Source organism: Clarias gariepinus, chromosome 12 (assembly GCF_024256425.1).
Source record: "Clarias gariepinus isolate MV-2021 ecotype Netherlands chromosome 12, CGAR_prim_01v2, whole genome shotgun sequence".
NCBI lineage: Eukaryota > Metazoa > Chordata > Actinopteri > Siluriformes > Clariidae > Clarias > Clarias gariepinus.
The window spans coordinates 31,498,401-31,570,489 of record NC_071111.1 but is presented as its reverse complement, the minus strand read 5'-3'; the positions used below and the strand labels follow the sequence as shown (position 1 = coordinate 31,570,489).

General features: G+C 39.2%; 1 protein-coding gene across 1 annotated transcript; it reads right to left on the bottom strand.

Moving 5' to 3' along the window:
- Window positions 1-15,271: 15,271 nt before the first annotated feature.
- On the bottom strand, window positions 15,272-52,982 carry tnpo3 (transportin 3). The gene is made up of 23 exons (XM_053508737.1): window positions 52,711-52,982; window positions 44,234-44,434; window positions 43,889-43,962; window positions 40,388-40,544; window positions 39,331-39,474; window positions 35,505-35,680; window positions 35,238-35,376; window positions 34,433-34,579; window positions 32,575-32,682; window positions 32,104-32,195; window positions 31,764-31,903; window positions 30,792-30,983; window positions 24,917-25,008; window positions 24,120-24,196; window positions 23,918-23,978; window positions 23,219-23,359; window positions 21,101-21,217; window positions 19,869-19,963; window positions 18,022-18,178; window positions 17,658-17,825; window positions 17,146-17,258; window positions 15,951-16,042; window positions 15,272-15,865 (listed from the first exon to the last, which is right to left on the bottom strand). Exons 1-22 carry the CDS (start codon window positions 52,828-52,830, stop codon window positions 15,982-15,984), a joined length of 2,772 nt encoding a protein of 923 aa, XP_053364712.1. The 5' UTR covers window positions 52,831-52,982; the 3' UTR covers window positions 15,272-15,865; window positions 15,951-15,981.
- Window positions 52,983-72,089: the final 19,107 nt, after the last annotated feature.

Genomic DNA, 72,089 nt, shown 5'->3' with positions numbered 1-72,089 from the left:
TTCCTATATTGGCACTACACATAATTGCTCAATGGATATATAAAGAAGCAAAAATGTGCTAGTGCCAAAATGGGCCAGGATAAGAGTGTTATATAAAGGCATTAAGCTTATTTGAGAAAAGATCTATGTCTCCACCTGGGAAAATTTGAACAGGAATCATTCAGTGGTTCTTTCTCTGCTCTGTTTATGGCCCTATGGTAATTCACTGATAGTGTGCCTTCACAGTGAATTCTACCAGTGCCATACACAGAACAGGAGTCAGCATTACCCCAGTGCACAACAATCCCGACTGCATGCAGACCATGAAGTCTTTCAGGCAGACAATCTGTAATGTCAACAGAAAAAAATGGTGATTTATTTTTAAGGAAGCATGAAAAAAAAAAATTTAATATGTAACCATAATTTTCTGTTCACTACCTCATGTATGTGTGTCCCATAGACCAAAGTCCTCTTTTTTCATTCATCAAAACCCAACTAAAAGAAAACATTGTATCCTACTCTCACGTCCCTTGTTAGCTATATGTACAATAATTGATCTACAAATTCTGTCCCTATATTTGGGGATCTTTGGGGATCAGATGCACACATTTCTAAGTGCATAAGGAAGAATTAGAACAATATTATTTTATATTGCACTTTTAGGTCATAACTGCATGAAAAAGTAAACCTGGTGTTGTAATACAGTTTGTGGTCATTTTACATTTGTGCCATAAGACATAAGAGCTACAACTAAAAGAAAAAGAGACACATTTTAAAACCTCTCATATCTCACATAGCAAATAAACATAATAACATAAAGGCCCTGCTGACATTATCTGGCCTGATTTACTCAACTAGACATTTTTAATTAGCTGTAGAGCTGATTAAGCTGTTAAGCTGATTGAACTGAAGTTATATTTACACATTTATTTAGGTTTGTGACACTGTATTTACAAAGAAGTACATAAATGTTAATCACGCTTAAAGTACAATGAAACTTTTGGCCGCAGTGACACAATAAAAATTTAAATTTTATCCTGTTGTGTTTCGTGTGACTTTCAAAATGCGGTCATGTGTAAAGCTTCCTTCTTAAGATCTCTCTCTACATCCCTGGGATGTGTCCTGGGGTCATGACTTAAATACTAAGCAATAATTCCCCACCAAAAAAATCCACCATACATACAGGCACACCAAAGATGCCAAACTCTTTTCCCTTCTGTTAAGAAACCTATAAATAAATGAATATTTGTATGTGAATTGTGAGAAAAACATATCATCTAGTTTATAACATCCCCCCCCCCCCTCCTGGCCACACCCTGGAGGACTCAATAGCAGCCATTAATTTCTGCTTCCACTTCTCCTGCAGGAGATGGAACCCAGATTGATTCCGGCTCAAACTGATGTTCTAAGTGATTTTTTTTCACATTACCAAATGGCTCCCTGAACATGACTCCTCGAACCATTTCCTGGAATAATCAATACCACTAAAATGCTTATTTGAAATGCTGGAAAGAGCTAAATGGTCGCATTCTTTTTGAGATTTTTACTTTTGATATGATAAAAGAGTGATGTACTGCTTTTTCAAAAATGTTAATAAATTATGATTACATGATAAAAATATACAACGAAAAAACAAATACAGCTGTACCTTTTGCATTGTTGAACAGAACATTAAATTAACAACAATAACAACAACAACAACAATAATAATAATGTTTGTAGCATTAACAGAAAAAAAGGTCAGCGTTATGATTTAAAATTAACATTAAAAAAGATAAAACCAGATTAAAATGAAAAATTCTGAATTATAACTACACACAAATTAATCACTTATAACATTTTTTTCGATTGGAACCCGTGTTTATTAAGAATGTGCTTCATATAAGGATGTAAAAGTGTTAATTATTGCAGTTTTCTTTACCAGATGTTAGTTTATTTAATTCTATGTTATTTTATAAGAAAAAGATAAAAAAAAAAAAAAAGGCCAGAGCTCCGGGGTCTGTAAACCACAACTGTTCCCCGGTCCGTTTTTTGTTCCCCTGGCTGTTAGAAATCATTACAGTTAATCGCATTTTGTCTGATTAGATCTGATTGTCTGATTTTTTAAAAATATATATAAAGTCAGACCAAACTTTACATAGAGTATTTTAAGAATACATCTAAACATCCTGCTTAAAGTAACTGAACTCGACTGAATTATATACTGAATTAGATATTCTGGCTGCATAAAAATATCATAATGCTCCGTAATGTCCATGAAAAAAAAACTTTTCTTTGAAAAAAAAAAAACCCGTTTGACGCTTCGCGGTGTGACCTTTAAATAAAACCTATAAGACTGGATTAACTACAGATAATCTAGAAATAAACAGTAATCGAGAATGACAGGACAGAGTGACAGGACAGACTGAAATACTTGTAAACTCTGTGCGTTATGTTTATTCTGTTTATTTCAGGTTTGTGTAAATGCGGTTAAAAGCAGGTAGATGTGGATCAGAACTAACACCCTGAAGGAAACGCGCTTTTTCTCATGACCTTACTCACCGATTCCTGCTTCATTTATATATTAAAAAAAAAAAACTCCGCACTCCTTTCAGTACATTTAAGTAAAAATGCCACTAATGACTTTACAGCAGAATCTAAAGGTTTTTTGTTTGTTTTTTTTTCGGAGAAATGAAGGCCTGAACAGAGCTGCTCATGGACCTGTAGGTGAACCTCATCAGAGCTGTTTTACTTTAAAACTTAATAGTAAAGCAGAGCTACAGGGACCACAGCTCCAGGCTTGTAGAAAACACAGGGACTCTTACCTGAACAGGAGAACACCATCCCTGGGTTCGCTCGGACACAAGTGTAGATTTTAAATGAACAAAGAAGTCAAAGCTTCGTCCCTTCCTGACTTCCTGGGTATCAGATAACACCTGCACTGATTCCCCGCGCAGACTCTCCCTGTCCCCAGCCCTGAGCGCGCACTTCTCCTCAGCAGTGTGTGTGTGTGTGTGTGTGTGCGCGCGCGTGCCCGTGCACCTAGGAGACGGGTTGGGGGTCCTGCTGTCTCAGGTCACGGCTCTGCCGCTCGCGTTCACACGCACTCACGTGCACGCGCGCGTCTGTTCGATCTGAAATATTATCCTGTTTTCCAGCAAAACGGATCATTTACTGATCAAGCATAAAGCAAAGGAAAGAAATAATCCGGCCTCCACGCGGCCTGCAGCTTCTCCTCCTCCATCGGGCTGGGGTAGAACTCACCTTATTCTGGATAAAAACCTCTTTAACATCCGACCCTGCAATTACTGAATTTAGCCATTTTAAAGCCAATTTTAAAGTAAATCAATTGTGTGTCGCGTTCATTAAACTTAATAACGTTATGCTCTGTTATTAAAATAGGCATAGTGCGTCAGTCACGTGCTTTAAATGTCTTAGTAACGAATGTGACATTAAGCCTTCATTATGCAATATGTTTTGTCCTTAAATCCAAAGACTGAAACTACCATACTGGTCTTTTTTTATCTCCACATAATTTAGTCCATTAGGCTTAATTGTCTATAATATTAAAATGTTGCCCGTTTGTATTAAACCTGGAGTCTGCCCAAAAAAACTAAAAATACTATAGGCTCAGACCTGGGGCACACACGCACACACACGCACACACACACAGTTTACTTTTATACTCTAAGGTGCAATGGTGTAGTGTTAAAGAAGCTAAAAGCATACATCAGACCTGCATCAAAATTAAAACTATATTAAACCAACACACACACACACACACACACACACACACACACACACACACACACACAGACACACACACACACACACAGCTAAAATAAGTGTCTGAGATTAAACACGTCACCGTATTGCGCTCCTCTCCACGATATCCTCTTGTGTAATATCTCCACATTCTTTCAGGAGAAGACGTCACACACACACACACACACACAGCCCAAGTGATGCTCCAGGGCCACTCACCCATACTGTGCAGTGTCCTGTGCTGTATTATATATGCAGGTGGTCATTACCCAGAGTCCCCTGTGCCGGAGCCGCACCGCACTGACCTGCTGTCGGTCATGAGTCGCAGCCCGCGGTGGAAACAAACCGGAACAATAACGCCGAGTGAGTGGAGCGCGGCTCCGGTTACATCTTTACAAACACAAGAGCGACGCTGAAATCCATCCCGGGGCTCATTGTTGTTTCATCGACGACGAAAATGAGCCTGTTTAGGTCTTTGTCGCAATTATCGAGGAGGTATTAACTTCTGGAAAACTGAACCACAAGCCTCGGATCACCTGTGAAAGTCTAGACTCTAGGAGATGAGTAAAGTCTATGAATTTTTTAAACCTTCATTTCGTTAGCGCTGTCGTGTCCAGTTCCACCGTTAGATGTTTACCTTCACCACCTGCTGAGGATCCTGTGTGTTACATGATCTGAACAAAGACATTCTCCATCTCCAGCAGGTCATTAAACTCCTCTTGATGAGCTCTGTCCGATTAGAGACAGTCCCTTTATACTGTATATTATACTCCATATTCATAACTCACCTCTCAAAAACTTAAAACAGCCCTAATTCATCTTTGAAAATGAAGACAGTTTGGTCTTCACCGTGTTAATGTCCAGAAACATTGCAGTAGAATCTGAGGATGATCAGCTCAGCCTGGGGCCCACAAACCCTGTCCTGTCACTGTGGCCCAACCGAACATCCAAACATTATTCACTTGTTTATAATTTTTTTTTTTTTTTAGCAAAATCAATAACAACAAAGTACACACACAATAATTTCGTAGAAATTTATTTTCGTTGGCAAAAATAAAGCATTACAAAGGAGTATTTAAACTATTACTAGTTAAGTGTATCAGAGGGCAAGGTTGTTTCAATTTTTAAATTAAATGCAGTTGGTTGCATACATTTTATATTTGCCGGATTTATCAGTTTCAGAGTACTAAAATCAAATTGATCAAATTATTATTATTATTATTATTATTAATTTAATTATATATATATATATATATATATATATATATATGTTAAATATAAAAGATTGTCTAGACAAGAAGCAAAGAGAAAAAATATTGTATTTATTCTTTATTTACGGAAATTAACGGCACTTTGTGTTGTAATCTGTGACCAAATATTTTTGTTTTATTACTGATTAATGTAGTATTAATTCCAAACCAAATATTCTGAATGTATGACTAAAATTTTCCATTATTAATAATATAGAGAAAGGCGGCTGAAGCTGCTGAATTCTGAGTCGAGTGCAGTAACTGAAACCCTACTACATATTTAATCATGACCATCGCGTTTCCATCCACCGTATCAACATTATTTCGTTTATTCCTGACATTAAACAAGCAAAAGTTAATAAGTAGTTCATTAAAACGACAATGGGATTATTGTTGTGGTTGTTGTTATTAGTATTATTGTTAAAATCACAGTAAAATATCATTCGATTCTTTAATAAAAGTTTGATGGCTGGTTGACAGCAGGTCGGGTCGGTGTAACTCACCCGGCAACCTGAGACCATCAGCCCTTCAGCATCACCTGCCCCACTGCCCCTGAGCCGCACTATCACATGGCACTGGGGACTAACATTACACTGGTCTAACTGGGTCAGGGTGCTCGAGTCTAGGAATGATTTTTTTTTTTTTTTTTTTTTTTTGTTATTTGGTATTTATTCATGAAACAACTAAAATATTTTTTTTTTTACAATTACAATGATTTTACATTTCCAGAATCATTTATTAATATTTTTGTGGAACATATGTTCGACGTCAGTAGTCGTTAAATGCAAAATAGTTGCGGTATAGAATAACTGCAATTAAATGTAAATAAAATAGAGATTGCTAATAATTTAAAGAAACTATTATCTGACAAAGGACTCTCATCTATATACAGTATATGTGTGTACTTGTCTTAATACACACACAGCGGTTTACAGCGCAAAATAAATTCGTTATGTGTGTGTGTGTGTGTGTGTGTGTGAGAGAGAGAGAGAGAGAGAGAGATTTCTTATTTCAGCATTAAGAAGACATTTTTAGAACGAAATGGAATTCCTTAGTCTTTAGTAACGGCGGTATTTAGTATCTTCTGAATAAATGCTGGAAAAAATTATGTGAGCAAGCAAGCAAACACACACACACACACACACACACACACACACACACACACACACACACACACTTCATATTCAGCATCATCCTAGATATGACGTGAGTCTGCCGAGCTCGTGAGCTTGCTCTTTTGGGGACATCGGCACAAGATCGTTTTTCTAATCATCTGGCGTAATTTAATGGATGTTGTGTTGTAAGACAGCGCCCCCTGCTGGGTTTAATTTATGAGATGGGAGAATCTCTTCCATCTCCACGAGGCCACTTCGGACTCCTTTGTAGTGACCCTTGGGCCCTTTGTCCCTGATTACTCAGTTTGGTTGGGCAGCCAGATCTGTGGGTTGTTTTAAATCTCTTCCATTTGAGAATGATGGAGCCTACTGTAATATTTTAAAAGCTGTGTTTTAACTTTTTCTTTAGCTGCTTAAGTTTTAATTCAAAGCCAAAAACATGTAAACATTGTACTGTATGTACCAACAGCTGTTAAAGTGTCTCTGTGTCATGCCAGTACAATTTTCAAGGTTACGTAGGTTTCTATTTTGGATTGTGAGAGCCAGAATACTGTTTCTCTTGGCATAGCTTGGATCCTATATGTGACTGGTGTGCTTGGGCCGGACCAAGAAACATAAAATTGCACAAAAATAAAACCAAATATTAATATACACAAAAATGTATATAGTGAAATAGTTATATATTATTACTCTGACTCTAATTCTTAGCTTATATACAATACAATGATACATATTTAATGGGTAAATTTTGTATGAATTGTAGGTTACACAAAGTGACAGCCAATCTACATGACTTTGGGAAATAATACTTTTATTATCTGAATTTCTGACAACAAACATGGGAAAAAAGTCCACACTCGTTCTATTCTAACCAACTTCTACACACAAACCTAACACCAGGTGGCAAACACAGTGACAGATACAAAAATTTACAATGATAATTATATATAAAAATTGTGTAAAACAAACCATTCAGAAACCAGGCAAGAAAAAAAAAACTAAGTACATTATATACAGTGCATCTAAAAAAAATATCATGGAATTCTTATAAATAGAACATTTAAAAGTGAAACTCTTAAATGTACTGTAAATTCTAGTTTTACTACACATCAACTGAAATATTTGATTACAATTGTTAGCTTATAGCACATGAAAAACAAAAATCCAGTATATAAAAATATTATAATATTTAATATTGAATTTGAGTATATTACAGCTCATATAGTTTAAATACTGTATCCCTCAGTCTAGTTCAGTACACACATGGGGACGACCCCTTGACAGTTGTCCAGGAGATCAACAAAGAACACAGAATGGCATTGCTGAAAAGGCTGGCTGTATTGAAGTATATTCTTGAAAAGGTGGCTGGAAGAGAAAAGTGTGGTAGGAAAAGGTGCACAAGCTGAAGAATCCATCAAAGCCGATTCAAGACAGGAAATGGGATACAACTTCAGCATTCCTACTATCAAGCAACATCTGAACCAGAGACAACATTAGAAGCATCTTACCTGGGCTAAGGAGAAAAAGAACTGGACCACTGTTTCAGAGCGCTCTTTTCAGACGAAAGTAAATTTTGCATTTAATTTGGAAATTAAAGTCTCTGAGATTTTAACCATATTTTCCCAAAAGCAACATTGTGGAGGTGGGTAAGTTAGCAAAAGTGATTCCTATTGCAGGAGTATGCTCCGGCTCCATCCCAATGAGACTTGGCCTTGTACCTGGCAGCTTGTTATGGTCACTAAACTACTGGATGTCCAGGTTGTGCTCTGAGCACAATTTAGATTTTAATAGAAAATTGGGGAGGGCTCCCTCCCTGAGCTAAACAAGAGAAATACTTGAAAAGTATGTTTTAGTGATCTAATGGACATAAAATTAGATCATACTGAACGCACATCAGATCTGAAGCTAGGACTGTTAACTTCTAAAGAATGCATCGTTAATGAAAATCACTGAGCAGGAGTTTAATACACACTGTTTTTTGGAAACGTGGATCAAACCAAATGAGTATGTTACTGCATTTAATAAAGCCAGTCCTCTTAACTAGCAGAGAAAGTCTCATGGTTTTTTATAATCATAATCTAAGCATGAACCAAGACCCCGCATATATTTTTTAAACTGATACCAGATATAAAAGTGTGCTATATGGTGAAAGGTACAACAGAAGAACATTCTAATTTACATAATTTTATTGTTCACTGATGAAGATTCAAGTACAAAACTGTTCACTTGATACAAATCAAGTTTCAAAATTGTTAGAGCAACTGTAATTATAAGCCATCATGGTAACACAATAGTGTTACCATGATGGCTTATGATTCCAGTTCATATCAAATGCAGTTCAAAGCATCTTCATGGTTTCCAAATGGAACACACTCTATGTGATAAAAACTTGCAAGAGTACAATTTGAGGGAAAAATTGCCTGATGCATCTGCCGCAACTTGATAAGCTTACCAGTTGCACCAACATGCTTGCAGACTGGGAGAGAAACACACATGTACATAAAGGAGTGTTAAATGGTCACTAGTTTACTAAGTGACCATTTAAAAGAGATATTTAGTCCTTACCCAAACACCCTCAACATGCTCTGATGAAATTCACAGAGAACAAAGCGAGAGGAAAACCTGGGAAATTCAACACCATCTAGGGGAAATGCAAGATGGCACCAATCAAAACCTAACACAACTCCAACCAAATGTAGGGCATCAGGATGGCTCAGGGAGGTGTATGAAGCAGAATAGGTCAGGTTAATTGGTAACTCAGTGTCATGTGTAGTTCAACAGAGGAAAAATAGAATTAGGTATGGTTACAGTGGGGCCAGGGGTAGCTCAGTGGTTAAGGTATTGGACTACGGTTCGGAAGATCCCAGGTTCAAACCCCACAACCACCAAGTTGCCACTGTTGGCCCCTTGAGCAAGGCCCTTAACCCTCAACTGCTCAGATGTGTAATGAGATAAAATTGTAAGTCGCTCTGGATAAGATTGTCTGCCAAATGCCTAAATGTAAATGTACAGTCACATAATGTATAAAGTAAATGTATGTTAAGTAGAGAGTGTAATCAGGGACTTCAGCAGAACTAACTATGACATCATAACTAAAAGAGAGAGCCAGAAGGAAACACAGACATGGGGGGGAACTGGAATGTAAAGTGACCAATCACTTGACCATCAACAAACCTGAGTGATTGATGATAGTCTAGAAAACAGCATCTAAACATACCAGTTCATCATAATACTCTGCCAAAGAGCCCTTTAGATCCTTTACACCGTAGCAAAATTAACTAGAAATAAGATCACTGCAGAAATCTCCACATCATCATCGTGCAATAGTAAGGACTTTATGAACTTTTTTATTAATAAGATTTAGGCTTTGAAACCGGACAATGTAAGTTATGCAGATGTTAATCTAGCCATGTCAGATCCGAACCTAAAATACTTTACTCCCCTTGAAGAGAATGAACTAATTTCACTCATCTCTTCTGCAAACTCATCAACCTGTATATTACATCCTATACCGACACATTTTCTTAAACAGATAGTACCAGCAATAACAGAACCCCTGTTGAGAATAATTAATTCTTCACTCAGCATTGGTTATGTTCCAAAATCTTTTAAATTAGCAGTTATTAAACCAATAATTAAGAAACCTGACGTCGACCCCTGTCAGCTGTCCAATTACAGGCCAATATCAAACCTCCCCTTTATCTCTAAGATTCTGTAAAATATAGTAGTGGAGCAGCTATGCTCATATATACATAGAAATGGCATACATGAACTGTATCAGTCAGGATTTAGGCCTCATCACAGCACAGAGACAGCACTCGTTAAAGTAATAAATGACCTCCTGATCAGGGTTGTGTAACTATGCTTGTATTACTCGACCTCAGTGCAGCTTTTGACACCATTGATCATAGTATTCTTCCTCACAGATTAGAAAATGTAGTAGATATTAAGGGAACAGCCCTCTCCTGGCTCAGATCCTAATTGACCAATCGTTATCAGTATGTAGACTTAAATGGTGATTATTCTGCATGTTCTCTAGTGGAGTTTGGCGTTCCACAGGGTTCAGTTTTAGGGCCATTGCTTTTTTCCCTTTACATGCTTCCTCTGGGCCACATAATCTGTAAACATGGTATTAGTTTTCATTGTTATGCTGACGACACACAGTTATATGTCTTAGCAAAACCAGATGAGATAAACCAGCTTGGATGCTAATTAATTTCCTTCTGCTTAATCCGGATAAGACAGAAGTTCTAGTCATAGGACCGCATACAGCTAGAAGTAAGATTTTAGATCTCACTGTAACTTTAGATGGCCTTTCTGTTCCATCAAGTGCAACAGTAAAAGACCTCGGTGTGATTATAGATTCCAGCCTTTCATTTGAAGCACATGTAGATAATATTACCAGGATAGCATTCTTTCACCTCAGAAATATTGCCAGGATAAGAAATTTATTGTCGCTAAACGATGCAGAAAAACTAGTTCATGCTTTCATCACCTCTAGGTTGGACTATTGTAATGCCTTACTGTCTGGTTTTTCAGCTAGGTGCATAAACAAGCTTCAGTTAGTCCAGAATGCAGCAGCGAGAGTCCTCACTAGAACCAGAAGATACGAGCACATCACACCTATCTTATCTTCACTTCATTGGCTCCCTGTGAAATGTCGCATTGATTTTAAAATACTACTCTTGACGTATAAAGCATTAAATGGTCTCGCGCCGCAGTACCTGAGTGAACTGCTAGTGTCTTACGATCTGCCACGCCTACTTCGATCAAAGGATGCAGGCTGCTTGTCAGTACCGCATATGAAACCTACAGCTCGGGGCGGAGCTTTTTCTTACAAAGTCCCAAAATTATGGAATAGTCTTCCAAATAGTGTTCGGGACTCAGACACCGTCTCAATGTTTAAGTCCAGGCTAAAAACCTATTTATTTAATCAAGCATTTTTATAAATAGATTTGCCTTAGGTAAAGGAGCAGATCTGGGGGACTCATGGACGTAGAGTATTACGGTGAACTGGTATGTTTAGATGCTGTCTTCCTCACTCTCATTGATCACTCAGTTTTGTTGACGGTGAGGTGATTGTTTGCTTTACATCTCAGTTCCCCCTCATGTCTGTGTTTCCTTCTGGCTCTCCCTTTTAGTTATCATGTCATAGTTAGTCCTGCCGGAGTCTTTGCTTGCACTCTACAGTAAATATACATTCACATTATACATTATGTGACTGTGACCATAGCTAACTGTTCTCTTCTCTTTTGTTCTCTCCTCTCCTGTTCTCTATCCCCCCTCTTTCTGTCGAGCTACACGTCGTTCCTGAGCTGCCAGTGGATCCAGACTCCCTCTGCCCTCCGGACCTGTCTGACCCATCCTGGTGCCCCGCTTCTGGTTGGAGATCTCGTCACATGGATCCCCCATGTGTCTCTTTGGAATGTGTCTGGGGACGGTTTCACTCAACCATGAATACGGTTCTGGCCTCGACTGGTGTTGACAGCTGTTTCTCTGAGAACTTGAGCTGCGGTTGCTCGATAGTTCAGGACTGGAATTTTAGACGAGTCTACATGAGTTTCCAATAATGACCTGGCCTCCATATTAACATCAACTGTTATAACTGAACTGGCTAACACACCTAACACAGTATGACTGCAGATCAATCCCTGCTATCCGTTTCACCCAAATGAGGATGGGTTCCCTGTTGAGTCTGGTTCCTCTTTAGGGTCTTCCTATTACCATCTCAGGAAGTTTTTCCTTGCCACTGTCGCCCTCGGGTTGCTCACCAGGGACTATCTGACCATTCTGATTCAAGCACACCTACATTCCATACAAACTCAAATAATTCTCTTGATTGTGTAAAGCTGCTTTGCGACAATGACAATTATTAAAAGTGCTATAAAAATAAAATTTAATTTAATTATCTAAGGAAAAAAACTATTTACAAAAGGATTGCCTAAACAAATCATTTTGCAGCCTAGACTTAAACACTGAAACTACTCTTCTGTAGTGTCTATTATATATAATATACTTACAAATAGCGAGCATCTTTTGATGCAAATAGATGCAGCAGATTATAAAATATCAACAGGTCATTCAGGTGTAGAATGAGACCATTGAGTGCTTTTATGTGAACAATAGCATTTTAAAATCAATAAAAATTTCACTAGGAACTGGAAGTAACAATCACTTAAATAAAACCTAAGGCAGGAGAGCCGTTTCATTAACTCCAAAAAGCATTTTCCAGTCAATCCAAGAAGAAAGTATGACAAAAGGTGTCAAAAACTCCATTAATACTTTTATACATTACTAACATTGATCTGACCCAGCTGCATGGGCTCCTAAGTAATAATAAGAAATATTCTGTTTTTGAGACAATGCTGGGTAAATGACCTACTACTGGCCTCTGATCAGGGCTGCGTCGCCTTGCTTGTGTTGCTTGAGCTTAGTGCAGTTTTTGACACCATTGATCATACTTTTTCTTAAAAGATTAGAAAACTGAGTTCTATCTGTTTGTAGATTCAAATGGTGGTTTCTCATTAGATTTTCAGAAGGTTCTGTGAAATAGAATTGGGTATGGTCACAATGTATACATTTATATACTATTATTTATTTCTTATCAAATATTACAAAGATAACGAGTTTCTCTGTGATGTGAAATGCTTAGATGTTGTGTCCAACTACATACACCCCCCCCCCCCCCTCCCCAATATGATTGATATATGTATTGCGGATGGCGCAGGAATGTGATTACTATGAACAGTTTTAATCCAGTGCCCTTTATATGTTGCAGCATTATCCAGAGCGACTTTTTATCTCATTAGACATCTGGGCAGTTAAGTAACCTTGCTAAAGGGCCCAACAGTGGTAACTTATCGGTCATGGGGTTTGAACCTGGGACCTTCTGAACTGTAGTTTAATGCCTCAAACCCTGAGTTACCCCTTCACAGTTTATAATTGCACCATTTTATTAGAGGAATTTGTATGGATTTTACAGTACTTTGTCCATCTGATTCCTCTAAGGTTTCATCTCTATTACGTCTTAAGAAGTAACTGTGGTAATTTGCAACAGTTACATCTGGTTTGCTCATTAGGTATAAATGTAACATGCATATGCAGATTTTATACATTTTTGCAAAGCTGCTTTGTGAAAATGTCCCCTGATAAACACTACAGATGCTTCTGATATCAATATACCAATCTTATTACAATTATTTTTATTTCAGTTCAGTTTCAATATGTAATTGAATAAGTGTTGGTGCCTTCTGGAAATAATTTCTACCACTGTAACCATAGAGAGCTTTCTCTTGGCAGAACAAGAAAGGAATACGATAAATACAAACATTACAGCTTAGGTCTCTCTGAATTGAACTTTAATAAATACTGAAAAATGTCTGTTGCAACTTAACTTTAGAGACCAAACCAGCTCCATGTAATCACACCAGATATAACTTACAAAGCGCAAGACTCACATACACTTCATTATTGTTATAACTGTTTTAGACCAGGCAAAAAACAGTTTGTACCACTTTTTTATGTAGTGTACCTGCTTTAACATTTAAGAAATTAGAATAATACTGAGGGTAAAGAAGAATTGTGTGTGTAGCCATGATGGAATGATGCTGTAATTTGAGGAAGTCAGTTTCCTTTAAAACTGGTGAAACAGTGCTTTGTGGATTGGCCCATACATGAACATTTTCTAGAGGAAAAAAGCATTGAAAAATTAAAAATGCTTTGGTCCAGGCAGATTCCAGATTATTCCAGACTTTTTTTTTTTTTTTACCTAGACCTAAACACCTAGAATGGAATGAACTGGAGCCCTGACATCCCAACATCAGCACCCAAGTTCACCAACACCCTCACAGCTGAATGGACACAAATCCACACAACCACAAGGGACTAAGAGATTATGTCCAACAAGCTCATACAAGTGTGATGGTTAGGCGTCCACAGTCCTCTAGCCATTGTGCATAGCGCAATTTATCTAATTATTTATTAAGAGTGTTACAGACATTAAAAGCTACATTACATCCAGTTTGGCTGCAAATGATTCAAATAACATGCGTGTCCCCATCTTAGAATAACATTCCTAATACTCTACCCCCGCTGTGCTCCTCCACTCCATCCACACACTGATGACTAGCAGTAACATTCACTGTCTTGCTCCAGCAATTAATTTTCACCCAGAAAATGAAACTGAATTCAAAGTTTCACTAAAAGTGCCTTTTTTCAACAAATGCCTTTTTTCATTTCTGTCACATACCATTTGTAGTACCTCTACTGATATGCTCTCAGGTGAATATGATGCTCTCATGTCAACATGAATCCTTAAAGGAATGTCTCCAGCACCTCTATGAATTTAGGGCGTGATAAATTAAAGCAGTTCTGAGAGTAAAAGGGGCAAACCGAGTGCCAGCAAATATCACCTAATAAAGAGGCCAGTGAGTGTATAGCCAGTCCGAGTGGTTTTAACACTTTTCTTAAAATAGTTATTTAAATGGTTGCTGCTCAAAAGAGACAGGTTCCTTTCTGAGCCTGGTTCTTAATGTTTCTTCATGTGGTCTCTTCCCCTGGTCCTGTTGACTTGCTCATTAGAGATCCAAATCTACATCACATTTTTAAAAAGCAACTTCGTTTTAAATGTGTTTTGTTTTAAACAAGTACAACTGAATTGAGTTTAATTAGATTAATTCATTCAGAGTTCTAAGTTTGCTTAAAGCACCAACATTTATAATGTGGCTTTGTTTAAAAACTCCAAATCATCAGACATGACTCTGCTGATAGAGGTTTGATTTCTCCTTACTGCAGAGGGCATGTTACGTGATTGTATACTTACCACACCCAAGTAAGGACTGTTGTCTTAAAAAAATAATAATAATAATAAAAAATTAAGATACAACTATGGAGGAGGTTTGTACTGCTGGCCGATTTGTCACAGACCTCACACACATTTACACTGAAGAAAATACCTGTAGTGAGTGGTCAGTAAAAACAGAGAACATGTACACTTGACTGAACAAGCTGCTCTGTTCAAACTAACCAGATTCAGTCAGGAAGAAAAGAAGAGAAAAGTTTAGACAAGGAGAATCCCTTACAAATGCTGAAATTATGCTCATACAAGGTCTTTCCTCACGGCCAATTTGATTTTATTGTTCATGAGATGGCTACACATTGCCGATGGGTTGTGCTTCTCGCTATCCCACCCGCCCCCCCCAAAAAAGAAAAAAAATCTGGAAGAACAAAATGTATAGATTTCGATTAATCCAATCGGTCACTCATTCATAATGGTAAGTAAAAGTCCGCCAGTGTTAAAAAGACTATTCAAATCTCCCAGAATTCCCCGTCCATCGTCAAATGTCCGCGAGTATCCACGTTTCATTTTATGATAGTGTAACAGCAACAAGCTGATTCATAAAGACACGTCCATGAAAATAAATCTCTCAGTTTCTGTTTAAAAAATGTCTAAAGTCTATTTTTCTACAATGCGTTATGGGTTGCAACCAGGCACATTCTTGTTTTTTGTTTTGGCTGAATATGGGTGTACACTTTCTTGCACTCTTTAACAAGTTTACTGGCTGTAGCTATAGCAGCAGTGTGCTTAGCAAGCGAGCAAAGGAAGGGCATGGACGTTTTTTTCGCTCCCTGAAAGCATTTCCTTTCACTCCAAAGCCGCACGGGGTCTCACTGGCGCTCCATGGTGCTTAGTCCCAACAGTCTCTTTCATTTTTCAATAAGCAGCCGATTTAGAGCCTCTCTGTCGTAATTTTGATGTTTTGAAACATAAGATTTGACCTGAAATAAGAAAAATGAGAACATGAAATATTTTTGAACGTTAACACACTGCACAGTGTTATAAAGTGTTTCAGCTTTTTCTTACCCAACACTGAAGCACAAGTTTGTGAAGCCAGCTATCGGTAAAGCCTGGTGAACTCCCTCACTGCCCAGCACACCTGCTTACACTCCTCTGCACTGAACATAAACAGAGAAGAGTGCAAGTTCAATAAAAGAGCGTTTACTGAGCACATAAACCAGGATGCCTTTATCAGTAGTAACACTTAACAGACGTTGTATTCAACATGACCGGGCCTATCCATCTTCCGTTGCCTTGTGGTCCACTTCCGATGTTCATGGGCACACTGACCGGTATGCAGCCACATAGCACATTGTGTTGCGCTGCTTGTTCTGACTCAGAGACAGCATTACTTTTTTAGTAGTTTGAGCTACAGCAGCTCTTTAGTGGGATTGGACCAGACAGACCAGCTCATGATGCTGTTGCTGGTTCACTTTTGAATATCTGAGCTCCTCCTCTCCTCGTCACTCAGGCTGAGCTCTGTCACCTCGCAGAGGAAGCTCATTTCTGCCGCTTGTATTCATAGCATCCCATACTCTTAAAGAATTCCAGAAGGGGCCTAATCATATGCCTTTTACAAGTTCACAAAAGTCTATATAAACTGGTTGGGCAAAATCACATGAACCCTGCATGATCATTGTGGGTGGAATCCACATCACCTCTTTTGAATCAGTGGTTTAACTAACATCCAAATCTTCCTCTCCAATACCCAGGCAAAAACTTTCCCAGGAAGCCTGAGATGCGTGATCCCCTTAAGGTCTCTTTCTTAAAGATAGGGACCTGCAGCACGGTCTGCCAATACCAAGGCACTGCCCCAGTCCTCCACACTATGCTGTAGAAACGTTTCAATCAAGAGAACTCAACAGCATCTAAAGCCTTCAGGAACTTAGGGCGAATCTCATCCACCCTAGGAGAACGGACACTAAGGAGTTGTCTAAACCCACATGAAGGACGAGTTCTCCTCAGAGTCATCCTGCTATACTTCCTCTGTAGAAAATATGTTAATGGGGCTAGGGAAGTCCTTGACTATCTCCCCAGTTAAGGTCAACAGTTCCCTTATCCTGTCTCCTGGTTTACAGCTGGATTGACTGTTTACTTGCTCTACATTTCCTCAGTCTGCCCGTACAAATTATACTGGACACAAACTAAAACTTTTTTTGTGTGAATGACCATGTTTGCATGTAAGTGTCTTCTGACCCTGGTAGCTAAGGACTAAACTCACCTTGTGATCTGCTTGTGGAAATCTGTCAGCTGCTTGTGAGTGACTGTTACAGCTCCTCCCGTCAACTCCTTGGGAAGGCCTTTTAGTGCCACCTCTAGCCAACGGCAAAACGTCTGGACAAAGACACAGATTTAATAAGTCAGTTTAGACCGACTCAGGGCTTTATAGCAAGATTTTAATTCATGTTTGCATAAAAGAAGAGTCTCCCTATTACACAGCTGTCTTAGAGCTTACTGTGTGATCAAAATATAAACAAACCTTGCTAAAGTTTATTACAGACAAATAAGCAGAGACTGCCGTACTGCCACTCGATTCAGGTGAACAGTGCGATGATAACCAAAAAAAATCTGTGGTTTTGCTATCTAGATTGCCAAACAGGTCATGTCAATGCTGCAATGTGAAGTGATCTTGGCCATGCCTTGGACTCACTGAAAAAAACCCACCATGCAACCGGTGTGTTTAATAACTTAAATTAATTAATAATAATAATAATAAAAAAAAGAAGTTTTTACCGGTCGGTCAAACACCATGATCTCCCAAAGCACCTCGGCCACATCGGGCAGTGTGTATGAAGGCAGGCAGAAGCAGCAGGTGTGTATCAGCTGTGTTACAAGCTGTTGGCCGTGCTGATGCATGGCTTCGGCAATCAGACGCTTCCGCACCTCAAAGTCATCTTCATGCTGAGAGTGGAGGAGTATAGAGTATATTTAAGCCTAGAAGTTTAACTTTACAGTAATATATTCTACTCCAAAATCATCTAGAATTAGAAATAGCTCTAAAACAAAGTGGATGTTTTCACCAAATGATGTAATATGTTCTATATAAACATTAGGCAGCACATTTCATTAAATGTTTATTGCAAACTGGTTGACCTACATCATTGGAGACCCCGGTGTGAATGAGGTCTCTGACAAACTTCATAACACTGCAGTTGGCGTCTCGGTGGTCCAGCGTCGTGGCCGCAATGGCACATTGGATGATGTGGACAATGATACTGCTGCTTAACAATGTGACCGGACTGCGCTGGATAAACCTGACAGGAACATGGAAAGAAAGACAAAAAAATAAGAAATTCAGTCTATTACTGAAAGAATTGAAGTGTTGGTCATGACTAAATAAGAAATTCTCTATGGAACCTTTGTCTAATACAATATATTAAGCATAAATGCATTGTCTAGCAATAGACAAGACATTTCACATAAATTAAACCTTGTTGAATTAAATAGAAAATACTGAAGAAAGGATGGGAGACATGTTTCATTACTAATATCACTGGTGGTTTATAAATGCCAAACTGTCATAATACGCCAATCTTTAATACTGATGGTACTATTCTTTTTTTAAGCTAAACAATATTAGTAACATACTGCTTTCATTGCTCCTATTATTTTAAACCTATTCTGGTTTAAACAAAGAATGTTCAAATACAAAAAAAAAAAAAAAGAGAGAGAAAAATATACAGTAGGGCAAAAAAAAGTATTTAGTCAGTCTTTTTAAGTGGGAGAACTGCAAGTTCTCCCACTTAAAAAGATGAGAGAGGCCTGTAATTTCCATCATAGGTATACCTCAACAATGAGAGATAAAATAAGAAAATGACATTGTAGGATTTCTAAAGAATTTATTTGCAAATTATGGTGGAAAGTAAGTATTTGGTCAATAACAAAATTTCATCTCAGTACTTTGTTATACACCCTTTGTTGGCAATGACAGAGTTCAAACGTTTTCTGTAAGTCTTCACAAGGTTTTCACACACTGTTGCTGGTATTTTGTCCCGTTCCTCCATGCAGATCTCCTCTAGAGCAGTGATGTTTTGGGGCTGTCGCTGAGCAACACGGACTTTCAACTCCCTCCAAAGATTTTCTATGGGGTTGAGATCTGGAGACTGGCTAGGCAACTCCAGAACCTTGAAATGCTTCTTACGAAGACACTCCTTCGTTGCCTGGGTGGTGCATTTGGGATCATTGTCAAGCTGAAAGACCCAGCCACGTTTCATCTTTAATGTCCTTTCTGATGGAAGGAGGTTTTCACCTAAAATCTCATGATACATGGGAAAAAATAAAACTTTTTGGTTTTATCTGACCATATGGCATTCTCCCAATACTCTTCTGGATCATCCAAATGCTCTCTAGCAAATTTCAGACGGGCCTGGACAGGTTCTGGCTTAAGCAGGAAATGTCTGGCACTGTTTGAGGTTGTGGACAGGTGTCTTTTATACTGATAACAGATGCCATTAATACAGGTAACAAGTGGAGGACAGAGGAGCCTCTTAAAGAAGTTGTTACAGGTCTGTGAGAGCCAGAAATCTTGCTTATTCGTAGGTGACCAAATACTTATTTTCCACCATAATTTGATGATTTGATCTTTTCCTTATTTTGTCTCTTATAGTTGAGGTATACCCATGATGAAAATTACAGGCCTCTCTCACCTTTTTAAGTGGGAGAACTTGCACAACTGATGGCTGAATAAATACTTTTTTGCCCCACTATAGTTGCAAGCAATGATAGGCCCAAGCACCCAGTGTCATCGCCACCCTGGCACACCGCACATTCTAATAGCAGCCGATTCCCACCTGTCTGCCAATTTTCATGAGTTTTTAAGCATGTTAAGACCCACAAAAAGTCCAAAAGTGTGGGGTGGGCTTACAAATCCTTAGGAAAACAAGAGGGTCATGCGCACCTTATAGTGCTTGGGCCCTAAATACACAAGTGCACACATGAACTTGCCTAGTAGCGAGTCTGAACAGGTCATCCACAGTGTCGGGGTGGTTGCGAAGGCCATTGGGCTGCTCCAGTAACTGGAAGGTGGGCATGCAGAGAGCCTGTGGAAACCAGAATTACTTTCAGAAAAGCTTTTACAGTTAATTAGAACAAGACAAACATTAGTGCAAATGAGAACATGTGAGTGTGGTGAGTAGTTTATTGCAGTGACTTCTAAAGTGGGGTCCCCTGGCAGGAAATAATTTTATAATAATCAATTAATATTTCATAAAACTGCAGAAATCCCGCACCCTGCGTATTGACCAGGCCACCGCACACCTGCGAATAAGCTAGAAAATCATGGAAATCAACTCTGCCCACAACGGAAATGATAGGTTCACTTGGCACAAGATGATTCGGTACGTTTGTACGTTCTCTTTTGTTCAATCTGAAAAAAATAGATTTGAGGATGGAGTAATCACCTGAACATTCTGGTGATGCACGGCAAAACACTTGCATTTAAAAAGTATGGAGCCATGATTTGCACTTATTATTGAGCACTGTTGTGACCACTGACATCTTAAGCACTACAGTCATTGTTGATTGGTCAGCTCTGTAAGAAGATGGGTGCAGATCATGATGCAGTGCTGTTTTACTCCAAAGTTGGATGGCTGTTTCAAGGAAAGGTTGTGCAACGGTTGTTCGAGCTGGCCAGAAAGAGCTGTGTTTCTAAACCAATGTGGCTGTTGACACCTGGCAGACATATTCAATTCACTTAACAGCCTGAACCTGACCATCCAAGGAACTTCAACATCCAAACTGGAAATCAGTGACAAAAGCACCGCCTTTATTAAAACATTTATTTTAGACTTAAACACTAATTCATAAGGTGGGCTGTGAGGTGCTAATGGCCCAGCTGCAATAACTTCAAGTGGCCCACTCTTTCATATAAACATTGGGTTTCTTCCATATAGCCTACCATTGTGAGCCATCATTCTCCACACTGATTGAAATACAAACTGAACACAGGGCAGAGTCTGCCTGCCAACCATAACCCCTAAAAACTGATAAAGAATGTATCGACAGGCAGAAACACACACACCTCTCAATAAATCAAGTAAGAGATAGTCAGCTATTGTCATTGCATTTGGGCAAGAGAGCTGAGTGTGTGTGTGTGTGTGTGTGTGTGTGTGTGTGTGTGTGTGTGTGTGTGTGTGCGCGCGCGAGTGAGTGAGTGAGTGAGAGAGAGAGAGAGAAACCTGCAACATGTCCAGCAAGCCTTGTCTACAGCCCTCCTCATTTCCATACTCGTCCACCAGGATACTACCCAAGTACAGGAAGCATGAGTGTGGGTACACCTGGTACACACTCACCATCTGAAACAGCACACAGCCGTATTAAACACAAAATCATTCTCAACAACAAGACACAGATCTGTGTGTGATAGAGAGGTGCACATCAGCCTTTAGACACGTGTGGTCACAGAACCTGATCCTCACATAACATATACTTGTCCATTAATAGAATGCATTTAAAAACAAACATACAGTGGTGTGAAAAACTATTTGCCCCCTTCCTGATTTCTTATTCTTTTGCATGTTTGTCACACAAAATGTTTCTGATCATCAAACACATTTAACCATTAGTCAAAGATAACACAAGTAAACACAAAATTCAGTTTTTAAATGATGGTTTTTATTATTTAGGGAGAAAAAAAATCCAAACCTACATGGCCCTGTGTAAAAAAAGTAATTGCCCCCTGAACCTAATCACTGGTTGTGCCACCCTTAGCAGCAATAACTGCAATCAAGCGTTTGCGATAACTTGCAACGAGTCTTTTACAGAGCTCTGGAGGAATTTTGGCCCACTCATCTTTGCAGAATTGTTGTAATTCAGCTTTATTTGAGGGTTTTCTAGCATGAACCGCCTTTTTAAGGTCATGCCACAACATCTCAATAAGATTCAGGTCAGGAATTTGACTAGGCCACTTCAAAGTCTTCATTTTGTTTTTCTTCAGCCATTCAGAGGTGGATTTGCTGGTGTGTTTTGGGTCATTGTTCTGCTGCAGCACCCAAGATCGCTTCAGCTTGAGTTGACGAACAGATGGCCGGACATTCTCCTTCAGAATTTTTTGGTAGACAGTAGAATTCATGGTTCCATCTATCACAGCAAACCTTCCAGGTCCTGAAGCAGCAAAACAACCCCAGACCATCACACTACCACCACCATATTTTACTGTTGGTATGATGCTCTTTTTCTGAAATGCTGTGTTACTTTTACGCCAGATGTAACGGGACACGCACCGTCCAAAAAGTTCAACTTTTGTCTCGTCGGTCCACAAGGTATTTTCCCAAAAATCTTGGCAATCATTCAGATGTTTTTTAGCAAAATTGAGACGAGCCTTAATGTTCTTTTTGCTTAAGTGGTTTGCGCGTTGGAAATCTGCCATGCAGGCCGTTTTTGCCCAGTCTCTTTCTTATGGTGGAGTCGTGAACACTGACCTTAATTGAGGCAAGTGAGGCCTGCAGTTCTTTAGATGTTGTCCTGGGGTCTTTTGTGGCCTCTCGGATGAGTTGTCTCTGCGCTCTTGGGGTAATTTTGGTGGACCGGCCACTCCCGGGAAGGTTCCATGTTTTTGCCATTTGTGGATAATGGGTCTCACTGTGGTTCGCTGGAGTCCCAAAGCTTTAGAAATGGCTTTATAACCTTTACCAGACTGATAGATCTCAATTACTTTTGTTCTCATTTGTTCCTGAATTTCTTTGGATCTTGGCATAATGTCTAGCTTTTGAGGTGCTTTTGGTCTACTTCTCTGTGTCAGGTAGCTCCTATTTAAGTGATTTCTTGATTGAAACAGGTGTGGCAGTAATCAGGCCTGGGGGTGACTACAGAAATGAACTCAGGTGTGATAAACCACAGTTAAGTTATTTTTTAACAAGGGGGGCAATCACTTTTTCACACAGGGCCATGTAGATTTGGAGTTTTTTTCTCCCTTAATAACGTAAACCTTCATTTAAAAACTGCATTTTGTGTTCAATTATGTTATCTTTGACTAATAGTTAACGGTTTTTGATGAGAAGAAACATTTAAGTGTGACAAACATGCAAAAGAATAAGAAATCAGGAAGGGGGCAAATAGTTTTTCACACTGTATTTTACCCAAACACCAATGCTACACTCGTATTGTTTTTGGGATGCCATGGACTCATCTATAACTCATCTAAGAAATCAAGAAAATTAACTGTCCAGACAGCTGTTTGACTTTTAATTAGTGTCAGTTAGATCACTTAGAACACACACACACACACACATATATACACACACACACACACACACACACACACACACACACACACACACACACACACACACACACACCTGCGTGACAAGAGGCTGTAGCAGTGCCGCCGAGCCCTTCCCCACACAGCGCACGGCAAACCTCAGGCATCGACAGCAGCGCTCCACAATGCGGTTATCCGCCTGGTGTTTGTTTAATGTCTCTGACAGCACAGGCCAGATCTGAGGGCAGAAACAAAATAATTACTACTTATTCTTAATTTATATAGTGCCTATAATGAGAACACATTCAGCCAAAACAAAAATATTCTAATATCTTCAAAATTGTTTTCTAGTTCTATACTTTTATTTACCTTTTAACATCCAGGGTAAAAAGTTTAGATAATTTTTTACAAAGTCTGCTGCATCAGTGTTATTTAGATCTTAGTGTCAGATGTTATTCTGGTACACTGAAGTATAATTACAAGCATTTTAGAGTCAAAGGCTTTATGTAAAGACTCAGTATTCTGCATCATCTGATCTTGGATGGTTGGGAGAAGTTGCTCCTGGATGATGTTTTTAGTTCAACTCCGGAGACCTTATTTATACTTTATTTATTGTGTCATTCTCAAAACTGTTGGCTGTGTTATGGGGAAATTTGTGTTTGCTGAGGTACGGCAGTGAGTGGGTCTATATCTCTATGGTATGTGTCCAGTAAACATCAGGTTGTGACGATTACCACCCCCTTAGATCTGGTCCTAAAAAAGAAACAGATAGTATGTGCAGTGTTTTTTCTTTTACCTCCTGGATGACTTTTTGACAGGGGTGCACTTGTCCATTCTCTACAAAAGGATTTGTATGTCTAAACAGCAGGAGACAGATGAAGACAAAGTTTACAGTCTGTAGAACAATTATCTGATTTATGAAACTGCCCCTTTTCATGGTGTGAAACACAGGGCAGACATGAGAAACGCAGAGTGAACTACAGTACCACAAGACCCACCTGAAGATTACTGCCAGTCTATCCAACCACACTGTAGGGTCTGATGATTTTCCATTACTGGACTCCTGAGAAAGCAGCTGAAGACAGACAGACAGACAAAATGACAAGACCACCATTAAAGATTTTCAAAGAAACTGTACATTTTTGCAACAGGTATTTGGGTTTTAGAGAACCCTGCCTTGTAAAAAGGGGGAGGAGATATACACTGAGTGTAAACTAGGTTTGTCAAGGAGAGTATGAACTGAATGAGATAGAAAAAAAACTATAGCTTCTGTAACCCCTACATCTGGTCACTGTCTATACTGGGATGCAGCGTCTCAAAAGCGTATCCCAGGAATCCCAGTGTGAGACAAAACAAATAGATGTTCATGTGCAGCAATGTACATGCTTAACTAACAAACAAAACAAACACTACCTAGTGGATCAGTAGTAACCACGCTGTTTAAGTGTGCTTTCTCATATGCAATGTTTAAACAGTTTGAATCAAACCCTTCTAACAGGTCCAATCAAACTTGTGTGTGTTTGTTTATGTCAAAGTGACCTGATTCTGAAGTTGACCCAAACACTGGGTTCTGGATGTGGACTTTATTTTACCGTAGTATGTGTGAAGTGATTAATAAACTGTAAGGTGGAAACTGAGCTAAGTGCTACAGCTCACATGGACAGAGACATCCGTGGAGCAGGCAGAGAAACGCAGAAAGAAATAACTGCTGAAATGATGTCCTACTGCAGTGGACCAGTAAAACTTAATAAATGTGCTTTTGAATGATAAAGGATTTTTCCATGCTGACACTCACCTTCTTCAGGGCCATGACCTGAACAGCACACAGATCACTCAGACACTCTGCTATCTTTTCCAGCGGCAGCCGAGCCAGCACCAGCGCTGTGCCTGAGAAAAACCAAGAACACTTATATTATCTACTGTCAGCATCATCACCGGCGCTACACTACCTACACAGTAAATAAACCAAACATGAGAAGAATCCTCAAGCTGATTCTGATTAGGTCTGGGTTGGGAAAAATTGACCAATAGTTTTTGAAGCTTTCAATTCTAAACCATTCGAGACAGACAGGGTAGACTTTGGAGTGAAAAGATGGTTTGAGTGAATCAGACACACTTGGGCTTGGAATTTTATTAAACAGGTTAATGTCCTGTTATTGGTGAGGTATTGTTCCAGGCTACACAAACAACCATACTTAGCATGACAACAATAATGTGCTAGTTAGACGGCGTGACACAAGCATACACCCAGTGCACAGTAAAAATAAAACCTTTAAAAATATGTCATCTGCCTCAGCATGATTAATACCAGCGCGCTCCTCTGTTACAGATTTACTGCCTTACTCTGATCAGCAACACACATCACAGAGCACAGCACTCACTGACCACTTTAGATGACCACCGCAGAGATCTTAGCATTCACGAATTAAAACACCTTTGTGTTTTATTTTACATTTTAATCTACAGTGCTGTAAATAAGTATTTGACATTTAATAAGTATTTGATATAAACAGATATTTTAGTGTATTTGTTTACAGTTCAGTGGAACAGCAAAGCCAAAGCTTGTGTTTTTGTCTGAATGCATGGAGTTGTTGAATGTTGACCTTGGTGAGTGCCCATGTACAAATGAGATATCCCGATGGGGGTGACGTGCACATCATATAGCCGTTCTTATGGTGACTGAAGATTCTAAGCCATCCAGGTGAAGAAGTAATCCAAGGCAGTTGCGTCACAACTGGACTTGTTTCTGGTTCAGTAGAAACGTTTCACTACTCATCCAAGTAGCTTCCCCTTAATGACTCTCCCTAATCTCTCTCTCTTGCTGTTTGTTTTTGACACTCACTCTAAAGACTCTCCTCTCTACTCTCACCTTCCCCATTGTTTATGTAACAAACCTTTTTAGACAAAGAGGATCCTTTGACCTAGGAGAACTCAAATATGAGAACCAACTTAACTCAGACTGAAGAAGCTTCTACTCTTCGGACGTTCCTGTTTACTGCTCTGCGCTTTGCTCTCTACATCTGTACTTTTCTCTCATTTCTCTAAGATCTTTACTTCAGCAGATCATCAAAATATTGTGAACAGGGAGCAAGACCCAAAGGTACTCGAGACATCAGATTGTCACGAGTATCTCATATTGCTGCAATAGCATCCTCTTTCCCAGATATGGCTGTGACAAGATTTGCAAACACTGGTATTTTGCCGCCCCCCATTCATCTTGGAACAGATTTAAAGCACTGATGAATGTGGGTGAGGAATCCCGAAATGTGATTAAATATGGATCGAATCAGCCAGGAACTAACGCCGCTACCAACAGGCGCTCAAAGTGAAGCAGACAGCGGCATTCAGCTCAGAGCAAAACTGAGGTCAAGACTCTAATAATCAGGGACTCTACTATCAAAAACATCAGCAGCAGGACAACAACTTCAGGGTGTTTTCCTCAAGCAACCGTCTGATGTGAACAGGGAACTTTGGAACATTCTAACAAAGCACAAAACTGCAAATCAAATCATCATCCATGTGGGGAAGATTACACATTCGGAAAGAGCAGTCCGAAACTCCCAGCAAGGGGAACAAAAAAGTTTTCACGGCTGCTTGGGCTGAACACATGGCTACATGAACCCACAGTTCAAAAGGAGTCAACTTCGTTGACAACTTTAATCTTTTCTGAGGCCATAGACAACTGTTTAAACTGGATGGTCTCGACCCAAACAAACTTGGGGCAAGGGTGCTAAAGAAAAAATTCAGCAGAGCGTGCCAATCCTCTCAACCTGAATGGCACATGCACACCTGGACAAAGTTTGAGTGACCACAGACAGCTTTTGAGTCATCATGTGGTTAAAGAATCCCACAAAAACACTGATAACACCAAACAGCCAAAACAACCACTGCTCATGGACATCCCAGCTCAGTCCTGCCCACAGAGCTCATCACAGACAGACTGTGACATACTACAACAGCTCCAAGAAATTTCTGAAAAAGGGAATTGAGGAAAATTCACTACAGGCACCAAAATAAGAGCCCATCTCACCAGACACATGCCTCTCTCCAGCATCTTCACTTCTAAGCTTCTCACAGAAAATGGAGGAACTGGTGTATACTGGGACCAAACTCTCCCACTCTTTCGCTGCAAGCCCCCAGATGCCAAGAAAAAAACAGCGAGCTCCACCACCAAGCCCTGTAGCCCCTGCCCCCCCTCTCCCTCTGTCACAGCGCCAGGGCTCGAACACCCCTCCTCCACAAAACAGATAGCAGCTCTCAGTGATGTGTGTGGGGTTCCCACTATAATAGCAATAACATTCACAAATGTTTACAAAATGAGCGGGAACCCAGTTTGCCTGTAGCTTTCTCCATCTCTGTTTTAACATGTGATAGAAAGCCCAAGGCTTTCTCAAGCCATACAGCTGTCCCATCTAATCGGCGACCTATTATGCATCACACTAAGATTAGCATGAGGACAAAAGGTAATGTCATAAAGTTAGCATTTTTAAATATTCACTCACTAAAATTTATTTTTTTATTTAGTCGTGTCCAATTCCTCCCTGTCACTAGGGGGCTCCACATTAAGGCTACTACTACCACTCAGTCAGGAGGGCCGAAGACTATCACGTGTTTTCTCCGAACCACGTGACGCATCTTTTTGAACTGCTCGGTCACACACCGTTGGGGGCGGAGTCACAGAGGACCGCTTGCTCCGCTCCCTGCACTGGCTTCCTGTAGCTGCCCACATCGAATTCAAAACACTGATGCTTGCCTACAAAGCTCAAAATGGCCCAGCACCCACTTACCTCTCTGCGCTAATTACACCACGCACTGCACCACGTTCCCTCCGATCCTCCAGCACTGCTCGCCTCATCCCACTCAGGGATCGAGGGCGGCATTCATCCAGGCTCTTTTCTGTTCTAGCACCTAGGTGGTGGAATGAACTTCCTCTAGATGTCCGTACATCAGAGACTTTGCCTATCTTTAAACAACGACTCAAGACGCATCTGTTTCTCCAGTACTGTAAATGTAAATGCTTGCGTGAGCTCACAGACGCCCCTGATTGGCTGTAGAGCCGTGGTTAATGTGGGAGCACCAATTACCCCTCATCCCTCCCCTCTTGGCCAATCAGCTTTCTCCAGACCTCTGGGTGCGAAAGGTTACAGCATTACCCAGGAATCGGATCAACGATCTCCGCATGATTTACCACTGCGCCACTTGGAAGCCCCCCAAAATAAATCTTTTTTATTCAATGATTTGATGCCCACAAAAAAAAGGGATTTTATGTTTTTAAATGAAACTTTGCTAAAAGATAGCTGCAGTGCAACAGTCCTTAATGAAACAGCCCCTCCTAACTTTACGTTCATGAGTGTCTGCAGAACTGTCAGGAGAGGTAAAGGGGTAGCTGCTCTATTTACTTTCTTTCTTTTTTAACACCATGCCAGCTTCTATGGCTATATTCATGGCGAGAAGCATTTTTGTTATTTAAAAACTAGATATATGTTTAAGATTTATTTTTTCTAAGAATTTTAAACCATATTTGGGTTTACTGCTCTATTTAAAGATGGTTATCAATGCAAGCAAGTGTCAATTGGTCAGTACTTGTATTTTGAATATCTACAGATTTAGCTGAATATGCTCCACGTTTTCTAGTCATCATTATTTACAGACCTTCAAAATACTCCCAGGCCTAATGATTTCCTCAGAGTTTGACTGTTTTACTATAACAGGGGGCTTTAATATTTATATTGATAATTCAGAAATCAATACTACAAAACAAATGTTAAGTGTTCTAAAAACTTGACCTGCATGTGCACAGGCCCACACATAATTGTGGACACACTTTAGATTTACTCATCAGTAAGGGTCTAAACATCTCATCTATTCTTATAAAGAACGTAGCACTATCTGATCACTTCTGTATTTTCTTTGATGTATTGATCTCTGTTACCACTGAATCTAGATCTGTGTCTGTCAGAAAGAGATGCATTAATGAGACCACAAGTGCACTATTTATGAAAGCTATATCTTTAACACCAAGCATTTCTGCACAACTGTTGTTGATCTTCTCCTTGATTCCTTTAACTCAAAAGTTAGGAATGTTATTGAGGATATTGCTCCGGAAAAGGTCCAAAAGACGGGCAGACAGAAATCACCATAGAGAAAATCAACAGCAGTTCAGAGTATGAAAAGACAATGTCGAAAAGCTGAGTGGATGTGGCGGAAGACGAAACTTGAAATCCACTAAAGCATCCATAAAGACAGCTTTCATGCTTTCCATGTGGAACCAGCCACAGCTAGACAGACCTTCTTTTCAAACATTATAAATGGTAACTTAAACAACACACACACTCTTTTTGCTACTGTTGAGAGACTGACAAACCAACGAAGTTGGATTCTCATTGAAATTCTCTCCGACAGCAAATACAATGAGTTTGCTTCCTTCTTTTCTGAGAAAATCAGTAATATTAGAAGGGCTATTAACACATCAAGTTAGGAAGAGGTCAGAAAAACTCAAACACAACCTGACAAAACAGTTACTATGTCTGTCTTTCAAGGAAATGATAGCAAAAACTTGGGAGAAATAATACAGGACCTCAAATTGTCAACCTGCGACCTTGACACATTTCCCACATCTTTTTTTCAAATGTGTGTTTAACTGTTTAAAAGCACATCTTTTAGAAATTGTGAACACCTCACTTCTCTCGGGGACTTTTCTGAACTCTCTGAAAACCGCAGTTGTAAAGCCACTTCTGAAAAAGAGCAATCTTGATAATACGATATTGAAAAACTACAGACTAATATAAAAGGAAGATCTGATACACAAGATTATTGAAAAGGTTGTTTTTAACTGAACAACCACTTAAACTCAAATGAATACCTGGACAGTTGTTAATCTGGCTTCCGAGCGCATCACAGTACAGAGACAATAAATGACATTCGCCTAAATTCTAATTCTGGCAAAATATCAGCGCTGATACTGCTAGATCTTAGCGCTGCGTTTGACACTGCCGATCATAACATACTAATAGAAAGACTGGAAAACTGTGTCGGGCTTTATGGGATGGTACTAAAATGGTTCAGGTCATACTTAGAAAGGAGAGGTTAGTATGTGAGTATAGGAGAGCACAAGTCTGAGTGGACGTTCATGACATGTGGAGTCCCACAAGGATCAATTCTTGCACTCCTCCTGTTTAGCCTGCATATGCTTCCACTAGGTCAGATAATGAGCCTTGCCTTGTACTGAACATTATTTAAAGTAGATAATTCTTAATGTTTATATTACTTCGTTTCTACATTTACAAGCACGCAAGCGTAGTATGGGGAAAAGTTTTTCAGAATTACAGGATCTTCATGAATACCAACTCTATAAAAAATGTTTTAGCACCCAAAAAACTCCTGTTCTACAGTCATAGAATCGAGACATGGCATTCCAGTAAATTTATGAACATACTGTAACGTGTTATGTCAAACACGTTTCACTAAACCTACTCATCTACTGCGTAACAGCTATAAAAACCCACCCTAGACATGAAATAGACAGAGAGAGGGTGAGAGAGATGGACAGTTACAGATAGAGGAAAAATATTCCTGTCATGCATATGTATCCATAAACGTAAAAATTGTGTTAATACAAGAAAAAAAGGACTCGGTAAGGTATAACGTGTGCATGTCTGAGGTGGCAGTACCCTTGAGCAGGCCGATGGCAGCCTCTGTGTTCAGAGTGAAGGAGTCGAGTGAGCGTGCGATGTGGAGCAGACCCTGAAAGTGTTGCGCCATGTGTTCCCGACACACTGAGCACATGTTATGAATGGCCTTTGCTGCTACTGAGGCCAGTGGCTTCTCCCGCAGCCCCTTCATTAGGTAGTCCATTACAGGGTCTGTGTCCCAAACACACGCGCACACACACACACACACACACACACACACACACACACAAAAAAAAAAAACATTTTGTTTAGAGTTTTATACTACACCTAATTTACAGAATCATAAAAAGTCCTCATATATTTAATCCACAAACGTAGCTGGCTCTGGCAGACTTGGTCATAGATCAAGCTTTTAACAAGATGATGAGCCAAACATACTGTCCATCAACAACATCACAATTATGCAATAACAGTTCTAATCTATGGATTTGATCCTAATGAGAATTTGATGTGTAAATTGTCCACAAGGATAAATTTAAGAATATAAAAGGTGCTTAAACGTTCTGCATATGAATGGTCTCAAGCCTTGTTTACACTGCAGGCTTAAATCTGAATTTCAATTCAATTTTCATTGTATAGTGTTTTTAACATTTAGGCATTAAAGTTTGTATGGAATTTAAATGTGTATGAATCAAAATGGTCAGATAGTCCTTGATGAGCAAGCTGAGGGCAACAGTGCTAAGGAAAAACTCCCTGAGATGGTAGTAGGAAGAAACCTTGATTTGTTCCTTATTTGCAGCACCTATAAGAATGTCAGTGCATAAAGTCCTGCTGAGCCTGCAGAAGCCAGACCACTAAATCCAGACTACAACTGGGTGGATAATAGGGATAACTAGGTGTGTGCATCTATTACAGAAACGACAATATGTTGACATATCTCCTTTCCCGAGTGCGTGTGAAGGCTAGTTTCTGTTCTTCTGAAAAGATTTTTTTAGTAGTGTTTGTGCTTACCTAAGAAGCGAGGGTTGCGGTCCATCACCTCGCTCATCTCCCCCACCAGTTCGATGCTGGTGTAGCGCACAGCGATGTGCACCGTCTGAGGAAGGAGCACAACCTGTTCCAGGACTTCTGTTAGAGTGGGGTTGTTCTCACTGTACACAGACATCGTGGTTTCAGTGTTACATGTATACATAAAAGAATAAATAAATAGATAAATAAATAGACAAATACTTTATTTTTACACCCATATTTGGAGAGACTAAAATGTGCTTACTAACTCATTAGAGCTTTATCTATTTCACTAAAGGGTTAAATATGCTGAAAAAGTGTATCCATGTTGGAGATCACTCACGGGTCTACACTCTTCGCAATGGAGGCCATTAGGAAAAGTACAGCCTCAGTGACTTCCCAGGGTGGGTTTCCTTCTTTAAGAGTAGAATACAGCTAGGAGACACACACACACACGCACAAGAAAAAGTAGAGACAACAGCAGAGAAATGTCTACAAGTTAGTTACAGGATGAGCAAAAGTAACCCAATTATAACCATTATTTAAAAAAAAATATATATTTATGAAATAAATAACCATTTTCATTCAAACAGTAGGAAATGAAAAACAAACATCGCCTGTGTTCCCATCATTAGAAAAAGGTAAAAACAAATAGACTAACAAAAATAAATTATCATATCTCATACTGCACTTCAACAAGTGAGTGTTGAATATTTATTCTAAGATTATATTAAACATTGGACATACTGAATTTTTGAGGCGTACACATAATCCCCCAACACCAAATAATATTAATCACTGTGTAAATTCCTACCTGTGAGAAACACTCCATTGAGCCTACAAGGAAAATAACATCCTTGACAAGGTCTGATACCCTCAGCCTGAACTCTCCGAAGTCATCTGTGTCTTCTGGAATTCCTTCCTGTTAGACAAAGATGTGATTAAACAGACTGACAGAGACTATGTGATGTATCTCAATGCGCCAAATTTAACAATACATTTCTGGGTAAAAGAAACACACGAACACACACACACACACACTAACACACACACACAAAAAAAAACAAACAAAAAAAAACAGTTTATAGGACATGAGGGATATCGAATATTACATGTAAATTAAACTCAAACCCCTTAAGAGAACAGGCCAAGTCAAGAGAGACCGGAGAGATATAATAACACAAATTTCCCTTTAACAGACTGTGAATCATAAGCCACACAAGCCAGCATGGGCAGCCCGGAAGTTAATGTTCATGAGTAAAAGCACCTTCAGGTTCGAGAGAGCAGCATGACTTTTATAAACCATCTCACTGACAGGTGGGTGTGAAATGAAGCAGACTGAGCTCATGATGGCCGCGCCCTGAGTCACAGCAGCAGAGCTGCCAGGGCCAAACTATTTTAAAGCAAAATGGGACACTTTTCAAATCAATCAATCACAGACTGCTTGTGTGCAAGTGTACCATTGTGAGTTTGTTTCCAGTAAAAATTAATAAGAAAAGCCTATTTCTCTTTTTCAGAGACTCGCTTAGTTTTGCTGAAACCTGGCAACCCTACACACCAGCATACATTAGCTGAAGGCTACGTCGACATTACAAGCCACATTACTCAATTCCTATTTTTTTTTGGGTCAGATCAGATTTGCATGTCATCATAGGTTCACATTCAGAATTACACGAGACATTTATCTGACTCTAGTGTGGACAGATCTGTCCTTTGAAATAAATAAATGCACCTTTGCTCTTGCCATCTGGGTTAAAACATGTCATATTTGTGCGACTGCTCATTCACAAAAAAAAAAAAAAAAAAAAAAAGATATAACCAACTCTTGTGGTTTAGCTCTGGAGGACAGAAAGCAGTCAGTCAGCAGTGTGTGTTGAGGTCCAGAATGAGGAAGAAAGCCAGACACCTCACTTTAGCCGTTTTAGCAGCTGTTGCTAGTGCTGCTATGAAATCGCTGCAGTGTCTGTGCTAACTGATGACATCATGGCCTACACAAAGTCACATGCAGTCCGATCTGTTCGTTCTCATTTAGGTCACATGACCACATATCGGATACATAACCATATATGAAAGAGACTATGATCTGATCTTAATAAATAAATAAATAAATTAGATTTTTTGCGTTCAGAGAGCCCTGAGTCAAACTGAGTCACTTCTGGCTGGTAATGTAAAAGTTAGCCTATGTGCTATGAGCGGGTCTTCGCTAAATTAAGCTGTTAGATTTATACCCAAGTAAAAGGTGCTTTAACTATGTATTAGTGACAGGATGCACACACGTGTTTTTGTAAGTGTTACATTTTCTAAAAATTTGGATTTTATTTCTCATTATGTCACATTAAAGGTGGAAAAATGGCTAATTTCTAACATCAATTTTAAATGAGCTATTAAGATTCTTATTATTTGCTATTATGTTACCAGTAACTATTAACTAATAATTATTCTAAAGCTTAGCTTAAACACACAGGGTTAAACTGTACGTCTCCTACACAAGGCTTCGTGCACAAACTAACGATTTAACAGATTCATATAAACTCATATGACATAAAGTGTAAATAATTAAGAACAGAAATTAGATACATCCATTATAGAGCAAAAAGAATAACCAAGAAAGGAATACAGGGAAACAGTAAAAGAGTTGTACAGGAGTGATCTGTAGTGGAGCGAGTGCTTACATGGTCTGGGTCCAGCTGACAGTGGCGTGCCAGACTGTGTAGTAGTCTCTGGATGTAGGGTTTGAATACACCATGCAGTGCCGGATCGCTCGTCTTGTACAGATGCTCGCCCAGTCGGTACCAGAAGTTAAAGGATATTTCCACCACCTTATTGGCAACAGAGACATTCAGTGTTCACATCACAAAATCATACACAAACTTTATCAGAGGCAGAAAGTTAAATCCATTCACTGTTTAAGGCTATTTTGGTCCTAGAAGATTTAGTAAAATTTTAGCAAGTCCTTATGCAGAGAGACTTACACCATCTTAATAAGCATCTCAAAGCTCTAACATTTACTGCCTGATTTGCGTCAAGCATCTATAGTAAATTATCAAAAAAAAAACTACTAAAAGTGTCTAATGAACACTGAAATGTGTGTAACTTGCAAGTTGTTAGTTTAAATGTAATGCCTTGTACAAAGCAATATTTATTTGTGCCAAACTTCTCCACAGGCAAACCAGTAGGTGGCAGTGTTGCACCAATCACTTAAACTCAAAAGAGGGAGCAGTAATTATTTTACAAAAAAAAAAAGGCAATTTACAGAAGAGGCAAGAATTTTGTATTTTCTATAAACGTGGAGTGTTTTTTTTACATTGTAAACATTTTAGGTTTTACTGTAAACATTTTAGTTTTAAAAGTGTGACAATTTGATCATTCTAATTTATTCATATTTCCTCATATTTCTAACTCAACAATTGCAATTTTGCAACACTTACAATACGATGCAGGATGGCTACAGTCAGAATGTGCGTGTGTAATACTAACCTCATATTGAGGATGTCCAGCACATATGAGCAGCAGCTCCAGGGTGCGCAGGTCACCCATACCATGTCCTGGACTCCTGACTATAATTTCCAGAAATGTCTCACACAGCTCGGTGAAAATGCGGCAGTAATTCAGCACCCTGCACGTGTTTGTGCAAAACATGGAACATACATTTTACACACTACACAAGCAAACTTCGACATGTAGAATTCCCATAAATAAAGTGTGTGTGTATGCAGTAGTGATGCATGCTATGTGCTGCTTTACTTGTCGAGGTCCTCTCGGGCCACAGCCATGTGATACGCTGTCTCTAGTGTTAACACACCCTGGAACAGTTGCATGGCAAGTGCCACATGTGTATCTACATTCTCAATGGCATAGAGGGCTGAACATACACAGTCGGACGCAGCTTCATGCAGGTTAGTGGGAGACTCGTCCCTTTGCTGTAAATAAAAAGAAGAGACAAAATTATCCTTAAAACACCACAAAAACAGACTGAAGAGGCAGAAGGAAATTTTTTAAAGAACATTGCGGGAAATAATTACAAGTCTACAGTCAGATCTTGATCAGAGCTGTACCTAACAATTATTGTTATTGTTTAAAATTATGAATCTATCCCTGGTATAACCGTTATACAGGCTGCTCAAAAACTAGAATATAAAAGGCATCAAAGAAAATCAGTAGGATTTTAGCATTAAATGGTCTCGCGCCGCAGTACCTGAGTGAACTGCTAGTGTCCTACAATCTGCCACGCCTACTTCGATCAGAGGATGCAGGCTGCTTGTCAGTATTATGAAAACTACAGCTGGGGGCGGAGCTTTTTCTTACAAAGCCCTAAAGTTATGGAATAGTTGTCCTATTAATGTTCGAGACTCAGACACAGTCTCAGTGTTTAAGTCCAGGCTAAAAACCTATTTATTTAATCAAGCATTTTTATAAATAGATTTGCCTTAGGTAAAGGAGCAGATCTGGGGGACTCATGGACGTAGAGTATTGGATGAACTGGTATGTTTAGATGCTGTCTTCCTCACTCTCATTGATTACTCAGGTTTGTTGAAGGTAAAGTGATTGTTTTGTCCCCCGTATGGTCTTTTTGTGATGTCTGTGGTGACTGAGAAGAGATCCACAAAATGACCATGAAGATGACCTTGGACTGGGCTGTCGTTGTGACTGCTTGTGAATACAAATACTCTAAGTCACTAAATTCAAAGAGTTTTATACTCAAATCAACAAAAGTTGACTAAGTTGCATATTTTTTTATAATACCTTAAGGCTGCTTTGTGACAATGACCATTCTTAAAAGTGCTAAACAAATAAAATAGAATTTATTTTCTTTGATAATTCAATCGGTCTATTAGTCTAGCAATTTTTTTTATATTTTTTTTTACAGTTAATCTAGCAATGATTTTATGGTTGTATGATTAATCCTTTTATGATCTTGCCAGTACATAAAAATCATATCAATAATCAGTTATTTCCAAGCATTTTCTCATTATAATATTTAAATTTAAAATAAAACATTTCCCACATAATTATAATTAGTTATCATCATTATTATTACTACTTCTACTACTACTACTACTAATAGTAATGAGTTCAGCAGCCATGTGAGGAGCACATACAATGACAATTTATAGAGAAAACTTATTTTTATTGATAAAAAAATACTTTGTACACAGCTTTGCCTCTTCATGAGACCCCAAAAACCCACAAAATAAAATTAGTGACATTTTACTGTATAAATACTTAATTTTTGCTGTATTCCTTTTAGAAATGTCATATGGAAGTCAATGCATTTATATGATTATAACGTAACTGATTATAAGTAATGTTGGCAAGTCAGTGCAGCCTTGATTGCTTCATTTCAAATCGATTGCAATGGTGTACAGAGGCACAGATAGGAAAATTGCAGCACTGTCCAAATACCTATGGTCCTGGATGTAGCACAACCCATCAAGGCCAACAATTAAACTAAACATCTACACAAATAGGGAATTTGATTACCTTTCCACAGCACACTTGAATATCACACTAACATATCCACCAATTACGCAATAAAAGGCCAAACAGATGACCCACTCTCTCTACACGTGTGTGTGTGCGTGTGTGTCAGTAAAGAACTCTACGATGTGCTGAAACAGTTGGAGATCAAATGATATAAACTGGGTCCATGCACATTTTTATAAGCAAGTTTTCCATGACTGCACAAATCAGTTGCTAAAACTCCTGGTTTTAAGCCATGAGTTTTCACTCTAAAAATTATTATTTTATTGCTCTTTAAAGAAGTTCCTTTAAAGCAGAGATGTTTTTGAAAAGCATCTTTTGCTTATGCCATATTTTTGTATGTGCTAAAGACTTTTGCACAGAACTATATGTAAAACAGCTGTTAGGTTATACTGAGCTTGCTGGAGAATACGAGTTCTTCTGGTAACTCTGTCACAATCGCTTCTTTCTATTTTTATGCAAATCCCAAAAGCGTACATTAGATTCTTTTTGTTTTCATCTGAAAACTGGTCTGTTTTGTACTATATTTTTACAGCCATGCATATATTCTTCTGTAATGTTATTTTTTATTTATTAATTCTTAGGTTATAAATGGAAATACTAAATGATTTTGTACATAATTATGCAGACATGATAAACAGGTATAACAAAATTAGTACAGCATATAATATGGTACCTAAGACCTTTGCACATACATACGCATATACACACACACACACACACACAAGGCATTTGAAAGGCTCTGCTTGATCAAATGCTAACTTCATTTTGACTGACGTGTGTAAGAACAAGATAAATTATCTGCATCGTGTAGAACTGACTCCATGGTTGAGTTTTATTTGATAATTGAACAGAATCAGTGAATTGAGTGCCAAGTGGGGGTTGATGATACTGTGGCCTTTACTAACGCTCCTCTAACAAATTTGTTTTTATTCAAATCTCCTCGCTGCACAACACTACATAATGCAAATATATTTTCCTGCTTAATACATTTAAGCTCTTCACATCCAGACCCATAAGGCCAACAGTAACTGGCCAGAGCAGCACAAAATAAGTTTCTGATAACAGCGTCTAGTAGATAAGTAGGCAAAAGTTTGTGCACCACACCCACGTGATTTTTCCCCAAACTCTGCTATAGCATTACATTTTGTCTTCGGGGGAGGGCCCGAATTCTTATCCAGCATGACGACGTCCCTCGGAGATCTACAAAGCATCTCCATGAAGATACAGTGTGTTAAGGCTGGAGTAGAAGAATTCAAGAGCTCTGACTAAACTCAACCCCACTGAACTTTAAGGAAGAACTGGAGCATCCTGAGCTCACTAACGCTCCGGTAGCTGAATGAATGAACAACAAATCCTATACACACGCTCTAACATCTGGGAGACATTCTATACAATTTTTCCGGCAGTGTGGGACCATATATGGGTGTGCATATACTTTAGGGTATATAGTCCATACATAATGATAATTTAACATGGGATACAGCTATGACATCTAAACAGCGGTTAATGAGCAGGATTTAATCAAGTACTGTCACTCTTACTGACACACTTTCACACACATTACCACAAATTAGGCCAGATGTATCTGGGGACACCTGATGATACTGACAATCACCTACACAGTCCGATTATTAAGACTGCTAATAATTCAGAATATTTAAATGTCTGTTATGTCAGCGGGCCTAAAGGATGTCAGTGGTTCTGGTATGTCGTGCTACGCCTCCCCTTTTCTCCTGTTCTGTATCCCAGACAAACCTCAATACCTCAATAACCTGCTGTCTGAACTGCAGAGCTTTCAGAGTTGCTGAGCAGACATAGATGCAAATGTCTAAATTCACAAATCATAATCACAGATTTGTATTAGATAAATGGAGCGTCAGGGCACCTTCACTATACACAGCATCAATAAGCAAGTTGTCAGTCTGGGGCATATGTTCACTTCACTTGTGTTGATTTCTTTACAACAAACTTCATTACAGATAACTTGGAACATTTATTCCATTTGCACTAAATCTAGAAGTACACATATGCAAACCCCTTAGGGTGAACTTTAAGACATTAAAAATTGAGTATCTGTAGAACTTACCAGCACTTGGAACAGAACCACCAGCAGCTGATTAGTGGCCATGAAGTTGCTGTCCAGCACACCCAGGTTAAACCAACTGCCTAAGCAGCGGAACACTTTAATGAGCATCATCTCATTTCTTCCAGACTTCTCCACGCATGACATCTGGTTAGGATAATAATATATTTTTTTGTGATTTTTTTGTGTCAAGTGACATGACAGATTTTATGCAGCTGCAAACAATAAGAGCTGTGAATCATGGGTAGACTGTGTATTCAATTAGATTTTTGGTGCTGTGATTTTCAGATAAATACAACAAATATTTATTGTCTGATTTGTCTCAATCAGCTATGTTTCTAACAGATATTAAAGTATTAAAATTAATGAAAGTACCCAATAAACATAGCAATGCTGTGTGACTTGTAACTGATCATAAACTCGAAAGAAGAAGCAGCTAAAATCTCAAAAAAAAAAAACCGCAAATAGTATTTTCTGAAAACTTTGCAGAAGATAAAAAAGGTCTAAATTTTATGCAAGCATTGTGGTATATTTTAAAGGATTTTTTAAATTATTTTTGGCCATGTAACGTTTGTAGGTTTAAATAAATTCTTTAAAACATGTGACTTAATTCTGAATCAAAAACGAACTCATCAAAATCAATGAATCTGATCGACCAACAAAAGATCAATAATCATTTAAAAATCACACAGCTCTATAGCCAATGCCAAACAGGTAAAATTCTCTATTATGACAGACTAAGATTAAGGAATCTTCCAATCAAATGAAAAGACCGTGGCAACTTTAATTTTTTTTCCAGGATTTTATATATTCTATGATCTTTATTTTATGTTTTAAACACAATTTCTCTATATCAGAATACATCTGTACACTCTTAAATATTACTATTATTAAATATTTTTATACAAGCCCTTTATCAAACATCAGAATATCTGTTATAAGGTGAAGTGGTTTACTCTCTAAAATGAGAAATGATGAACAGCAGCATGTGTCATGACTGTATGTGATTAACATGCCACAATATAAAGAGAAGACTGCGGTGTAGGTGCGTGGGACTCACCAGCAGAGTGACCACTGTGGTGGAATAGAATGCGAGATCCTCTATGATTTCTGTCCGCCGGTTAGCACCTATCCTCAGCAATCGACTGTGCACTTCCTCCGGCAGCACCGTGAGGATTTCAGTCAGAAAAGGCATTGCGGTCACATCATTACCGTACCTGAGGAGAGGAGAAAGGAGGGGGGAAAAAAGGGATAATTTTACCTTAACAAACACATTCATAGACTGACATCACACCATCTGTCTCAGTGGTGTCCCTCTAAATCCCTTTATAACTGTAACTGACTAATGAGTGAAATATTTCAGTGACTATCATCAGACTACACATTTCAACTCTACTGAATCAATTCTATGTTTATAATAAAACAAACTACAGTGAAACCTCAGATTGCGAGTAACATGGTTTGCAAGTGTTCCGCAAGACGAGCAAAAACGAATAAGCCTTGGTTTACGAGTACCATAAGTCACGCATGCGCTTCTTGTTTTGACGCTGTGCGTCACGTGATCTCAACTGAGCCAATGATTTTTTTCTCTCTCTTGCGCTGTGGAATTGTGGGTAATCATCCCCCCTGCTGGGTCTCAGTGTGTACTGTTTACTATAACACTGTGACGACGTGTGTGTGTGTAAAACATTTTTGTGTCTGTATTTGTGTGTACAGCGCGCGTAAAGCAAAAGGAAGTCTCATTAGAGAGTTAAAAGATCTATTTTCTCTCTCTCTCTCAGCCTGCACTTTGCAGCATGCTTCTTCCCCCCCTCCCCTTGCCTTGCCTTACACACACACACACACACACACACACACTTACTCTCTCTCTAACGGAAACTCTGCTCTGTGGCGATTCTTTTTAAAGGTAAAGTGCAGATTAAGTTTTTAAGATTTTTACTTTACAGCTGTGATTCCGTTAGTATGCGCTCACACGAGTGTTATTAGGGATGTTCTTTGTTAATTTTCCAGATAAAACAGGGTTTCCATTAATGTGTATGTGAAACTCAAATAAAAGAGGAGGAAGAGTTACTGTGTAAGACAAAAAGAGGTGGAGGGGAGGGAGCTTTACACACACACACGCACGCACGCACGCACACACGCACACAGCGCCTGCGCACAAACAGAAACACTTATCTGTCTGGATTTTTTTTTTTTTTACGGTAAAGTGCAGGTTAATTAGTTTTATTTTTACTATATATTTTGTATTAATCATTTTTATGCATTTATTTTTTTGGGCTGTGGAACAAATAATTTGCTTGGGGAAAATTTGATTTACGAGTGTTTCGATATACAAGCCCGCTTCTGGAATGAGTTATGCTCGCAATCCAAGATTATACTGTATTTAATACTTTTAACATGTTTTCTATCCACCTGCACAAGGTTACATGACTCTCTCAACCGAATCTTAAAATACAAAGTGATCCAGGTTACAGCACAGAGCTTTTTTTTTTGTACAAATGAGGGGTCCAGTGAGGGCGAAGGCTATAGTGCGTTCTCCGAGATGTGTGATGCCAGCTGACTGCATCTTTTCTTACTGTTGCTCACCTTACCAAATGTCTTTGGTGTTTAGAAAAAAAACCCAACTATAATTAACAGAGGAGCTTTAAAACAAAATCTCACAGTGATCTACAGTGCCAAGAAGGCACAGGATTCCTTAGGAGCTGGAAGAGGCCAGAAGAGACGATGGTGGAAGCAGGACCAGGGGACAGTTAAAATAAATATTTTATAAAAAATATAAATATAAAAAAAAAAAAAAAAACACCACCAAGAGGATTTGACAGGTTTTCCTTAGAATGTAGCCACCTGTTTCTAAGACAGCATTTAATTGGGGGCCAGGGGTAGCTCAGTGGTTAAGGCCCTTAACCCTCAACTGCTCAGATGTGTAATAAGATAAAAATGTAAGTCGCTCTGGATAAGAGCGTCTGCCAAATGCCTAAATGTAAATGTAAATTTAATCAACAGTAGCTTGGCTCTGTAGACCAGACCGTCAGCTCGGTCACACAGACAGAGGGGACCACATACTATTGGCCCCGAAATAACACAAACCCAAAGACAGAAGCGGTGTGGAACACGAAAAGAGGATGTGTGGAACTTATAAAGGAGAACGGTAATGGACAAAACCGAGAAATCAATGAATAAGTTCACACACAACACAAAACGCGGTGTCTTCATGCTTGGGTGCCTTGTTAAACCACTCGTTAGTGAGACTCTTCAGAAAATTAGTCTTCAGTTCACTAGGGAGCATAAAGACTGGAGTTTAGAGTGATGGGAAAAGGTCATGTGACTTGTGTGTTCAGATTGAGCCTATTTCAGAGTAGGGTTGGGTATCGTTTTTTTTTTTTTTCAATACCGGTGCCAAATCGATACTTTTAAAACGGTACCGGTGCCAAAACGGTGCCAGAACCGATAATTTACAAAAGCCACAAAATGATGGTGGATGACTCAAGAATACATTTTTATTGAACATAAAATTTAATGCTTAAAATTGAACAATATATTAAAAGTTTAAAGATTTATATTTTACATTATATAAGTAAACACAAAAAACAACAACAAAACATAAGCCACCTAACCCAACTACAATAACTAAACCTCTTCAAATTTGGATTTCACCATATTTGCCTTTTCTGGCAAAATACGACACCTTTCCTGACTTATTGCATGCCCTGCACAGGACATGCATAGCCTTCTTTGCAATGGTAAATGGGGTCACTGTTGTAGTGCTACTAGTACTAGCTGAAAAGACATAATTATAAACAGAATCCATGTTAAATAAGTATTTTACAAATACTAATGTAATCGTTTGACCATTAGTTAGCGGTGCCTCGCTCTGCTATTAACTTTATTCCGTGTGCCCTCCAACGTTTCATTAGATTTGATGTGTTTCCTCCTTTACACGCAACTGCTGTAAAACATTTGCTGCACGTCGCAGTGTTGAAATCCTTTCTTGTGAAATATAGCCACACTTACGACCGATTGGTTTTAGGCATTTTAACGAAAGTTTAATTTAACAAGCTAAGATAGCGGTAGACCACCTGTTGCCATCAGAGCGAGTGTAACGTTAGTTGCTGCATTCACGCGCATCTCGGATAGTCTCTCATTTACTGATGAGTCGTACTTTAAATTTTTTTATTTAATCTAATAAACTATTAATCTACAAAAATATATAAATCCAGAGAGCAAATATTTAAATTGACAGTTCAGGCATTTCAGTGGCACTGAAATGGCGCACCGAAATTCGCGTTCTGTTTCGGTTATATAGGTACCGGTGCCCAACCCTATTCCAGAGTGATGAGTCAGGGTAAGAAGGGTCAGGGTAAGAAGGGAAGTACATGAGGCGATGCACCCATCATGCACAGTGTCCACTGTACAAGCTCCTGGAGGCGGGGTTATGATCTGGAGGGGTCAAGTCTAGGCTCGGTAACAGTCTTTTTCCTTGTATGAGGTTAAACGGTCACATTTTCAGTCTTAGTCAATGTTTATGTGCCTGATCAAGTCTTTAGAAACTGATGATACTTACTTCTCTATAAGGGTGTGAACGCAGCCTTTCCATGACGGCATCTGCAGTGCAAGATCAGCAATCGCCAGGGCAAGCTGGGGGTCAAAACATACAAAAACGTGACTCAAAACACACGAACATGTGGCTCAGCAGATTTTTTAAAAATTGCAGCCCAAAATTTTTAATTTGGTTTAAACGCATCAGATATTTCACCTTCACTAAAAAGAATGATGCTGTCAGTACAATAATCATTCTTTAAGCTAAATTATCAGGAGATTACATTCCACTAGTCTTTTCAGCAGACTGGTACAGAGCTCAGTCAATCAGACTGAAGTTTGGAAAAGGAACTGCTTGTGAGGCTTTTACCTGTGTGATGATGACGGGTGAGAGGTCTTTGAGGTTTTCGATGTGGGAGAGGAGAGAGTCACGCAGGGCGAGGTGTGTCTCCTGGGGAAGCTCATAAAATGATGTCTGAATTTTCACTTTCATGGTTTGTGCAGCAAAGTAACACGACTCAACATCCTGCTTCAACTGTAAGAGCTGGTCTGCAATCTCCCAGGCATACATCTGTACAGGAGAGAGAAAAAGAAAAGTATAAAAATTAGTAGCTTGAAAGGCTGATTAGGTCTCTTGTAGTCAGAAACAACTTACAATTTATTTATGCTCATATCCACATAGAAATAGCATACATGAACTGTATCAGTCAGGATTTAGGCCCCATCACAGCACAGAGACAGCGCTTGTTAAAGTAGTAAATGACCTCTGACCTGGGTTGCGTAACTATGCTTGTATTACTCAACCTCAGTGCAGCTTGACACCATTGATCATAGTATTCTTACAGATTAAAAAATGTAGTAGAAATTAAGGGAACAGCCCTCTCCTGACTGATCGTTATCAGTAGCCTATGTAGATTTAAAATAGTGATTATTCTGCATGTTCTTTAGTGGAGTTTGGTGTTCCACAGGGTTCAGTTTTAGGCCCACTGCTTTTTCCCCTTTACACGCTTCTTTTGGGCAACATAATCTGTAAACATGGTATTAGTTTTCATTGTTATGCTGTCGACACACATACGTGCACTCGGCCGTGCCCCTTCCAAGAAATTTATTCACTCACTGCAGCGATGCAGACCGCAACAACTGTGATCGATCCACAGAGTACCAACGCATTTATGGTCCGTTCTATGCTTCTATTTTTTTTAAATTGAACATGTATTTCAGCAAAAGTAACAGTAACCTATTAGCTCCAACTCCATCAAAATCCACTCAGATTCATTTTGCCATTGTTGTAATACACTAAAAAACAAACCCTCAGAACAGACGGGCCACTGCCAGCTAGTGGTTTGGCGGTGGAACTGCACAGCAACAGAGAAACACCAGTGCACAAGTATAAATTTTTATATTTAGCATCATATTCTGTCAAAACAATGCTAAACTAAATATAAACTCTTAATTCCTTTCTGAAGTTCTATTTTAATTACTGTGTAAAAAGCCTTTTTCTGCCATTTTATAGATTACCATGTTTTACATTTTATTAAACCCAAGGTGTGTAAATTCAATACAATGCCATGAAAAACTATTTGTGCCCTCCCTGATTATTATTTTTCTTTTACATATTTGTCACACTTTAACAATTCAGATCAAACAAATTTTAATATTACACAAAGATAACCAGATTAAATACAAAATGCCGTTTTTAAAACTATGATTTCATTTATTAAGAAAAAAAAAGCTGCGCAAACTTACCTGGCCCAGTGTGCGAAAGTAAATGACCCCTAAACCTAATAACTTAGGTTGGGTCAGCCTTGTCGGCAACGACTGTAATTAAGTATTTGTGATCACTGGTCTTTCATATCTCTGTGGAGGAATTTTGGCCTACTTTTCTTTTGTTTTATTCAGCACGAACAGCCTGTTTAAGGATCTGATTCAGATTTAAGTTCAGACTTTACCCATCACATTCCAAAACCATATTTTTTGTTTTTTTTCTTTAAACCTTTCAGAGGTGGACTTGAACCACCACTGTCTCACTGTTGGTATGATGTTCTTTTCATGAAACACCGTGTTCAAACCTAATCACACAAATATACCACTTTAGGGCACATGATTGATGATTGTATTAATCACAGCTCATTTATTATTTCATAATTAAAATATGTATAAAGTGTAAAATTACTAACAGTATATTTATATATAATTTTATCATTTTATTCATGGCTGGGTAATAAAAGGCTGCTTGAGTAAAAGGAGAGGTGATGTTAGCAGAGGAATGGTGACCGGTACTTCCGTAGATCTTATAGCATGTTTTAAAATATAACCTAACTGTGTATTGGACAGATATCCTCCTCAGTGGTCATGGGAGATAAGAACGAGACTACAGTGGAACCTCGGTTTACGAGTAATGCGGTTTGCGAGTGTTCCGCAAGACGAGCAAAGATTTTTAATAAAAAAATTTACTTGAAAAACGAGCACTGTCTTGGTTTACGAGCATCGAGTCCATGTTTCACGCATGTGCTTCTTGTTTTGACGCCGAGCGTCACGTGATCACAACTGAGCCAACGGTTTTTCTCTCTCTTGCGCTGCGGAATCGTCTCCCCTGCTGGGTCTTAGTGCTCGTCTTTTACTGGTATAATCAACATCCGTTCGCGAGTGTACTGTTTACTATAACATTGTGACCCCGTGTGTGTGTAAAAACCTTTTATTTTGTGTTCGGAAGCGCGTGTGTACAGCGCTTGTACTGTTTCTTATAACAGGCGTGTGTGCGTGCGAGTAAGGCAAAAGAAATTCTTAACACAGAGGTTAAAAACCCATTTTCTTCCTCATTGCGGTGTTTACGTGCATGCGAGCGTAAAAACCCCGTGAAACCCCATTCACAAACACACACGCGCGCACAGAAATGAAGGCAAGAGCCACACTCTGCTCTCTAAAGAAACTATGTCGTAAATCTTTTCAGAGGTAAGGTGCTGGGTCATTTGTTTGTTTGTTTTACTTTACAGCAGTGATTGTTAGTTTGCGCTCACACAAGTGTCATTAGCGATGTTTATTGCTAAATTCAGATAAAACAGTGTAGCGGGAGAGACGTTGATTTATGACCCCTGTTTACGGGAGTGCAGTCCAGTGTGGGAGATGCATTGTGGGTAATGCAGTCCAGCGTGTGTGAACGCAAATGCGAGATGTAAGTTAGGATATAGAGCCTGAATTTTGTTCTTCAGTAGTTTTTTTTTTTGTTAGATTTAAGTGCAGGATCCACCTGAAAGTTTGTACTATAACCTGACAATGCAGAAAATAAAAGAACGGGCATCGACCAGTTTGTCCATCTCATCATTACACGAGCATGAATTAACGGGCTGTTACGCTGTTGCGAGCAATATAAAAAAAAGCGGAGAAGCTTTAATAATTTAGAGGAGAACAACAGTCTTTCCGTTAATGTGTGTGTGTGTTTAAACAAGAGAGAAAGTTTTAATGTGTAAGATGAGGAGGGAGAGACAGGAGGGGCTGAAAGCAAGAGTCTCCACTTACTCTAGCCACGCAGCGCCTGCGTGCACAAAGGGAAGCGCTTATCTGCCGGGATTTATTTTTTACTTTTTTGAAAGGTAAAGTGCAGGTTAATTTGTTTTATTTTTACTTTATATTTTGTATTAATTATTTTTATGTATTTATTTTTTTGGGCTGTAGAATGAATAATTTAAGTTTTCATTATTTCTTATGGGAAAATTAAATTTGGTTTATGACCGTTTTGGAATACAAGCCCACTCCCGGAACGAATTATGCTTGTAATCCGAGGTTCCACTGTACATTTATAGAGGGTGATGAGTTCTCGTTCATCCAATTGACTAAATCTCTGTCCCCTTTCCCACACTGCCATCATGTGGCCATAAACCATAACTTTGCCTTATGGAAATAAATCTCATGTTCAGGAAATCCCGGGCGCCATTTTGTCCCAGAACTGTTTTCCACTGTATTAGATTGTGAACTCTATTTTGTTGCAGATTTTCTAAAATTAGGATTATTCACCATCAGGACAGCTTTACAGGACAGACATCTGTCATCATGCGGACTGATTCATTAAATCCGGTGAGGCCGACTCATTTCTCCCACATTAACTTTTGATTGAATAGAGTAAAAGGGGAAAACTTTTTCCTCCCCAGCCTAGAGTTTGGCCTACATAAGAGCCACGCCCACTTTAACCCTTTATTGCTTAGACCTGTTCTGTTTCCCGGGATGGGACACAGTAAACAAGACTCAGCTGTTCCTGTTTATTTCCCTCTGTTTGGGTGAAAAATGCAGAGGGGTATGTTGACTACATTACTTTACTATAAGTCAAACTTTCCAACACAACACAAGTCTTAAGTGCACATTAACAGAAAGCATTGTTAAATCACAGCACCTACACATGTATCAGTCGTCCCATATTGACATGCTGACATGACTTTTTTTGGAGTCAAACAACTTTTTTTTTTGCATTTTTAATCACAAGCTTGCAGCAACACTGTTTTCTTGAAGTAGGAGGCATCACACACTGCTGAGATGTGCAGACTCTCGCAATAACGGCTTTGTAAATCTAACCAGGATTGCACAGCGTTTCCTCAACTACTTCAGAAAGGATAAACTGTTGTTAAACTGTTTTGCGTTCTTCTCACAGCATGTGAGATACGTAGTGTCAGTAGAGTTCTGGAGAAACCCAACAGCTTCTGCGATTCAGCACCTGACCGTGGTGTGAACTGGTCTGTTAGCGTTTAGTTATCAGATGTAGCTTAAGAACATCATGATTGACCTGCCATGAAGGGCGTGTGAAAGGACAACAAGAGTAGAAAGGAACTGTGGGGTAGAAATGGTGTAATGGGTTTTTCAGGGTAAAACAGCTAAGCAGCTGTATGGACACTGGCTGCTGGTATTTTAAGGATTACAGTTGAAGTACAAGTGTTTTCCCTGCAACAGTTTAACAGAACAGGCCATGTCAACAAGACCACCGCCCCCCACCCGAGGGAAAACGTAGATGGATATGTAGCCTCTATATTTAGCAACCCAGTGGAAAGTAGGCTCTCTGCTTCCTTATACTCACTAGGTTGAACATAACACCTCCAGAAAGACAGGTGACAACCCATGGTGATACTTATTATTTGTTAAAATATTTAAGTAAAATATTAAGTATTTTAGGCTAAGGGAGTAAAACATTGTGAGAACAGCCACAAACAGACCCGAGACCTCTGTCTGGGTAATGAACCAGCTGGACAATGGGCAGCTCCACAGTGGGGTGATTAGTCCACAAAGCCAAAATTTCACAGTTAAAATATGCTGCAATGTAGGAAGTCTTTAGGCCTGGAAAAATAATACTAAAATAATTTGATAAGAAGTAGTAAACCACACTTAGGTGATGAATGAATCACTTCTTTCAGGCTCCTATACTCAATGGTATGTGGTATCTGTATGCTACGATAACATTATGCTAACCCTGCTAACAGATGATGCTGTTGTTGGTACTTCCAGATCTTTAAGAAATGTTATACTTATTGTGGACCTTGAAACTAATTAAACAATAAGTTACCCTATTTAGCTTTTTTTTTTTTTTTTTAGAAATGTACTTATGTAAATGAACTATAAATGTATATGAAAAGTATCATTAAAGAAGTAGACTATATTCATTTGTAGAAACACCTTTAGCAGCGACTACATCTTCCAGTCTTTTCAGATAAGTCTTACATTTTTAGGCTTTCTTCTGGTTTCTCCACAGCGGACAGGCCTGGGCTTCAGCTGTTCCTAATTAACGTCATTCAGGATCTTCTTGTCCTGATGCAGTCCTGGCTGTGAGCTTCAGGTCGTTGTGATCCTGAAGGTGAACCGTTTTATTTTTCCACAAGGACCACTCAGCACATTACTGTAATCACTCTTCACTCTGCTCTAACATGCATCACCACAAGTAAGGTATTAGCCAACCAATGAGCAGTACCAGATATTGACAGATATAGTGTTACACTTCACCTCATCAGACCAGTCTTTTTACTCAGACAAGGCTTTAACTCAGGCGGGGTCTAGACACCACCATACAAGCCTGACTGATGGCAGCATTTTAGCAGTGAATATTTAGCATATTATACTGAACTTCTGGGTTATTGAACAGATTAAAATCAGTCACAGGATTTTCCCCCCCCCCCAAGCTCATTTCCTGTACAAGGAGCGAATCATGACCCAAAGTTATCTTCAAACACAAAAGGTTTACATGGATGCTATTCTTCCATTTAAATCCAATCCTACGATGAAATAAAAATTGTTTGTTTTGCAGCGCTCAGAAGCTTGTGCACTCTGCACAGAATCGATTATATCTGAAGTAGATCGTCATGGCTGATCAAACTGAAAACCCGACGGTCCTGGTCACTAGCTAATCGACCACTGAACCTCTAATATAAATGTAATAAATTATTTACAAATCGATTTTTGAGCCAACACGGAGATACGTTAATCAGCAAGAATTTGGATTCATAACTGAATTGATTCTTCCCGTCTCTAGACAGCAGGCAGACAGCTGACAACGTACTGTAGGGTTTCAACCTTTATGGTCTTGACAAGAAGTTGGAAAGTTTTCAATAGATGGATGGATCAGCCTAAAATGCAGGGCAAAGCAAGTGCAGCGTGAGTAGGTTTTTCTCTCAATAAATTAAAGATTCTTACACAGCCTGGTCACTGCCCATCAGGCACTAATAGACAATGCACTGCCGCATTAATGGTTAGAGCTCACATGACAGTTTAGAAGGAGGAGGGGCTTTAAAACTGCTCCCACCAACTCTTCCCAATACTCACTGAACATCCAGCTGATTTAAAGTAAATTGCACTGCAAAGTAAGCAAATTTCTCATGAAAATGGATGAGAAGGATGTTTGGACACCCATTTTAAAAATCTGTCCATCTGCCATCTGTAATCGAACAACCTGAAAAAACAGGTACAGGAGTGGTATAGCACGAGAGTGGTGTACTGAGAGGTAGTAAATACAGGAGGATGCCAGCTGCCATAAAAAGAACAAAGGCGTACTGACAGTCGCACATGCTCTGCAGAGAAACACTGTTTTAAACTGTAAAAATCAGGAGGATCTGTACTGTGAAAAGCAGTACAGATCCATGGGGCAACATGGATTAATATGATAAATAAATAAACTGCTTATACAGAAGTCCTGTTGGTGTGTGTTGATAGTGTGTTGTGCATTTGGGTTTTCTGATATGTCATGTAGAACCAATATTATTGGTCACACACAAAAAAAGAAATGAGATCAACCACAAAAAACATGTGATATTGTGAATTGGTAGTATTTTTTAGCCTATGGTTAGATCATCAGTCACTTCAGCGCTGTAATTTCAGCAAAAGAGAAAATATGATCATAAAAATATTCGGTTCAGCTTTTCTAATTAATATCTATTGGTGCAGGTGTTCGTTTACATTGAGCAAGTAGCACATTAGTAGATTATTTTAAAGTAGATTACTAAATCTAACACAAATGTTCATAACATCACTTTACTCAACATTTTAATTTCACTTATGGTGCAGATTAAACCTTAGGCAGATATTTAATCAGAGATTTTTGGGAGAATGGTCCTCCAAAGTATAAAATATAAAGCTATAAATTGAAAGAGCAAGTTCTGACCAATGTACAGACGAAACCTTTCATTGATTTATATAGAAAAACTCAATCTCACATCATTTTTCAAATGAAAAAACAAACAAAAAATAGGAACCAGTTTTTTTTTAAATTCCCTATTGCACCAAAAGCTAAGGAATCACAAAATAATTAATGGTATATATCCTTCTGGAGAATTTTAACACCTGTGGGAAACACTGTATTATCATGTGGAATAAAAATAACTGCTTTTTCCAGCAGTACTTTATTCTTTCCTGTGTTTCCTGGATATATGGTTTGAGTTCTCATAAAAATAAATAACTTCCGGTATAGACCACACCCACTTCTGTGGTAAACTACTATAAGGAATGTATAATATAATGCACACCACACAGACACATGCACTGCTTTACACCCTCACGTGGGTCATATTTCGAGGCATTTATACAGGAGGTCATTTATTGAACTTTAAATGGCAGGTTTTTATAGCTTTTAAATGAAGGTGTGAATGTCTGCAGTAAGACTGACACTAGGGGGCGTGTTCGGGCTGAGGAGGTGTGCAGCAAGAAAAAGGCGGCATTAGACACGGTTTCAGTAAAAACAGCAATGGTGACACACACACACACACCTGTTCGGCTTCATACTGTCACTGAGTAAACACTTACATTACTCCGTTTCCTGTTTTCATACACACGGTACAATTCCTACAGTTAATTAAACTTTATTAGTAAAAATCACGTTTACTCTGTGAATAACTCATCATCACCGTGTGCACGAGGGCCGGTCCGGTCCGGTCCGGGGGGAAATGTTCAGAGCTTGAGCTGCGTGTGTCAGTGCTACTCTGTTCGTTAGCATACAGCTAGCATGTTTACCTTAGTCAAATCACACAGAGTTAGTTTCTGACGGAACCCAGGCCATGTGTGGCAAAAACAACAACATTTTAATACAATTCCAATTCTAACCCTAAGCAAGAGCGGTCTGAGTGTGTGTATTCACACACACACACACACACATTGCGCCCGGTGTGTGCAGCGCGAGCCGCTCACTTTAGCCACCATGCTAACTGAGGAAAAAACTCAACACTAAAGTACACACGCGCACACACATTGTATCTCTCTCACACACACCGCGGGAAGGAGTTAATCCGCTATTCTAAAGGGTTATACACACGTTCTGTGTAATAATTTAGCGAGGCGCTGCACAGGCCCGTGTGAGAGTGAGTGAGTGTGAGTGTGTGTTCAGCTCACCGATCTCTGCAGCTCCCCCAGCCACACCGAGGCTCGCTCCTTCCCGGTGGGATTCGGGTCGTGATAAAGCGCCTGTACAGCCTGACACACCAGAACCAGCGAGGGTTTCCCTCCGTCCATCGTCTCCGCCGTGTCCACACACACACACACACTACCGAACTACAGAACTAGCTTTAATCAGCAGAAGGACAAGCAGGCCTCGCTCTCTCACACACTGAGCGCCATCTCAAACAGACGCAGAGAGAACCTGTGCGCTTCACAAACACATCCGGGCAGAAACCGGCGCCGCGGAACTTCACTTCCTCACTCATCGGTCTTTCTGTTTTACTCTTATCCCTTTGTTAATTCTGATCAGGTTAAAGCAATACATCATAATAATAGTAATAATATTAATAATACACACCTCATCCAAATGTCTAGAAACAGCGTACTAATGTAAATATTGCAGATATATACTAAACAGAGTGTGTTGCATTCGGCTGAGAAATTCGAACTTGTAATTCCGACAAGTGAAAATGGCAGAACACACTCCGTCAATTCGAAATTCTCCACTCGGACCTCGGGCCAGTGTCCCCGGAGCTGCGAGTGCGCATGTCAGACCTCACCTGCGCTCATCCACTCACACATACCGAAATACGCAATATGACAATCTTATTGTTTTAGTAAACAACCTATCATTTACTCTATACTCGCGTTACTACCCGCCGTTGACGGTTAAATAGTTTGTAGAAAGAGTTAAAGCTAAAATAATCTGATCAGTTTTAATGTAACCAGTTGAGGTAGAAGCCCACTGCATGTCTGCCTGCAACACAGATAAACCCCGTCAATTGTTTTGAACTGTAATCCACAACATTTTGTTTGGTTTGAGAACATTATATGGTATTGGTTTCCACTGGATTGGTGACTTAGTAAATTGTGCAAAATTACTGTCATTTCATATTATTGCAATCAATGAGAAAGTGGGGATCTAGAAAAGTTTATATGTTTACGCCTTGTTTACACTAAGTTGTCCTTCTTTGGTGGTCAGACAAATACACTCCCTGTTCGGTAATCGGAGAGTGAATCACAGATGAGAAATGGAAAAAGTAGATAAAAGGATAAAGATGAAGTTTTGTCTTAAAACCACTCCAGCGTGTTAAAATTCACTTATACCACTTCAGCGCTGTTATTTCAGCCAAAGTGAAAATATGAACTAATCCCAGTAAAAATATTCACTTTATCTTTTCTAATTAATATCTATTGGTGCAGGTGTTTGTTTACATTGAGACAGTAGCGCATTAGTACTCAACATTTAGACTTGACTTATGGTGCAGATTAAACTTCAGGCAGATATTCAATCAGAACTTTTTCCAAAGTATGAAAAGTAAAGCTATAAACTGAAAGAGCAAGTTCTGACCAATATAAGGACAAAACCTTTCATAATATAGAAAAACCCAATCTCACATAATTTTTCAAAGGAAAAAAACAAAAAATTAGGAACCAACTTTTTCAAATTCCCCATTGCACCAAAAGCAAAAGAAGCAAAAATAATCAATGGTATATATCCCTCTGGAGAATTTTTAAGACTAAGGTTTGGTCTGGATTATAACAATTGTTATGATCTGTTGTATACATTTTTATAATTTAACATTTTTCCACTTTTTTCCGCGTTTTAATACTGTAACCAATTTAGAAAACCATGTTGAACTTTAAGCATATGTAAATGGATTAAATTATTGCTTATTTTTTGCAGCAGTACATCTACAGTATGTGAAGTTACATTAAAAGTAGAATATAATAGTAATAACTATAGTAATAGTTCAAAAAATTTTCTCCTTAATTTTTGTGTTTAGCTTCCTGTTAAATGTGTTCACATAAATGCATAAAAAGTATCGTATTTCAGTGACACCTACTACAAAGCTTCAGTCACTTTTGTTTTGACTTACACTTATCAGTGTACAGTATATTACGTTTTCTTGCCTCCCACTGCCAGGGTTGGGGGTTTGAAGACGCCAATGTGTTTGTGTGTGTTTTGTGTATGTGTGTGTGTGTGTTGGGGGTAAATGTACATTATAGACAATGGATAGATGAACAAATATACATTAAATACATTAAATTTGTCAGCACTAGCTGCAGTTATTACAACACAGTGTAACTGTGAAAATTAATTCATTAAAAATTGTATTTAAAAAAAGAGTTACATTAAATCATTAATGTGTTGTTAAGAAAATGCTGTTGATTTAGGTTTTCCAGTTGGAAAGGATTTGTAGATATGAACCAGGTTTGAGTAGACAGTACTAGCAATTGTAATAAATCATCTACTGCCATCTAGTGGAGAAATAAGCACTTTAGTAAGCACTTTTGTAAATCGCTCTGGATTAGAGCGTTTGTCAAATAATGTAACTGTAAATGTAAATAATGAAACAACTTTTATGAAAAATGATATTGTGGAAATTAGTGCACACTCATTCACACACTACGGGCAATTTGGGAACGCCAATTAGCCTAATCTGCATGTCTTTGGGAGGAAAAAGGAGTACCCGGAGGAAACCCACCAAGCACAGGGAAAACATGCAAACTCCATGCACACAGGGCTGGGAATCGAACAGTGCTAACCACTACACCACCGTGCCAACTAAACCAGCTGATTCTAATTCTTACAATTCTTCAGCCAAGATAGGCTCAAGCTAATTGTCCATGTTGTCTTAATACTTTTGGTCAGCACTGTACACTGTAAAAAAAATAAAATAATTTGTACATTTTACGGTAAAAAAAACGGCAGCTGTGGTTGTCAGAAGTTTACTGTAAGCACGGGGAAAACATACAAACTCCATGCACACAGAGACGGGATCGAGCCAGGAATTGAACCCAGATCCTGGAGGTGGAAGGCGACAGTGCTAACCACTACATTACCGTGCTTGCTACACAATTGCTATTGTTGTTGTACTATTTTTTTTTAAATTATGAATAACCACAGTGAATTTATTCAGCAATTCTGTGAAAATATCATCGCATCGCACTAGCTGGGAGCTAAAAGAGATAGAAGTTACATTGCTAAGCATTCAGATTTTACTGTTAAGAAACTATTAAAAATACTTTTATACTAATTGATGAATACAAACCTGTTACATGTTTAATACATGAGCATCACCCACTATAACGATCTACAACACCTTCCTTTAGCTGAAACCCCCTAAAACAGAAAGAAGAACATTTGGCAATGAACGTATTTGCTGCATGACATTAACTCAATCGACAACCAAGAATGTTAATGGCTTCTCATAAATCAATATAACTGTTGCAATGAGAAACTGAACCAATACATATGCAAAAGACTATCTCTGCTTTAAGAAAACACATTAACAAATAATAGTATTGGCAATATAGAAATAGCCATAATAAACATTACTTTATCAGGTACTTTCAAAAAATCAAAGTGTCACTTAATGTGTCATTAATAGAGCTCACTGTTCATATCTTGGGTTAGGCCTGCAAATGCGACCTGACATGTTCTGTAAGGTGTGTTGCTGGCCTTGGTAGGTGACTGTATTGTGTGTTTTGGCAAGTCAGCAAGTGTGGATTCAGACTGTGGGAGGTGTATGTGTGATGAGTGTGGTGCAGCAGAAACACAGTTCGGTGTACGTGCAGTGGTATTTTGAACGTCAGTGTCCTCAGGTGTGAGCCCTGATGGAGAGGGCTATGCAACAGGAAGGATGTGTCGTCGGTTCCTCCTGTATGTTCTCCCATTACACTGTATTGTGTAAGATCAAGGGTTCTTGTTCACCTCCTTCACCACGCCGAGACTGTTGTATCCTTTTGGGGTTTGCATCCTGACAACTTGGCCCTCTGCCAATGGTTGTAGTGGACGACTTAGGGCATCATAATATCTCTTTTGGGTCATTCTCTTATGGTAGAGTTGTGCAGTTACTTTCTGGGCGTGTTTGGGAGCTGGTTCTAATTATTTTGAGTTAATGAGAATGGTTGACTGTGTCTGTCGTGACAACAGCTGTTATGTCGGGTCACATTGAATGTTTCTCATATTTAAGAGACTGAGGAATACGTTTGTCCCATCCCTGTAAGATTTCTCCATCAGCTCTTTGGCACTGCGGACCGCTCTTTCTGCCCAGCCGTTTGACTGAGGGAACTCTGGACTACTGGTGACATGGATAAAGTCCCACTGTTTGGCAAAGTCTCTAAACTGTTGACTTGTATACTGCCTAGCGTTATCAGAAATGAGCATATGTGTTGTGCCATGCACAGAGAAATGTCTCTTTAATTTTGTGATTACAGCTGATGATGTCATGTTACGAAGAAGGTCATCTCATACCAACCGGAGAATGAGTCTACAAGTACCAGGTAGTTTTGCCCACGCCATTTAAACATATATGTTGCCACGGTAGACCAAGGCAAGTCTGGAACTGGAGTTTTTAGTGGTTCTTTCTGTTTATGCGGCTTTGTGCTGTTACAGACTGAGCATGTGAGGATTTCTGCGGTGATATCAGCTGTCATCGTTGGCCAGAAGATTATACCTCTTGCTCTCTAATTGGTAGCATCCAGACCAGGGTGGCCTCTATGAGCTACGAGCTATGAGCTATTGTGATATATTCTCTCTGTAGTGAACGAGGAATGACTGTTTTGTGGCCTTTCATAAAAATTCCATCCACTAAAGCTAGTTCATCTCTATAGGGAAAGTATGGACACACAGCAGGACACAGGCTGTGTTCTTTGCTTGGCCAACCTCGTTGAATCACCGAGGTGAGAACCCGTAGCACCTCATCCTGAGCTGTTTGCTTTCTGAGTTTCTCCAGTCGAGTAGTGGAGATGTAACTGACGGACATGACTTCGAATGTGTCATTTTCAGTGTTTGGAGGAACTTCTGTGTTTGGATAGGGTATCTGCAAGATACATGTGTTTACCCTTCTTATACACCAGAGTGATGTCGTAACACTGTAATATGAACATCATTCTCTGTAAACGTGCTGGGGCTGTGTGAATTGGCCTCTTCAAAATTGTCACAAGAGGCTGGTGGTCTGTTTCGACAACTGTTGATTTCCCATACACATAATCCCTGAAATACAACTGCCAGCAGCTCCTTTTCTATCTGTGCATATCGCGTCTCTGTATCCGTGAGTGTCGAGGACGCATATGCAACCGGTCGCCATCCTGCATACATGCAGCACCGAGTCCAAAACATAAGGGCATCACAGTATTTACATCATAGTATGACAAAACAGGTGGGGTGGCGCCTTGAAGATGTCAAATGCATCTTGGTGCTGCTGCCAGCACTATGCAGTTTCTCTGTGTGTCAGCTTCCTTAAGGGTGCAGCTACATCGCTGAAGTTTGGGATGAACTTCCCCAGGAAATTTACCATGCCAAGGAAACATCCCTAGGAGCCTGCATCTCAGAGATTGCTTTTGTTTTTTAAAGATCCGCCTTTAAGCCTTTGCTGGTGAATAAATGACCTACATAAGTAACCTGGTCAAGGCGGAATTTGCATCTGGCAGAATTTAGTTTGAGCTTCACCTTCCGTGCTCGATTCAGCACTCAAATTCAAATTGATGTCATGTTCTGCACAATCACGGCCTCCGATGATGATATCAACGACAATGATTGCACAGGGGTATCCTGAAAACAGCTGCTCTATTGAGCGCTGGGACACTTCACTTGCTGAGTTTATGCCAAATGCCATACGCAGAAACCTATAGCGTCCAAATGGAGTGCTGAACGTAGTCATCATAGAATATTTGTGGTCCAGGCGTATCTGCCAGAAAGAGTTCTTTGCATCTAACACTGAAAATACAGTTGCCCCCGACATCTGGGACGCTACTTCTTCTACACTCTTTAAGGCAGTGTTGAGATCTTTAGGATTTATGCATAGTCTGATTTCTTGTTCATCCTTTTTGTGTGTCACGACCATGGACGAGACCCAGTCTGTTGGCTCGGAGACTGGTGTTATGACGCCCAAACTCTGCATGCGGTCCAGCTCTGTTTTGACACGGCCCTGCATCGCCAGTGGAATGCGATGTGCAGGGCGAGAAATGGTAGGGTGAGAAACAAGGTATTTTCCCAAAAGTCTTGGCAATCATTGAGATGTTTTTTTAGCAAAATTGAGACGAGCCTTAATGTTCTTTTTGCTTAAAAGTGTTTGCGCCTTGGAAATTTGCCATGCAGGCCGTTTTTGCCCAGTCTCTTTCTTATGGTGGAGTCATGAACACTAACCTTAATTGAGGCAAGTGAGGCCTGCAGTTCTTTAGATGTTGTCCTGGGGTCTTTTGTGGCCTCTCGGCCTCTCTGCGCTCTTGGGGTAATTTTGGTCGGCCGGCCACTCCTGGGAAGGTTCACCACTGTTCCATGTTTTTGCCATTTGTGGATAATGGCTCTCACTGTGGTACGCTGGAGTCCCAAAGCTTTAGAAATGGCTTTATAACCTTTACCAGACTGATGGATCTCAATTACTTTTGTTCTCATTTGTTCCTGAATTTCTTTGGATCTTGGCATGATGTCTAGCTTTTGTGGTGCTTTTGGTCTACTTCTCTGTGTCAGGTAGCTCCTATTTAAGTGATTTCTTGATTGAAACAGGTGTGGCAGTAATCAGGCCTGGGGGTGACTACAGAAATGAACTCAGGTGTGATAAACCACAGTTAAGTTATTTTTTAACAAGGGGGGCAATCAATTATGTTATCTTTGACTAATAGTTAACGGTTTTTGATGAGCAGAAACATTTAAGTGTGACAAACATGCAAAAGAATAAGAAATCAGGAAGGGGGCAAATAGTTTTTCACACCACTGTATGTGCAAAGTGACGAATCCTTCTTCATGCTCGGCCATGGAAGGGTGAACAGTATCAACGCACATGTCAAATCCAATGCCATCAACATAGAAAGTGTCATCATAAACAGGAAGGTTGTCCACTTCAAGTTCATGTACTGTCTTTTTGTAGTTTGTTTTCTTTGGAACACGCTGATAATGTGTTCTGCAACATTATTTAAAATGATTCATTTTCTTGCAACTGTGGCACGTCTGTCCGAACGCTGGGCATTTTTCTTTCTTTGCCACATGACTGTTCCCACAATTTTTGCAATTGACAATGGTGAGTGAATCGTTCTGTTCGTTTCTAGGCTTTTGCCTTGTGTACTTGTCCTGACCTTGTCCTGCTGGAAGCTGGGTGTATTGCATCCACATTAGTGGGCGTTTGAGGCATTGCGACATATTGAGATGGCTTTTGTAAGAGTTAAGTCTCTGTCCCTTAACAGTGTTTTCCTTAAGCCTTCACTTTTGATACCACATACTATCCTGTCACATATTAGCTCGCCTGTCAGCTTTCCAAAGTGGCATGCTTTTGCTTTAATCCTGAGATCACTGATAAATGACTCAATGGTCTTACCTTGTTCCTGATTTCTGGAGTGGAACCTGTGCCTCTGCGTTGTTTTGTTTTGCTGTGGATTGCAAATTTCACAAAACTTCTTTTTTAAGCATTCGGGATCCTCTCTTGTTTTGGCAGAAGTTATAACAGTACCATTTTCACCCGGCGTGCGCACCTCTGCCGCATAGACAAACGAACGCTCTCGTTCTATGGCCTCCGGTCCTGCGAGATTGAGCAGGATTACAGACCAGATGCTAGATCTGAAGCTGAATATTTTCAAGATTACTTGCTTTTTCAGCCCTTTGTTGCCCTTGTCCCAACATTTTTAAACCCTGTAACAGGCATCAAATTTAGATAAATGAGCTTATTTAAGGTAAAATTTCTCATTTTAAACATTTATGTTCTCAATGTTCTATTGTGATTCAAATGTTGGCTTATGTCATTTGAAAGGCTTTTAGCTTTAATTTTATTCAAACAAAAAAGTCCCAACTTTTCTGAAATTTGGGTTGTACATAGAAACCAGCTGCAATTTGTGCATGTAGTGGTCATCATCCATGGCATTGGTATTTATTTATTGTTTACCATTACTAAAAACGTACAATATTAGCCACCTGTGAGACAACATATGACATGTTTATTAATGGAGTAAAAAAATAGTGTTACTATAACATATAGTGTTACTATACCATCTCTACTCTGTTTGTGTCTCTGCCTGAATGTAATTTCCTCACTACTCCTAACCAGTTAGGATACCTCCGGAGCGCTCTTACGTTTTGGTGGAAAGAGTGACTTCCTGGAGGACTTCCGGTGGTGCAATAGGGATGGCACACGCCTAAAAGTTAAGCTCCGTCTTGTTTTTGCAATAAATCTTGACTTACACAACCAGTTCAAATATAAATAGAGTTTTTATAATGAGTACGCCAACGCGATATAAGAATACATCTAAAAATGAAAATACTTGAGAGAGGACAAAAAAACGATCACTTAGCCCTGCTAGACAACCTAAAGCTAGCCCACGAGCACCTGAACTTTCTGAAGTGATGAACAAACTGAAATCACTAAGAAGAGAGAATTAAGATGGGCATAAACAAACGAAAACATCATTGACAAAATTAGAGGATCAGTTGAGGATCTGAAATGCAAAATAAACGGTTTGGAGAGCAGCATTGGAGAGACCGAAGAGCGTATTGGCGTAGCTGAGGAGGCCGGGATGAGGCACGGAAGAGTGCTCCGATTTCTCCTGGAACAAGAGGCGGATCTCACGGAAAGATGCGAAGACTTAAAAAATAGACTTTGCCGAAATAATTTAAAAATATTACCAAGTTCCTGAATGCTGCGAAGGAGAAAACGCAGTGGGATTTGTAATAAATTTGTTTACTAAAGCTTTACAATTGCCTCAAGAAATGGAAAAGAGCACAGGTGCGAGACGTGATGAAACAGCTCAAGATGAAGAATGTGCGGGCACAGTGTGTCTTTTTAGATCAGGATCCATCTGGAGGCGGGAAATGAAAACCTTCCCTACGTTAATGGATGCTACTCAACCACTATGGGAGCTGGGAATTGAAGTTCGAGTGAATGAACAAGACAGACAAGCAAGAGAAATACTGAAGGCGACAAGATGGTCAGTGCAAGGGAAAGGTGGACGCAGACTGGACCCGGCATCACAGACTGATGAAGATCTCAAAGCTTTTCTGCGGAAGGATTAAACTGTTCAAAATATGTAGACAGTACATGTATGTGCAGTATTAAAATGACATTTCAGCTTCAGAACGTGAGTAAACTTTTTTTTTTTATTGTCGGGATAATAACTGACTTTATTTAAAACGCATGGACGTTTTTCTGACACATTGCGGAGTGGAAATTACTTATGGAGGCAGCTGTGTTTCAAAACAGAATGGCTGCAAGCACTCAGTGCACTTTTGATACCCCAGAGAGTCAACGCCACAACTCTCTGCCCCTTTTACAACGAGATCTGGCTCACCGGATTACTGAGCTATTCGTCTGGTCACAGTTGTGCAATCACTTGTGCCGGGTTACTAATACCGTTTTTATGTATGTCTCTTCTCCCCAGAGCTGAGCTGTGTCTGCAGGCGGAAGTGAGCGTGTGTATGTTGGAGAATCAGCTTCAGGTCAATGTCAAGTCTGAGAGACTTTAAGCCTTTATGTTCGTTTTAAGCAGAACCTGAATCAAGTTTCCTTTTTTTTGTGAGCCCGCCTGCAGACCTCGCCTGGTAGAACGACCGGAGTGTCGTGCACAATTTTGACTGAACGATAAATAAAGCTGTGTTCTTCACCATGCATCTGCGTTCACGTGCTTTGTAATGCAGGACATGACCATTTTAAAACTTTATGCACCCAGTGAAGACCACCCACCGTTTTTCAAGAATGTTTTCTCTCTATTAATACAGAAGGGTGAGGGAACATATTTAATAAGTGGAGACTTTAATTGTTACTAGATAGTAATGTAGATACAGTGGTGTGAAAAACTATTTGCCCCCTTCCTGATTTCTTATTCTTTTGCATGTTTGTCACACAAAATGTTTCTGATCATCAAACACATTTAACTATTAGTCAAAGATAACACAAGTAAACACAAAATGCAGTTTTTAAATGATGGTTTTTATTATTTAGGGAGAAAAAAAATCCAAACCTATGTGAAAAAGTGTGAAAAAGTAATTGCCCTCTAACCCTAATAACTGGTTGTGCCACCCTTAGCAGCAATAACTGCAATCAAGCGTTTGCGATAACTTGCAACGAGTCTTTTACAGCACTCTGGAGGAATTTTGGCCCGCTCATCTTTGCAGAATTGTTGTAATTCAGCTTTATTTGAGGGTTTAGGCTATTTTTCTAGCATGAACCGCCTTTTTAAGGTCATGCCACAACATCTCAATAGGATTCAGGTCAGGACTTTGACTAGGCCACTCCAAAGTCTTCATTTTGTTTTTCTTCAGCCATTCAGAGGTGGATTTGCTGGTGTGTTTTGGGTCATTGTCCTGCTGCAGCACCCAAGATCGCTTCAGCTTGAGTTGACGAAAGATGGCCGGACATTCTCCTTCAGGATTTTTTGGTAGACAGTAGAATTCATGGTTCCATCTATCACAGCAAGCCTTCCAGGTCCTGAAGCAGCAAAACAACCCCAGACCATCACACTACCACCACCATATTTTACTGTTGGTATGATGTTCTTTTTCTGAAATGCTGTGTTACTTTTACGCCAGATGTAACGGGACACGCACCTTCCAAAAAGTTCAACTTTTGTCTCGTCGGTCCACAAGGTATTTTCCCAAAAGTCTTGGCAATCATTGAGATGTTTTTAATGTTCTTTTTGCTTAAAAGTGGTTTGCGCCTTGGAAATTTGCCATGCAGGCCATTTTTGCCCAGTCTCTTTCTTATGGTGGAGTCATGAACACTAACCTTAATTGAGGCAAGTGAGGCCTGCAGTTCTTTAGATGTTGTCCTGGGGTCTTTTGTGGCCTCTCGGATAAGTTGTCTCTGCGCTCTTGGGGTAATTTTGGTCGGCCGGCCACTCCTAGGAAGGTTCACCACTGTTCCATGTTTTTGCCATTTGTGGATAATGGCTCTCACTGTGGTTCGCTGGAGTCCCAAAGCTTTAGAAATGGCTTTATAACCTTTACCAGACTGATAGATCTCAATTACTTTTGTTCTCATTTGTTCCTGAATTTCTCATTTGTTCCTGAATATAAACGCAACACTTTTGTTTTTGCTCCCATTTTTTATGAGATGAACTCAAAGATCGGAAACATTTTCTACATACACAAAATAACCATATCTTTCAAATATTGTTCACAAATCTGTCAAAATCTGTGATAGTGAGTACTTCTCCTTTGCCGAGATAATCCATCATGGCAGGTGTGCCATATCAAGATTCTGATTAGACAGCATGATTATTGCACAGGTGTGCCTTAGACTGGCCACCTGTAAAAGGCCACTTTAAAAGGTTCAGTTGAATCACACAGCACAATGCCACAGATGTCGCAAGTTTTGAGGGAGCGTGCAATTGGCATGCTGACAGCAGGAATGTCCACCAGAGCTGTTGCTCGTGCATTGAATGTTCATTTCTCCACCATAAGCCGTCTCCAAAGGCGTTTCAGAGAATATGGCAGTACATCCAACCGGCCTCACAACCGCAGACCACGTGTAACCACACCAGCCCAGGTCCTCCACATTCAGCAGGTTCACCTCCAAGATCGTCTGAGACCAGCCACTCAGACAGCTGCTGAAACAATCATGCTGAGTGCATAACCAAAGGATTTCTGCACAAACTGTCAGAAACAGTCTCAGGGAAGCTTATTTGCATGCTCGTCGTCCTCATTGGGGTCTTGACTTGACTCCAGTTCTTCATCGTAACGGATTTTGACAGATTTATGAACAATATTTGAGAGATATGGTTATTTTGTTTATGTAGAAAACGTTTCAGATCTTTGAGTTCATCTCATTAAAAATGGGAGCAAAAACAAAAGTGTTATGCATTTATATTTTTGTTCAGTATATATCGGATCATGCGCCATTTAGGTCAAAACTTAATTTAGGACAAGGTAAACAGTTTTAATACTGGATATTGAATGTGTTAGTACTAAATGATTGTAAGGCCAAAGAAGAAATAAGAGAACAACTAATTGAGTATTTTTATATTAATGATAATGGGGTGGTTACTTCTTCTATTTTGTGGGAGAGGGCCAAGGCAGTAATAAGAGGTAAAATAATAGAAATAACATCTAGGAAATAAAAAATTAGATTAGCTAAACAGAAATTAAGTGAAATTAAGAAACTAGAAATTGAACATAAACAAACAAGTAAAATAAAAATTTTAGAATGTTTAAAACAGGAAAGAAAGAAACTGGGTGACTTACTTACAAATTAAGCAGAGGTGGCAGAAAATACTATGAGATGAGTAACAAAGCAAGCAGACTTTTAGCTTTTTAATTACATAAGGCTCAAGTGAGCAGAGTTGTTCCAAAAATCAAACACCCAGATACATTACTAATGTCAACTTAACCAAAGGACATAGTGAATGCATTTGAAGATTATTACATTATTACAATTGCAACCGATTGATTTAAATAAATTAACAGAAGAAGAAGCGAAAGAAAATTATATCACCTATCACAGAAAAAGAAATAAGAGAAACTATAGTAAAATTAAAAAATAATAAGTCACCAGGAGTAGATGGACTACCTGGGGAATTTTATAAGGCATTTATAAATGAATTGGTTCCAAATTTATGCAAAGTATATAATTATTTATTACAGAATGAAGATTCACCACATTCATGGTCTGATGCAATCATCACTGTAATTCATAAAAGCAGAAAGGATTCTACACAATGTATGGCTTACAGACCAATAAGCTTATTATGTCAATATATGAAAATTTTAACTTCAATATTAGCAATTAGAATTCAAAAACATATTTAAAAGTTGACCAAACCAGATCAGACTGGATTTATCAATCCAGGTATGCAATAAATAACATAAGAAAAACCTTAAATTTACAGCAGATCGGACAAAAAAAGTAAAACACCTTCAATGCTCCTCAGCTTATATGCTGAAAAGGCATTCTTTAAACCATATGGGATTTCATGACACTTTTGTTAAATGGGTAATGTTTTTTTTTTTTTTTTTTTTTTTTAATAAGAATCCTAAATCAAGAGTGCAAGTTAATGGTCATTGTTCAGTATTTTTTAATCTAGGTTGGGGAAATCTATAGGGAGATGCAATGTCTCCAGTATTATTTGGAGTTAGTATTGAACCACTAGCAAAACTAATAAGGAGTAATAGTAGAATACAGGGGATAAAAATATAATATGACAAACCAATGCACCCAGTATTTTTTTTTGCTTGATGGTTCCCCTATGATCAGTAAGTCTCACCTTTTTGTGCTACATATATTATTAACAACAGCTAGGAAGATAATTACAGTGAACTTTTTTTTTTTTTTGAGAAAATGACTGCAGATTTGCAGTTGAAATCAGACATTTTCCAACAGACCTGGGCATTAATCGAAACATCATTACTTGATCTTTGAAATGTTGCCAAGGGCCTTGCTGTAGGTACTATATTGAAATTTTATTATTTATTTATTAACCCTTTTTTAAAAAAGTTGTTATTATTATTTATTATTATTTATTCATTTTATTATTTGTTTATTTTTCTGTGAATGTAAACATCTTAAGTAAACATAAGATAAGTACTATATGTTTAAAATCTTAATAAAAACACAGTTAAAAAAAGAGTGACTTCCTATTTTTAAGAATCTTAATAAATAGTTACATTATACATACATTTGGCAGATGCTGTTATTCAGAGCAAGTTAAGAAGCTTTCCAAACTGTAATCTAATACCTTAACCCGAGCCCTAAAAATATTTCTTACAAGTGGAACCAAAATGGCATCATTCCGAAAATTGTTGCCCGTTTAGGATTGATTCCTATCCTGAGACCCTTAGTAAATACGGGCCCAAATGCGCAGGACAGATTTGTGCCATATATGGGCCATTGTGCAAATATAAGCCAGGCCAAATCTTGGGAAACAACTGTGCCAAATCTGGAAAAGTATAGTTTTGTTACTGTACCTAATGAACTGGCCCAGCTTGGGCACGGATTTACACCAGATGTGCATCAGGACAGATCTGTGCCATATTTAGCTTGTTGTGAAAAAATAAGCTAAGTCAAGTCTTGGAAAACGTTCATCAAGCTTGCTCATTCTGGGTTAGTGGGATCTTGTTTGCCATTTCCCCCTGCCTACAGAATCAGCGGGGCAAAGAGGAAGCTGAACCCCATTACTTGCAGGAAGCCATAACCAGGGGCACTTCCATCATGTGTGTCACTATTTCAACACATTCTAGTCCCTAAACTCATCAGACAGTACTATACATTGGCAAACTGCGACACTTGCAGGTAACAGCTCTAGTGAGATAATGTGGATCTATGCATACTCTAATTTTTCCGTTCTTTTTCTCCACAGTAATTAGAGAGCTGATCCATGCATCTTTTGATCACTTCCAGACCTTCCATTCTCTTCTTTCAAAGGTTTTGGAGGGTAAATGGGACTTTACTACAAGAATGAATAACAAATTGTACACATTTATCAACTCTGGCAGTGTGCTCTCCAGGAAGACAATGCAATCCTTGAAGGAGATCATTGTATTCTGCCATAAGTTCATCATAGTTTGTGTCTTTTTTTGTGTCATCTATATACACTCTTCTTACCATTTTAAGTCTCACACAGACAGTTTCACCTAGTGTAGCCTGCAGATCTGCGGTCACCACAATGAATGCTAGTGCATGGTGTCTGTTTTTGTGGGTCACATTCACAATGCATTTACCTTTTAATACCTTAATCAGTGGCTCTGATTCATTCAGTGTATGCACTTTACTTGAGTGTGTTTGAGCTTTACAGCACTTATTTTTGTTGCAGTTCTTGCTAGGCACTTTCTGGGAGTGTGCTGTGTGCCACATGTTCTGCATGTTCCTCTCTCTTAGCTTGTTTCTCTCTCTTTTTCACCCCTAGTGCCACATTTTTCCCCCACATTGCTTATCTCATTGCTCTACTCCACGTTGCTTAACTCTTTTGCTTGTGTTTTAACTGTTTCTGATGTTCTGCACACTATTACAGTTTTTCTCAATTGCTAAAACACTAAAACCCATTGGCTGAAGAAAGTTCTCAGTTGCCTGACCTCGTTTAGCTAATGGTGCAGTCTGTTGTCAATACTTTAAACCATTTCACATGGTAAAACACAATATGCAGATCTTACTTAGACTTTTCAGCAAAACTCTAAACACATCCTCATTCTCAAAACACATTCTACGCTCTAATGCACACGTCATCCATACTGGTAAACACAAGTAGCAATGCTCAAATACAACTAAAGAAAACATGTCATTGATTAAACACAACCACTCAAAATTGATGTCACCTGTTTCAAATGATGTGACACAACCAATATAAGCCAGTTCAAAAAGCAAACAGGTTGTTGAAGGTAGAAAGGAGAGCTTGAGCCTGAGCCTGAGCATGGATAGAAGAAACAATGTGAGAGGACGAGTGCGTATGCGATGTCGGCGACGAGGAGGAGGAGGATGACAAGAAAGAGGACGAGGAAGAGGAGGAGGGTGGCAAGAAAGAGGAAGAGGAGGAGGGCGAGAAGGAGGAGGAGGGCAAGAAAGAGGAGGAGGAAGGGGAAGACAAACAGTGGAAATATCTGATGAAATTCGAGCAACAGTCATAGACCATGTTCTTGTCCATGGACTAACAATGAGGGAAGCAGGACTAAAGGTGCAACCCAATTTGAGACGATTTTCTGTGTCCACCATAGTAAGGACATTCAGAGAAGAGAACAGGTACAGTATACTACTCTATTTTCTGTAATTGCAAATTTACAGTACTACACTGTATGCTACTGTTTTACAGTTTTTGCCCGTTGCTTGAACACTATAAACCCATGCTTAGACTAAAGTAACACAACTTGAAGCTTTTGTTACCATACCTCAAACACATGTACCCATACCTTAAACAAAAGCGCTGCTTTGCACTCTAGTTACAATTATGCAACACACTTACTCCTTTATGCAACACACATGGTCCTGCATACTACACTCTATTTCATACATAAAACACTTCGTTCAAAAATGAAATCTCAGTGTGCCATTTGGAAAACACATGTATCCAGAATACAAAACACATCGGGTAATTGCAACCACTCAAATACACACCTGAAGGCACTTACTTGCAAAACAGAACACCAATTATCCAATTACAAAAAAGAAGAAAATACCTGCAGACAGGCAAGTGTTCAACAACATAAACCATGTGAGCATCACCACCATCAGACGCATCTTGGGAAAACACAGCATCACCATGAAGCAGCTCTACAGAGTCCCATTTGAGAGGAACAGTGACAGGGTTAAAGGACTTCGAGCTGAATATGTACGGGTAAGTGTAACTGTCCTTTGCATTTACAATACAGTATTGGAGAAATCCAGTAGCAGCTGAACATGTACCATATCAGTACCACATGGATCCATTCTGAGAGCTACACAGGTACCTGTGTGATGGGGTGAGGGTTCTGTATGTGTAGCACTGTAGTACAGTAATATGTTCTTCTTTTTTTTTTTTTACAGAGAATCTTGGCCATGGATGAAGCTGCACAGCCTCATGAATTAATTTTCATTAATATAGCTGGATTCGACTTGTGCAAAACAAGACCACGGGGTCATAGTGTATTCGGCCAAAGGGCTATTGTGCTCATCCCAGGGCAGCGCGGGGGAAATATCACATTGTGTGCCGCCTTCGAGGGCTTCTGCATCATCATGCAAAACTAGGTCCATACAATAGCCAACATATACTCACATTTCTAGATGCTCTCCATAATATAGTTGTACAGAACAGACCATAATGTCAGTTTCCATCGGGCTGCTCTAGTCCAAGCCTGGGTCTCCAACCACAATCAATTTGAAGTGGTATACTTGCCCCCTTACTCACCATTTTTAAACCCTATAGAGGAATTTTTTTTGGCTTGGAGATGGTGTGTATATGACCGCCAACCACATGCCCGCTTGCCTCCTCTACAGGCAATGGAACAGGCCCTGCGGCGACATTCAGGTGACAGCAATCCATGGATGGTTTCGACATGCAAGAGGATATTTTCCCCAGTGCCTAGCGGGAGAAGACATTGCTTGCGATGTCGATGAGGTCCTGTGGCCAGACCCCAACAGACGGCGGGATCCATGAGCCCACGTATGCACAATGGTCATGATTTTTTGTGTTTACAGTATAGTGTTTTTTCTAATACTGTATTATGTTGTTTTTTTTTTTTTTATCTGAATTCATGGTACTGCAATGTACAGTGCTGCAATGTACAATATTGAGTAGGCCTATTTGCTTATTTGGTTGTTTGAAAATGTGTCTCCTGAAAATATGCCTTCTGAATAAACAATGAAAATCAAAGACTGCAGTGTTTTATATAAAGTAGACTAGTGTGTTCCCCCTAATCTGAAAGTGTTTGCATATGATGCACGTATGTGTCATTTTGTCAACAGAGTTACATTTTAACAAAGGAATGTTAGAGTTTAGGTTTTAAGAGTAGAGTTTTAATTTGGCACAGATGTAAATGGTATATTTCCCAGTGTTGTGTCATGTTTACTGTGTTTAGAGTTTTGGCACAATGAGCAAAGTTTTGCAAAATGTGTTCAAGCAACGGGCAAAAACTGTAATAGACTTTTGTAAAGTTCATCACTGTATGTATAGTACTGCATGAATATTTGTTGTAACTGCACATCTACTTTTTGTAGGATCGTGAGGCTGCCACATGCAGGTGGAAGGACGGCTTTACAGTTTTTGTCCATTGCTTGAACACATTTTGCAAAACTTGGCTCATGGTGCCAAAACTCTAAACACAGTAAACAGTACACACAAGGAAGTAAGGAAAAACACTGGGAAATAAACCATTCACATCTATGCCAAATACAAACTCTGCCATCAAAACTGAACAATCCTTTGTCAAAACCTCACTTTGATGACTAAATGATGCCCACTTCCACATGTCAATACACTTTCATATCAGCGGCAACACACTAGTCTACTTTATATAAAACACTGCAGTCTTTCACATTTACTGTTTTTATTCAGTTACAATTCCAAATGTTTCACATAATTCCAAAAATAAAATACTAAAATCAAAATACTGCAATTACATTACAGTAGTGAAATTTATATGACAGGAAATTCAGTTAAAGCAAAAATAAAACAAACTGAACTTCACACAAAAGAAGTTACATGTATGGATCCTGCCGTCTGTCGGGGTCGGGCCACAGGACCTCGTCCACATCGCAAGCAATATTTTCTCTGGCTAAACATCGGGGAAAAAACCCCCTTGTGTGTCTAATCCATCCCTGAATTGACCTGATTTCAATATCTCCGCAGGCCTGTTCCATTGCTTGTAAAAGTGGCATTCGGGCGTGGGGTTGGCGGCCATCTCCATGCTGAAAAAACTCCTCTATAGGATTCAAAAATGGGGAGTAAGGGGGCAAGTACACCACTTCAAATCCTTCATGATTAGTAAACCAGTCTTGGACCAGAGCAGCCCGGTGGAAACTAACATTATCCCACACAACAACAAACCTGGGCTGCTCTGGTCTATTCTGTATGACTATGTCATGAAGACCATCAAGAAATGTGAGTATTTCCTGTGTATTATAGGGCCCCAATTTGGCATGATGGTGCAGTAGCCCTTGAAGGCTAATGGCAGCACACAATGTAATATTTCCTCCACGTTGCCCAGGGACGTGCACAATTGCCCTTTGGCCAATAAGATTACGCCCCCGTCGTCTGTTTTTAGTCAGATTGAATCCAGCCTCATCGATGTAAATACACTCATAAGGCTGAGCAGCTCCATCCATGGCGAGCATTCTCTGCAAGAAAAAGTACATATTACTGTACTGTACAGTACTGTATGGATGGCATTACTCAAAGTACACAACTACACTGATACACATACAGAATTGAACCACCTCATCACACAGGGGCCTGTTTAGCTTTCTGAATATATAGTGTCAATGTGGTACTGATCCAATGGTACAGACTCAGCTATTTGACTGCTCCTCTTTTGTATTGTAAATGTAGAGGACTGAAACACTTACCTGTACGTATTCACGTCGAAGTTCCTTCACTCTGGCATTGTTCCTCTGAAATGGAACCCTGTACAGTTGTTTCATTGTAATATGGTGCTTTGTCAAGATGCGTCTAATGGTGGTAATGCTTACTGTATTTATATTGCCAAAAACCTGTCTATCTGCAATTATGTGACTCTGTAGCTGGTGGAGACGGATCGCATTATTTGCCCTGACCATGTCCACTAATACAAGTTCTTGTTGTTCAGTAAATAGGCGTTGACGTCCACCGCCAGTAGGTCTTCTAATCATTCTGTAGAAAAAATGCAACCAGAATTTGTAATTGTTTTCTTCTATTTTTCAGTACTGTACAAACTGTATTTTACTGTATTTACTGTACTTGTATTACAGTAC

What these genes read in the sequence shown, in the direction of transcription:
- tnpo3 (XM_053508737.1), bottom strand. Translation starts at nt 52,830, where the DNA reads ATGGACGGAGGGAAACCCTCGCTGGTTCTGGTGTGTCAGGCTGTACAG. An exon ending in GTTCACACCCTTATAGAGAA is followed by an intron (nt 40,545 to 43,888) that starts GTAAGTATCATC and finishes TCCTCTCCTCAG; the next exon opens with GTACGGTAATGATGTGACCG. An exon ending in CTGTTCAGACTCGCTACTAG is followed by an intron (nt 18,179 to 19,868) that starts GCAAGTTCATGT and finishes TGTTCCTGTCAG; the next exon opens with GTTTATCCAGCGCAGTCCGG.